General features: G+C 40.9%; 4 protein-coding genes and 1 long non-coding RNA gene across 7 annotated transcripts; 4 read left to right on the top strand and 1 right to left on the bottom strand.

Moving 5' to 3' along the window:
- Positions 1-3,428: 3,428 nt before the first annotated feature.
- pgap6 (post-glycosylphosphatidylinositol attachment to proteins 6) lies at positions 3,429-13,358 on the top strand. Its single transcript, XM_073491325.1, has 13 exons — positions 3,429-3,603; positions 4,134-4,317; positions 4,429-4,630; positions 5,299-5,426; positions 5,907-6,172; positions 6,272-6,618; positions 6,727-6,823; positions 7,390-7,504; positions 8,640-8,782; positions 8,955-9,133; positions 10,297-10,443; positions 10,570-10,686; positions 10,775-13,358. The coding sequence occupies exons 1-13, from the start codon at positions 3,540-3,542 to the stop codon at positions 11,090-11,092; spliced, it is 2,307 nt and encodes a 768-aa protein (XP_073347426.1). The 5' UTR covers positions 3,429-3,539; the 3' UTR covers positions 11,093-13,358.
- Positions 13,359-15,536: 2,178 nt separating this feature from the next.
- Positions 15,537-26,268, bottom strand: rgs11 (regulator of G protein signaling 11). Of its 2 annotated transcripts, XM_073491545.1 has the most exons (17): positions 26,176-26,268; positions 25,816-25,912; positions 25,491-25,541; positions 24,564-24,670; positions 23,600-23,651; positions 23,257-23,315; positions 22,978-23,054; positions 22,814-22,895; positions 21,041-21,109; positions 20,481-20,504; positions 20,315-20,376; positions 19,956-20,069; positions 19,657-19,772; positions 18,312-18,399; positions 18,089-18,227; positions 16,258-16,340; positions 15,537-16,173 (listed from the first exon to the last, which is right to left on the bottom strand). In XM_073491545.1, the coding sequence occupies exons 1-17, from the start codon at positions 26,236-26,238 to the stop codon at positions 16,041-16,043; spliced, it is 1,416 nt and encodes a 471-aa protein (XP_073347646.1). In that variant the 5' UTR covers positions 26,239-26,268; the 3' UTR covers positions 15,537-16,040. The 2 variants fall into 2 exon arrangements, with proteins under 2 accessions (XP_073347646.1, XP_073347647.1); XM_073491546.1 differs by lacking the exons at positions 24,564-24,670; positions 25,491-25,541; positions 25,816-25,912; positions 26,176-26,268 and adding an exon at positions 24,226-24,263.
- Positions 26,269-27,280: 1,012 nt separating this feature from the next.
- ints15 (integrator complex subunit 15) lies at positions 27,281-32,966 on the top strand. Its single transcript, XM_073491477.1, has 8 exons — positions 27,281-27,353; positions 27,929-28,129; positions 28,226-28,447; positions 28,949-29,114; positions 29,242-29,519; positions 29,627-29,864; positions 31,034-31,073; positions 32,527-32,966. The coding sequence occupies exons 2-8, from the start codon at positions 27,935-27,937 to the stop codon at positions 32,777-32,779; spliced, it is 1,392 nt and encodes a 463-aa protein (XP_073347578.1). The 5' UTR covers positions 27,281-27,353; positions 27,929-27,934; the 3' UTR covers positions 32,780-32,966.
- Positions 32,967-40,903: 7,937 nt separating this feature from the next.
- Positions 40,904-59,000, top strand: LOC141016841 (transferrin receptor protein 1-like). The gene is made up of 17 exons (XM_073491402.1): positions 40,904-41,042; positions 47,982-48,031; positions 49,322-49,559; positions 50,464-50,647; positions 50,798-51,143; positions 51,299-51,394; positions 52,764-52,903; positions 53,065-53,216; positions 53,305-53,424; positions 53,616-53,701; positions 53,825-53,888; positions 54,375-54,442; positions 54,580-54,647; positions 54,866-54,959; positions 55,111-55,332; positions 55,557-55,715; positions 56,239-59,000. The coding sequence occupies exons 2-17, from the start codon at positions 47,999-48,001 to the stop codon at positions 56,482-56,484; spliced, it is 2,316 nt and encodes a 771-aa protein (XP_073347503.1). The 5' UTR covers positions 40,904-41,042; positions 47,982-47,998; the 3' UTR covers positions 56,485-59,000.
- A 2,391-nt stretch (positions 59,001-61,391) lies between these two features.
- LOC141017151 (uncharacterized) lies at positions 61,392-63,373 on the top strand. Of its 2 annotated transcripts, none has more exons than XR_012180625.1 (4): positions 61,392-61,733; positions 62,345-62,516; positions 62,620-62,971; positions 63,063-63,373. It is a non-coding gene; the product is annotated as an uncharacterized lncRNA (long non-coding RNA). The 2 variants fall into 2 exon arrangements; XR_012180626.1 differs by having other exon boundaries at positions 61,394-61,733; positions 62,465-62,516.
- Positions 63,374-70,650: the final 7,277 nt, after the last annotated feature.

Raw genomic sequence — 70,650 nt, forward strand, 5'->3', positions numbered from 1 at the left:
GCGCCTCTGTGTGGCGGGTTCGTCGGTCGCGATCATGGTTTATTGTGGACTGTTCAGGAATATAACGCGTGGACTTCAGTCACCAGGTGCGGGAGATTTATGGCTGTGAGATTGTCCCCGCTGCTGGGGGTCTGACGTCTTTGAGTAGAAGTTGTGAACTTTACGCACAAGCTGTTCTCCGTCCTAAAGCCGCCGATCAGAATACTTGGAAGTGATTACCTACAGCGCGGCGGGATGGAAGAAGAAATCCCCAACGATTCCTTCCCGTGTCTGAAAGAACTGGAGAATAAGGTTGGCAGGAAAACACCGGAAAGTCTCCTGGTTTGGATGAGAGATGCTGCGGACTGCGAAGATGGTTGGAGGTCTGATGTGGTGGACAGGGGGGACCGCAGCTCTGCCTCCAGCGACAGCTTCTCAGACAAAATCAGCAACTTAAAACAAGAGATGGTAAAGATTAAGATTGTTTATTTATCATTTTACAGGTACTGTGTGTTTAAAAAGGACAAACAGTTTCCTTTCTGTTTCATGGTGACTTTACGCGCCCGCATGCATCTGCGCATCTCCCCATTTTTGGGCAATGCCACAACTTGCACAACTAGTTTCAGCAATCACTGCTCTGTTTATTCTGATGATGACATGCTTTCCTCTGTACTGAGGAAATTTCAAAACCACTGAGTGCCATCGTGGGAAGCTTCACCTGCTCATTTTGAAGTGTAATGACAGACACTGTCACCTGTCTCTCCACCACACCCCTCAGCTGGCTTCTCCCTCATTCACCTCCAGTCATCTGGCACATTCTGACTGGATTCCTCTGCTCATTCTCTGTCACTCTATATCCTCCCTCTTTTCTTTTGCTCTTCAGCTGCTTCATGTATTGTAGTCAAATGAGCAGATAAGTAAAGGCCTCGCAGAATGAGCTCCTGAGAGAGAGGTTAACATCCTCATACATGTACCTGCATCATGTCTATTTTCATGCAGAGGTGGCTGAGGTGTGCTGATGTGAGGATTCTTCGCCAGCTGGTGGCCGTGCACGAAGGGATCGAGGCCATGCGTTGGCTGATGGAGGAGCGGGATGCCTTCACCAGCCGTGGCAGCAGCTTGACAGGCAGCCTCAGCAGCCTGGCGACTGTGGAGGAGCAAGGGGCCTCCATGTCCCCCTACAGGTACAGTGCAGTGTTTAGTTTGGCAGCTGTAGCCTACAGGAAGCTCCTCTCATTTTGTCCATATTATGCTTATTTTCATTCTTTCATTTTGGATGTGTATTAGATTATGTTGACACGCTTTAATGTTCAAAAACACAATGATTTTTTTATACTTTCCATTGCCGCAGCACCTCAATTCACCCTCTGTGTCAACGCTCCATTTGAGTGCCTGTCTCTTTAAGAGGAAGGCGTGGGTCGCCTATGCTAACAGCATAAACACTTACTAACGTAAACACTAACTCTCTGGCTAGCTGCATGGCTAACTGAGTTAACAACAATCATAAACAGCATGTATTTAGCAGCATTATTAGTGTCATGGCTCATGTTTCATGTTTGGTTCAATATTTCTGCTGTTGCTCCCGCAGAGACAGCCTGAGTCCAACTCAGGATTTGACTGAAGCCACTGGTGAGGAATCAGAAGATCAGCAACCACACACTGACCATGGTGATTCAAACCACAGGAGCTGCTTTGACATGCTAAGCCCTGCGTTTGCTGAAGCAAGACCTTCTAGTCCTTCTTCCTCCTCAGAGTTTGAAGTCACTTGTTCCACATACGGTCAGGCATCATCCAGTGCCAGTTCACCAAAGGCACAACCACAGGCCTCGGGTGTAGCTTCATTACAAGACATGACAGCCGGTGGTGCTGACATCATTAGACGAGCTCTGCTCAGATCGAGCATGGCAAGAAGAGAAGTGAAAGTAGGTAATGGTAGTTCTGCCCCGACTAAACAGTCAGAGGAGAAACAGACAGAGCACCAAACTCGGGAGAGTTTCAGAGCTTCTCAGAACAATACGATGGAAAAGGAAGAGAGTGCACCTAACAAAGAGACAAGTCTGCTGGGCTATGATGCTCAGTGGTGCTGGGTGGAGTCACAGGACGACGTGACGTTTGTATGATCTTATAAGCACAGTTTAAATGTATGATCTTTGGTTTGATGATATTCCCCTAAGCAGTTAACTGCCAGTAATGCAGTGGGATTTAAAATGCACTTTGACACTTACTGTATGAACAAATGATGCTCAGAGATGAATGTGTCACTGTCTCTCTCAGTGACTCTGTCTGACAGTATCCACAAATAAGAAGGAGCTCTTCAAAATGAAATTTGTCAAATTATTATGTCCTTGTCTGATGAATGTTTTACACAATGGGGAATTTTAGAGATATTAATCATGAACGAATGAAGTTTTTTAATTTCATTTTAAATTAGTGGGCCTGCTTTGTTTCCATTTGTGTGCACTTAACTTTATCTGATTGTCTTATTGTATTTATAAAACAAGAATGGCAGTCAATCGTTTTTTGGGCTTATTTCTCATACATTGTCCTGTCTCCTTGAAATCTTTCACAATCGTGGATATAATGCAACAATAAACCTGTGAGGATTATAAAGATGAGGCCATTGTGTTGCTTATATTATTATGGAATGATGAGCCTTATGTACCTGTTGGTAATAAAACAAAAAATTCTTTATTGGTGCTCTTTCTTGTCTCTCAACTCAAACATCAGATAAGTATTAAGGGCTGAAGTCTGAATCATGACAACTATGCTTTTTTCCCCTTTCCTTCAGTGTGTTACATATGTAAAAATGTGGAAGTAAGCACCAACAGAAGCTCCTCTCTCCCACAGAAAACACTGCTCCTGAAAGGCCTCGTCAGTAGTCCCTCCTTTAATTTCGTGACTTTGTCATGAAATCACAAATGACACATAAGAATTGATTTAGCACAGCTGCTCTGCTGTTGTTAGCTGTGCTGGCTCAGGCGTGTGTAAGCTGACCAATCACAGCAGACTGGGTGTTCGGGAGGAGGGGGCATTTCAAACAGAGGGAGAATACAGTGCTGCAGCACTGGATAGAATGAGAAAACTGATTACTTTTTTTGTAGCACTAAATCATGTAAACCTACTCTACTAGTAACCCAAAATAAAATTATCAACCACAAAATGAGCATAATATGTCTGCATTTCAGCAGCCTCATGTTACAATGGGCATGTGTTGTCTTCATTGTTTTGTTTTTTAAGCGCTTAAATATTAACATCAAACTAACACACATAAGATATGGTTATTTATGTCACCTTAATGATATTTGCTCATTATCTCTTTTAAAAGGACATTAATTGTACGAGAAATGCAAGTTCGTTACTAAAAGGTCGTTCATGCGTACGATGTTACTATTTCCGACAGACCGCAAAGGGAGCACCCGACTGCTCTCGTGACGTCACTTATTTACATGGAAATCCGGAAGTGCTGTGCAGGTAAAATGTTGTCCCGTTAGCAATGCGTTTGTGTGACATTACAGGTGGACCAAGGACGATGTAATGGTTCAGACACTCGCGGAGGAAACATGGAATTTAGTTTTCTACGTGGTCTGCTGTTCGTCTCCCTGACGGCTTGGACATTAGGAGACGGCAAGTGTTTGTTTTTTTAGCTAAAGTGACGAATTCCAGAGAGGGAACTGGTGTTAGCATGTTGGCTAACTACCTCGACTTGTTAGTTTACCGGAAAGAGAGAGACCGTTTGACAGTTTGCGCTCTGTACAGTTGTCACTCGCATGCACATTGTTAAAGACGTATATTGTGAGCCCTGTCATTGGTATGAGGGTGACAACATGTATATTTACAGTATATGTCTTTCAACTATACTGCTGACTGGTTATTCTTATTAAAATGTGTCAGCAGCCTCTAAAAACACTATATGATATTAAAATTGTAAAAAACAAAACAAAACGAAAAAAGTAATATACAAATGTAAATCATTTCAAAAGCATTAAATAAATGGCATGTGACGTTAATTCTTGCCTGTTCACACTAGTTCAAGGATAATCCTAGAGGCATAAGACATTGGCAGTAAGTTATGTTTACTGTTGAGTCTAACTTCACCACACCCAGTAGAAAAACTGTGTTTGTGCACTTTCATATTGAAGTGTTTCGCCCTACAGATGGACAGATGACTTTTGTGTCAGAGCTCTCGTCCAAACCAGCTCAGAAGTTGTCAAAGTACGGCTGGTACGGCAACGTGAGGCTGCAGAGGTTTCACATACCGGAGGAGACAGCCATCGCTCGCTGGCTCTTCACTGTCACCAAGGGCCACAACTTCCACTGTGGACAGCGCAATGTCACCATGTAAGATATGTCCTGATCACATCCCTCATCCCTGCTCTTTATTTGAGTCTCTCTGCTCAATTCCTGCCACTGCTTTTTCCTCTCAAGCTCATGTCTCTCTCTGTTTTGTAGCCATATTCGATGGGGCGCCCCTCCAGTCATAAACCCTATAGGATCAAAGTTTCCCAATCACACACTCTGGAGCCCCTGTCTGTCTCTGATCCTGCCGGTGACTTCACACAGCTCCACAACCTTTAATCTATCCAATCCCGCTCCTGGTGATTGGTATGTTGCAGCCCACTTGCCTGAGGATGACGGGCGCATAGAGCAGAAGGTTTGTCTCGAGCTGTACACAGTACCTGCTTGTTGCTCTTTATTACTGTTGTTGCTGTTATGAGTCCTCATTTTCTAAGATCTTTCCCTTGGTTCCATATGTACACAAACACTGTGCTAATTGAAAAGATTTGACACCAGCTATTTTTAAAGTTTTAATACCCTGACTGTGTTAATATTTAAAATTGAACAAGGGTTTTGTTTTGCCTTAAAGAGCCTAGATAAAGTGTCGGTATTCGAAAACAGCACTCGACTTGAAAATTTCCATTTAACTCCAACCTGTTCTACCGGAGCAGTGGGTATGTGGATTGTGTCTTTTGTAAGGTAGCTAAACTGCATTCTTCTTCGTCTTCTTGGCTTCTGTTCCTGTTGCAAAATTTGTTGGTAATGAAGCCTTGTTGAGTGGCTACTTAGACGGGACCTACAACTATAAACAAAGTAACACAGTATGAAATTGTGCTGTGATGACAGTTTGTTTTTCAGTTTCTTCAGTCCTGAAAGTCAATAAATGAAGATTTTTCTTCTGATTAAAATGTCTTCCCCAAAACTACACAGTGCACCTTTAAGGTGCAAGACAATACAGTATAAATTGAAGAGTAACTATGCGCCATAATGTCTCTCTTTCTATATATATGTATACAGAATAAAATTTCTGTCTTTATCTGTTAGGGCTTTCCGTCCTGCTCGTACTTCTTCCAGCCTCAGCTGTCAATCAGGAGAGCGGTGGACACTCCCACTTTACAGCAGGGCACCTTCCTCCAACAAACTGCAGCATCTGACCGACCTGCACGCCTTAAGTAAGAAGTGTCTGTTTTGTTTTCTCTTGTCTCATCCTTTGTTCTATATTATTATTATAAACTTACTGGATGTAAAGCAGCATTATGTAGAAATCAGCATTTTGTGCAATTTGGCGCCCCCCACAGTTTCTGAATGCAACACCACTGTCGTAAATACAAATCCCAGGTCTGTAACAGTTTGTCAGCCGTAATGTAGGTGCTAACTACAAACAAAACTATTACATCATAACAATGTGATGTGTTGAAAACTTGTATGTTGAAGTGAACATGTATGTAACGCTGTGATCCTACCCTCTCACTGAAGGTACATAGTGCAGAAACAAGTGATGGGGGGGCAGAGTGGCTGAGACAGAGACACCATTCACCCTGTTACAAGACGCTGAACCATCAACATGATTTTGAAGCTGTTAATTTGAGGTGAAAACGTTACATAATGTTGCTTTAAGTACATTTACTTTAATGTATTTGTGTCTGTCTCAGGTTGTATGTTCCAGAGTTTGCCTCCTCTCTCTCCGTCTCTGTGGCTGACTGTTCTTCAGGGGAGGGGTCAGACAGTGGAAACTGTTCACTGGTCCTCAGGCTCGGCTCTTCCTCTCTGCAGCGCCGCCCGTTAACAGTGAACTGCTCAGGGATTGGCTGCTCTGCAGCTCTTTCTAACCCACCTTGGGACACATGGTTACGGGTTGTTGTGGAGAACAGCCAAGACAACCGTACCGTGACCTTCAGTATTGTCTCAAACTACACAGGTGAACACAGAAACACACACACACACACACCTTTAACACATGTTTCACACACTGTCTGTTTTAATCCACCACCTGCGTGTGTGTTAATGTCTGCCACAGTGGGATGTAAGCCAAAAAGTGTTGGCCTCAAAGCAGATGACGACATCAACAAGCTTCGTGGCAACAGCAGCTATAGCAACTCAACATCAGCGAGCAACAGCTCAGTGGTTACAGACACAGTCGCCTTTAGCAACCAATCAGCATCACCCTCAACACCGCTATTGGCGTCGGCGTGTGTGTGGAGCATCCCCGTGCTGTACGAGGAGGTGGATGTTCTGTCGCTGCGATTCACGGCTGTCAACGGGCCAAACATCAGCGTTACACACACACACCCCACACTGCTCACCTACCCCCTGCACACACAGGCTACTGGTGGTACACTCAACCTGCAGCTCACACTCAATACCGTGAGTGACACTGAATTAACAAACGCACACAGTATGACAAAGTATGTTAAAATTGTGCATGATTTTGCTGTTTTACATTAATACGTGTGTGTGTGTGTGTGTGTGTAGACTAATGTAACCCTGGGGAACAGCAGCAGTGTGGTGGCCTGCCTCTCTCCCTGGGCTCCAGTGCTCCAACTCAACCACTCTCAACCCTGTCACACAGGTAGCACCACTCACTGGAATGATGTATTCACATTCACACGATGCCTTAAACACCTTCTGTAGCTTCATTAATCAGGCAACATCAAGATAGAATATCAAAACATGGAGATACTGTAGAAATAATAATAATTGCTGTATAACAAATATCTGATTAAACCAGACAGGCTATGTTTTTATTAGAGCGTGCAGTGTTAAAAGTTGTCATGCAGACGTTCTTCACCTGTTCAAGTCTACGAAAGTCTTTCAAAGGGTTTCTCTGACTTCTGCTAAGTGCATGCTGGGATCCCTTCCAACATCTCTATGACTCAGACGCCGTCACATGGATATTTTATGCAGCTATGAGGAAATAGGTGTTGTTTAGAGTAGCTAATCTTTAGACAACAAGCAAGAATAATTTTAATTCATATATAAAGAAATTTAGCTTGATATTTTACGCTCTTATATATTATTTTGTATTGATCAGATCTGTTGTGGAATTTCAATAAATGAATCACTCCTTCTTGATACACTAATGTCCAGAAACACATAACTAAGCAGGAAGATTGACTCTCCCGTGTGTGTCCGCAGCTTTGTTTGGAGGATACGGTGTTCGTGTGAATGCCAGTGTTCCTAAAGCCTTGGTCAGGCTGCCTTTCCCTCAGTCAACAACATGGTACCTCACCCTGCAGCTCATGTGTAACAGGTAACATTGCGCAACGTCAAAGTGTGTTTCACACTTGTGTATACTTTTAGCGTTGATTTAAAAATGTCTATTTAGAGCACCATATATCGTTTTTAAAATCGTTTCTAACTCACTTCTATAATGACAGTGGTGAACGATATCTTTGGGATCACATCCAGAGTGATTTGATGAACCAAAGAAACACAGACAGCCAATCAAAATCCATCTGAATGTAATGATTATTTTCTATGAAATAATGTTGCAGGAGTGCTTGTAATATTGGTTTCTAACTGTAGCCTTTTATTTAAGATTATCAAATGTCATTTAGAAAATACTTTGTAGATGTTCTACTTTAATAAATCAGTCTATGTTGTGTATACAATTTATTCAAAGCTTATATAAAGGTAAATTAGGCTGCAAAGTAAACATAAAAAAACACAATTGTCAGCTGAGGCATTCCACCATATAGTCTTTGGAACCAAAGATGTTTGTTATACCTCCACGCGCTTGTCGACTGCTTTGGCCAGAACACATTTTTGGCCATTACTCAAGAATTCAACTTACAAAAGTTGTGACATTTGATATCCAAAGAGGTTTAATGCACTGTGACATCATAATATTCTGCAAAAAAAGTCCTGGCCAGTATTTAATTCCACAAAGGCAAACGACCACAATGGGGTAATTCTAGTTTTGTATTAAGTGATGTCCTCTTTGACAATCACCAGGATAATTGATGATATCTCGTACAAAAGTTTGAATACAGTTTGACTTCAAAAGACGACAACTCTCATAACAGAAGGTTGGATTCTCCTTACTCGTCCCTTCTTTGGAGAATTTCTTGAACCCATATGTTTCTGGTTATCAGGTCATTAAAATTCATTTTCATTAGCTGCTTGGCGCATCTGCTATTAACAGACCATTAGCGTTCATCAGTTCATTTATCGTTCACATCGTCATTGTTCTAGTGATCGGCCTTGGTGTGGAAAGCCCTCTAGTCACTGTGTGAAAAGGGGTAGGGATCAGGGCTGAAGTGAAACATTTGTATCCACATTTAGAGGTCCCATAGTTTTGAGACTTTGAGTTTGATGAGCTATTTTCTGTCTTGTTTATTGTTTAAAGTGTTTTTTAATAATTAAATGTGTGTTTTTCCCTGCAGCAGTGACTGTGGTAACACATCGTTGGTGTCTGTGGTCCCAGAGGTGTTTCTCAGTGCCTGTGTCGAGGACTGTGGGACATATGGAGAATGTAGACTGCTGAGATCCTACAGCTACCTGTACGCTGCCTGTGTTTGCAAGGCTGGTACGACTCTGACACACGCACACACACACACACACACACACACACACACACAAAAAGCAACTTTTTGCCTCACTGTGTCCTTTCTTGTTATTTATTGTTTAATTAAGAGAATCACTAATTTTGTTTTGTTTTGTTTTTGTGTGTGCGTGTGTGTGTGTGTGTGTGTGTGTAGGCTGGGGCGGCTGGGGCTGCACCGACAACTCCACAGCTCAGTCGTACCGTCGCCAGTTGACGGCCACTCTGCTGCTCACGCTCAGCAACCTGGCCTTCCTGCCCGCCATCGTGGTAGCCGTCACACGCTTCTACATCACCGAGGCATCCGTCTACCTCTTCACAATGTTCTTCTCCACGGTAACACACATTAAGAAACACACATGTACACCCGCAGACGTGGGAATAATTATACTTAACATATTCTTTTGGCCTGACAGTGTAATGCTGTGTTAGGGAAGCTTCAGTAAATCAAAACAGACATCTCCTTCGTATTTACAAAGCTCAAGCCTGGCAAGTTTTTATCTGGGTCATCGCACTTTCAATGAGCCAAGGTGACAAGTGAGCCAACTGACAGTGAAGACTGCCAGTTAAGGCACTAAGTGTACCTTCTAAACATATTTTTATGACCTAATTCTATGTAACAGAGAAGGATATTAGTGCAGGGATGCAAAAGACTTTTGATAAGTCTTTATCATATCTATCTACTAGTTTTTGAGAGCAGGGTCCTGTTGACTGTCTTACTTCATCTATTTAAGGACACTAAGACTTCATCATGTATTGTTAACAGATGTGGTTGTACTTATGCTGACTTGTGTCCAGAGTAGAGTTGTTTGGTATCGCCCTTGATGTAAGTTATCTTCAGATGACTCCACACCAGATTAAACACAAATTTCAACCATGTTTACCACCCAGGGTTATTTTATTTACACTTCTGAGAAAAACTAGAGTTATACATTTTGCAGATTAGTCACTGAGGCTTTTTTCAGACTGCAGGCAAATCGGATTTGTTTCTCAAAGCACATCTTGAAGACCGACGGTCCGCACTGTAATTTACATGTGATCAGATCGGACTCGCATTAGGTCAGTGCGGTAACGACAGCGTCAGTAACTGTGCACACTGGTGACTCACCCTTCAAACAATCGTGCCATCATGGTCACAGTGCAGAACTCTTCAATCACACCAGACTGATCTGCTAGTAGCAGACTCTGCTCTGCTGCTCTGATGCATTACAAGTGAAAATCACATTTGATTGGCCAGAGAGTTGGACTGAGATGCATTTGGAGAAGTCCAACTGCAAACACATTTCGAACCACCTCCAAGTTTGCAAAAAATGTGTTTTGATTTAGTTTTGACTTTCTAAAATCTATCTGGATATGCCAAATGCCAGATTTGTGCTGGCAGTCTGAACAAGACCCATGTGTATGAGAGCAGATAATGTGAGAGTTAATGACTACTTCAACTAACTCTCTAACTAACCGACTCTTTTTGCATGTTTTTTTTTCTTCTCTCCACTTTCCAGTTCTACCATGCATGTGACCAGCCTGGTGTAGCTGTAATGTGTATAATGGACTACGATACCCTACAATACTGTGACTTCCTGGGGTCAGTCTGCTCCATCTGGGTCACCATCCTGTGCATGGCTCGCATCAGAGACACATTTAAATACGTAAGACACTGACCACTGATTACAATCCTGTCATACTATCATCACACTTTACTGAGGATTAAAATGATATTTAAGTGCTTCAGTTTGTTTAATATATTCTGTTTGTGTATCCTCCTTTGTGTGTAGACTGTGTTTATGCTCGGGGCTCTGCTGATAGCCATGTCAATGCAGCTGGACCGTAAAGGTCTGTGGAACCTGCTGGGCCCCGTCCTCTGTGCCCTGCTGTTCATGGTCACTGCCTGGGTAAGAGATACACCACGATAATACAGGAACAACACTATGTGACGGACGTCATGAGGTTTGCTGAATCAACTTCTGGTTTGTTCCACAGGTGTACCGAGGGGTGCGGCGGCGTCACTGTTACCCACCTTCTTGGAAGCGCTGGGTCTTCTACCTGATCCCCGGGGCACTGTGTGCCCTAATCGGGGTATGTTTGTACATTTTTGCCGGGACGGAGGAGAACTACTACTACACGCACTCGCTGTGGCACATCCTGGTGGCCAGCTGCGTGGTGTTCCTGCTACCACCCGAGGAGAAGAACAGGGAGGCGTGGGGCTGGAGCAGGGGCTGGAGTTGGAGCTGGAGACCTCGGGTTTGTGGGTACACGCTCTGTCAGAGCAGCAAGGACGAACTCTACGCTGTCACATAGACATAGCAGAGACGCTACAAGGAAGGAAGGAAGGGACTCGGCATTGATTGTTAACTACAAACATTCACATAAGGTAAAGGGACAAAAGGTGAAATGTTTTTATATTTCAATAAAAACATTCTCAAGAGGTGTTTAAATTAGCTTAAAGGGACAGTTCACCCCAAAATCAAAAATGCATATTTTTCCTCTTACCTGCAGTGTGAACTATCCATCTAGATTGTTTTGGTGTGAGTTGCTGAGTTTTGGAGATAGAGACTTCTCTCCAATATAATTGAACAAGACGGCTTGTGGTGCTCAAAAAGCCAAACTTTTTAACTGTATTTGGAAAAACTCAAGATAATCCTCAGACGTTGTTGTGAGCAGTTTCATGTAGGAACTGTTTTCTTTATCACAGCGCAAGGAAGCGTGTATGTCGTTTTATCAATGAGTAGATGCTCACATCCTTCCATGCAGCGATACAGTTTGCGGGCGTACTCGCCAACCCTCCCGATTTTCCTGGGAGACTATCTTTTTTCATTGCTCTCTCCCGGTTCATTCTGGGGGTCACAAATCTCCTGTATTTCTCCCAATTTGGGACAGTTTTTCACACTTTTAGTTATCTACAGTTATATAGTTCCTACATGAAGCGGCTCACAGCAAGGTCTGTGGATTATTTTGAGGAAACGGGTCATGATTTCTGGAGAGTTTTCCACGTTTTTTTTTTTTGCCACTTTGAGCACAAGCCGAGTGCCACCTAGTTCCATTATATTTGAGAGAAGACAGACATCTCAATGGCCTGGCAAAAAAACCTGGCAACTCACACCAAAACAATCTAGATGGATAAATAGCCGTGCAGGGAGGAAGAGAAATGTCATTTTGATTTTGTGGTGAACTGTCCCTTTAAACAGTTACCTTGCAGACAACCTGAAATGCACACACACAAACACAAACATCCCGATGAACCCAAATCAAACCTGCTGAAACCTCCAAGGTGGTCCATTGCACCAGCTTCGGTGTGAACATCAAAACCTGCAGGTAGCACACCACCTGACCTTTGACCTCACGACCAGGAGTTTGTACATATTGTGTATGTACATATTTTACTCGGCTAGAAAAATATTTGGAATATTTATAAGGAATAGCACTTTGTGGAACTCTTTTAAATCTTTATATATTTAGCTATCAATTAGTCTGCTGATACGATATACAATATTTATAGCTGATGTAAACCCTCATTCATGTGCCCTCTTGTATTTTCATTTTTCCAGACATGCTTGATTTGTATCTGCCAGGTAGTTTTAACAACTCAAAGTCCACTTTAAGGCTTTGTTCTGGAGCTTTCAATCAGATGAAGAAGAATCAAAATGTATCATCACAGAACAAGAAGGAAATGAAATCATCCAACATACATCATTCAAAACCAGCAAACCTTTCTTTAAGTCTTCCCCATAATGTCGACCTCAGCTTTTTAACTCTCTCCCATGTGTCTTCTCAGAAAGCCAGCTGTAATCAGAGGCTTTTCACCGAGCGTACGTGTGAACAGGTGGATAAACTAATGTGTAGTCGTTTGGGGATACAGGGTGCCTTCTCATTCCGTTTGAAAAAGAAAAAAGAAAAAAAAAGAAATCCAGATAAAATGCCGTACATGACAGGATGTTATGTTCACATACAGATATATATATGCAGCTTTCTTTTCTTGTCTTTTTTCCCTCTCTAAGACCTTCCCAGGAAACATTAACTCTGAAGCACTTTTATGATTAAAAAGCTGATTCCACTATGTAATGTACATAGCCCACATGTGTATGAATGGGCACTTTATGAATGTATATTCAGATTATTGTGTCCAGTGCCTCCTCCTGTCTGTATCTTCATGTGAATGAGTGCACTGTGTGTGTGGTATGAGTATGTATGTGTGTTTTGAATCACACCTTCCACACTTTTTTTTTTCATTTCATTTGTGTTGTCTAATTTATGCGCCCCATGATGTTTTCATTGTGATTTTGCACTGTTTCAGGACGTTTCTGTCACTCTCGCAGAGCCTTCCATTGATTGTTGAAATGATCTTTTCCTCATTTGTGAGAGTGAATCACTTCTTGTTGTTCAGTTGTATACAAAAGGGATTCTACCACAACAATGTACTGTCGCTGTCATTGTGTGTAAGGATGAAGAAATGTGTCATGCTCCATGTAAAACATCCTTGTCCTGGACGACTACTTTTCAATCTGTTAAAAGAAATCACCCAAACAGCATTTAGCCTCCCAAAAATAAAGCTGTCTAAAAAGAGAAATGTTTCATGATTTTTTCTTTTTTCGTTTCATACTGTTGTTCCTTCCTCAGGCACTCACACACACACACACACACACACACATACACACACAGCAGGAGAGGATGCAGAGTGGATGGAAGCGGATTACCATAATCCTCAGAAATATAGAAAGTGCTTATTTGGAGTGGTGAAATACACATTTCTCTGTGTGAGTGTATATATAGCCTCCTCCATTAGTAAATTTGATGGGCACTCAGATGGAGCAAAGCTGACACAGATCAGCACTACAGATCACAACAGCCTAACTGCTCGTCTGTCTGACAGTCAGAATGAGAGCAACAACGGCCAACATATCCTGACTTGAAGTCCCCGCCCCCCTCCCCGTAAGTCATGCTTCAAAGGTTTTGGATCCTGCATTTCCCATCATGCAACTCAGAAGCATAAGGCCTAAAGACCATCATCTTTAAAAAGTTTCCTGTTAATGGTGCAATATCAAAGACTTGGTGTCCTGTGGATCTTGTACTCAAAACAACAGCTCATCAACAGACGTCATAATGTCAAAACTGTTATTTCTTCATGTCTTCAGAATTAATTTTTTGCATGTTGTCAACTAAAATTCTTACATATTGCACCTTTTAAATGTTTAGACTCGTAAGCCTGACTCAAGACCACAGATAACTCCTCCACGGCTTTAGGAGGTGTAATCCAATTGTTATCACGAGCTGAGTGGTAGTCCTTGCAGCATTTATGCGTGAAATCTGTGTAGTGCCCCTTTAATTGTCACCTAAAAGGGAACCTTTCTTAGTTTTAGCGGTGATATGATACAGTTCAGCCCTGCAGAGACAAATACTCTCTATGTGGACCCTCAGTTTGTGTGTGTCCCAGGATAGATGATTAAAGGGATAAAAGGTTTAAAAAATGTATTCCTTCTCCACAAAATTTCTTCTAAATATTTTCTTTTCTTTTGTTGCTATTTTTCTTTTGGATACTTTCATCTCTTCATTCTTCTGTTTTACATAAAATGGTCTGAGAAGGAAAAATTACACTTTGGCTGAACCGTTCACAACTCATATTCACTGTCAGGCATCAACCTGAGATGAAAGGTAGATATTTGTTATATTTTTAGCTAAAAAGAAATGGAGCCACTTTGACCACATACAGCCAGTAGAGGGAGCCAGTCCAGTAGAAGAAACTGCAGCTCCCACAGGAACAATGGAGGAAAAGGAGGGAAGTAAAAGCTGAAAGGTTATTAGATGGAGAGGAAAGGTGTAAAAAGAGGTTTGTAAGTTCAGACACAGAAGTGGAGGAGACAGAACAGCATGTGCAGACAGGTGGCGCTGTAGGAAGCAGACCTGAGCTGATGTAGCAGCTGGTTTTTAAGCTTCTGGAAGTAGCTGTCAAATGGGTTGAGTCACTTAAACACTGTAATTCAATCCTGCAAATGTCAGCGATAACGAGGATAATATCAATCTAAAACTGTATTTGATTGTTTTTTTTGTCTGATGATAAATTCTGTAGCAGTTCCTGTAGCTAACCCTTCACATCTGGGCACTATGTTTTTTTGGAGAAGAAAATCTAAATCAGAATTGTAATATTTACAGTATTAGGGGGTAATAATACAAACTCAGAAATATTTATTTTTTCCATAACTGAACAAACAAGCTGTTCTCAGACGACAATAAGGTCCCCAGAACACTGAAGCTAGAAAGGTGGCAGGGTCCGCCACATATAAACAAAGTAAAACAGTATGATATTCTGTTGTTCTTTAAGGTGAGTCTGTTTAATAAGTGCATTCAGTCATGTTTGTTTAGACATAAATCAGTCAATCAAGATCTTCCTCTTCTGATTAAAATTTCTTCCCAAAACTACACAGTGCACCTTTAAGAAAAGCTAAAACAAACCATATGAAGGCTTTGTGCTTTAAATAGATCCAAAGGCATCAAATAAACAGAACACGTCAAAGACAGAGAAGATAAGAATCGGTGGAGGTCAAAGGAAAAGAAGTAGATTTAAAAATAAAAGCCTGATCACATCTCCACGCACACTCACAGTTGACCACAGCATGCAGAGCTGAGAACACAACACAACACTGAATGCTGTTGTGACATTTTATTGGGATGAAAACATGCTCGAGCAAAATGAACAGCAACAACCGTCACAATGTGAAGCGGCCGCGTGGAATGAACAAAATAAGCAAACTGTACGATAATCACAGACATGCTGAGGCAAATGTTTGGACTAAGTACATATTTTACATCTCTATTGCTCTATAAACCTGCCTAAACCTGGGTATGAGATATTCTATATAAAAGCTCTAAGGGGAGGAAGGTTGACTTGGTGTCAGGAATCAATATCAAGAACAACAGGACAGACTTTTGGACTTAGACGGGATGTAGAAGCAGGATAACTACACAGCAGTAAATGCTGTAACAGTAGCACTAAAAGCTCTTTTTTTTCTCTGCTGCTCACTGCTTGTGCTTTGGGAATAAGAAGTGATGCTCCTGAGGTAAGCTCTGAGAGGACGCTCTAATGTTGAAATCCTAGCTGTGGTAATGTACAGCGGTGAGAGAGAAGCTCTGGCTTTCACGCAGACAGTTTGACTTGAAAGAAAAAAGCAGAGGAGAGCTCCTTGGGTGGTTACTATGGTGATCAACAGAGACAATGGAGGTGATTGAGCACTGACATTGTTTTTTGGCCCGGGCATCAGGCATTGGAGCCGCCTGCAGAGTTGGTACCTGCTTGCCCGGCCCCCTTGGCCTGTCCATCTTCCGCCTGGGTGGCAGCCTGAGCAGGTGAGGGGCTGGAGTGCCGCTGGCGTCTCATGAAGGGGAACACGCTGAGAGGAAGGAAGGACAAGTGTAATGTTAGAAAACAAATACAGTAACGGATAGTAAAAGTGGTGATGAGTGTGAGTTTTTACCTTTTCTTCGTCTCCTGGGGGACAATAGCTTTGGCCAGCATGTTCTTGTATAGGTCAGACTTGAGATATCTTGGGTAAGAGTCCTACACACACAAATACAATGGCATCACACAATATTACCACCAAAGTAAACCCCAATAACTGTCAGTTAACCTTAAAGTACCTATGAAGTCAAAATAGCTTTTTTCACATATATCTTGCTTCATATCTCACCTATACACCAGTATCAGGCCCAACAGTGACAAAAAAAAGCTGTTTTGATGGTATTTTAGAGTTCCTGGAAAATCATTAAAAATGTTGATGACTCATCCTGCACTCAGGGGCCTTATATTCATTTTTCATCCAATAAACGCTTTCTTTATTTTATGACGCTGCCATGGATGTATAAAAAGAATAACGCTTCAGAGGAGCGTGTTGCCTGGGACCAGACCTCACCAATTACTGTACAAAAACACTTTATTCAGTCATTTGAAAAATATTTTCTCCATAAAACATGACCCAGGTTCACTGGGTCTTGTTTTATGGAGAAAATATTTTTCTGGTTTTCCCTCAGGCTGCTGGACAGATAGCTTTACTTGTTGTTCAAGTAGCTGCTAACAAACTGATAACCAGCAGCTTCTCAATGAACAGCTCCAGACTGGGACTGTAAGCGGCCTCCGAGAATGATGATGGAGGCCCGTTGGAGTACCAAGGTGATTTATGGAGTTTCCTGGTAGACAGATACCGGTAGCTTTGTTGCTAAAGTAAGCACTAACTGCTGCTAAATGTAGTTTGCTGCCATCAGGTCCGTAAACGGTCCTTGCTGACTCAGCCCCTTTTTGCCAGAAAACCACATTGGTATTGCATTCCCTTCCCTTCCCTTCCCTTCAAACTAGCCTCCATCTTTTCGGAGGCGGAGTTTTACCGTCCTGGTCCAACCGTATTCACTGAGAGCTGCCAGTGCATGGAGAGAGAGAGAGTGTCAGAGACTCAGCGGTTAGGGGATGGGGTGGGGCATTCTGTGCTATTAGCTGCTGCCTGTTTTTACAGGAAACACGCAACTATGCCAAAGCAACTAGCATTCTATGAGCCGTTTCATGGGGAAAAGTTGCCATTTTGATGTGTCTGCTTTAGTTTTTGGTTAACATATGAATAAATTCTCCCTAAAACTGACAGATATGGGGCAATGGCCGAATAAAAGGTGCTCAGTTTGCACTGTATATGAGGAATCTTGGGAATTGTAAGATTAGAAAAGTAGGCGTTATATGTGGCGTCCCTCTAGGGTCAATACTAAGTCCACTGCTGTTCACAAAATGGAAAAACACAATTCAAGTTATCATAATTACGCTGATGACACACAGTTATACCTGAAAGCTAAACCCTGTTTGATCACTTAACAAATGCATCATAGACACAAACAACTGGACGACAACTTCCTGCTGAAAGAAAAAATATCTTGTTATTGGTGCAAAAACCATCTTTGGAAAGTACCGCACAGGTTAGCGTGGGTGTTTCCTTGAGTCTGACTTTTCTTTTCCAGAGCCACATCACCAACATCACAAAAACGTCCTTATATCATCTTAAAATCTCATCTCATACTGATGAAGACATGCTTTCATTTCTTGACAGTTGGATTTTTGCACTCCCCTCCCACTGATTGGCCTAAAAAAACACCATGAGTAAAACGTTATTTTTTTGCTTGCTAATGAGTTAAAAAGGTTTTTCAGATTCTGTAGGAATTAATTGAAAATAGTGGATGTCTGGAAGAGTAGATAGAGTACATTCAAACTTTCACACAGTCAAGTGTTTTGGGAAATAATTAGCTATAATGCAAAGTATAATGGGTTCAGACCTTCTTCATGAGAAAGTAGATGTGCATTTGTGCATCGTCCATGACAAATCGATGCGGGTGTCTGATCCCATCGAGGGTTTTATCCATCGTCTTACTGTCGATGTTGACCCAACGAGCTGCTCCAGGAGCCAGGAAATTTCTGAGTCACACACAGAAGAGTGGATGTCATCTGACAGTACATATAAGGATGTATTTTTACATGTTTTTGTGCTTGTACACTCACTTGTAGATATCCTCCACTTTCTCTATGATCCTGGAACTTTCTCCGTGTCTAACATCCTCACAGGCCTGCCAGAAACACAGGTTCTCGGCTGGCAGAGAGACGGACAGTGAGGTGAACGAAACAACAATGATGCAGGAAAAAGTAACACATAATTTGGCCTCTGTGGATAACCTTGGCCTCTGTCAGTATTTCATTTATCTGCATAGAGAAGCAAATGAATCCCGTCTTATGCCTTTTACCTTCCTCTACTGTATATCTCACTCTTAAATTTTTCCTGGACTCACCTCTCTCCTGTTTACTCTTCGCCCTGATCTACTCTTTCCATCCTCACAAATAACACTGTCATGAAATTAATCTTCTTTTCCACTACCTCAATCCTTCCATCTCTCACCGCTGGGATTGGAAAATGTCATTTGGGAAGATAATTATAATATGTTAATATGAATAACAATTAAAATTTATTTTCCTCCATTTATTATTGCAATAAGCCTCTCCATATGAGACCTTAGGCCTCCCCTCAGACAAAGCTTGGAAAAAGGTGCCCCTTCCCTTTAGTTTGGTGTATCGGATATTGCCTTGTTGGTGTTGTTTCTAGAACATTATAATCAATGTTGTTTCAGGATCATCATTGCCACTGACCAATCACGCAGTGATAATTCATAGCTTTGCAACGGGTGCTAGTGTTGTTCCTGGAACATGAAAATTAATTTCACTCATGGACCATTATTTGGCAAGCCGTCATGGCTGAGTGAGTTAAATATAAGACTCTTATTCAGGAGACCGGGTTTCCCGTGTATCCCGTTTGGAGCATTTCATTGTACTGTTCACTTCTTTGACAGTAGTTCACTTTTTATTTTCCGTGTCTTAAATTGTCTAAATGGTCTGGATTAAAATAATCACAATGTTAAACACATGTTTGAAAGGATAACTTCTCTCATGAGCATATTTTTCCAGTCTTTTTCCCCCAAGGTGCTAATTTATGACATCACAAAAACATGTCTAGTCAGTTTCAATGATGGTCCAGGATTAACACTGATTATGATGTTCCAGGAACACAAACAATGGCGATATCAGAACACTTGCTTAATTTCCCTTAAATCTCAGATGCCTTTGTAATCACGATTACATTATTTCACCCGATAGACACTCCACAATTGGACCTAGATAGCCTTATACTGCTGTTTGACATAACTTCAGACTGAAAAAAGGTCTGTTATAATGCATTCATTATATTTCTGACTCTGAGGAAGTGGGAAATCAAACACAGGCTCGGCTATTCTATGTGATTTCCTTTTGGAGTGCATACACAGGTGTATGTAAGTGCATTCCTGTCACTCTTCCTTACCACTAAACTCTTTCTCCAGGTAGGTCATGAACTCCCGCCTCCCCATGGAGTCTTCGAGGAGCTCCATGAAGCTGAAGCTCCAACGTTCCACTCGGAGACGTGTCGGTGTCGGCACCCTGCTCACAGAAACACACCAACGACACACACATCCAGCCACATTCAGATGGCAAACTACTGTCACTTGACATCACTGACATGTCAAGAGATGCTTCAGAGGCAAAACCAGCTAAACCACATTACAATACGGTGGTCTGTAGGTTGGACCTGTAAGGTGTGTGTTTATGTGTGTATTCTCTCACACTTCTGCATTCATTGTCCAGTGTGCAGTGTCATCAGAGATCCAGGGGTTACTGGGGAGGCAGCCTTGCATGATGGGGTCGTGGTTCAGGTACTGCTCGCTGTATTTCACAAAACTGCACATCCGCACATCCACAAATGCAGCGGCATGCACACACACAAGAAGACACACACGGTATTATTGTATTAGTGCTGCAGATCATGAGAGTTAATGGCCAGTAATTCCAACTTCCCTCAGGAAGAATCCATTAGTGGCTCTTACAGTGGGAACACTAAGCCTTATATATGAGACGTAGAGTTCGGGTCAGGCAACATCAAGTCCATTAGTCCTTGTGTATGTGTGTGTGTGTGTGTGCCCTACCCTTCTAGACAGATGGATGACTTTACACGGTTTCTTCCAAGGGCTCTTCTACTGGTTTCAATCTGTAAACAAAGGCACAAAGAACACGTAAACACACACATATTGAGCTATAATATACACTCAATGTACTTAAAGTGAGAGTTTACAAGTCATATATGATGTTTACCTCATTTTTGTAGTAGTCACTGTTCTAAATCTGTGAAGAGAAACACATCGTCATCACTTAAATTCAAACAGTGACTGGGTTATTATACATTTATATTCATATAATATTCATATTTATATTCAATTCAATAGCAGGCAGCTTCCCTGTGTCTATGAGTTCACCCACAATCATTGTCTATGAGTATTGAATTATAACAAATGAAGAATGTTGATTATTTACTGGTCATAACAATATGTAATTAATTATCATCACAGATGGATGTTTCTCTTGACTGCTGCTAATTAGCCATAATTTCCATGTGGCACAGAGGAAATGGGGAACATGTCATGTTAGCACCTCACATTTTTACCCTCTGTTTATATTTATAAAAACATTGTAATACAATGTAATTGTCCATAGTATAACACAGCTCGCTTAGACACTTACTTTGAAACATTCCCATCAGCAAGAAAGAGAGAAAGCAATCAAGCAAGGAGAGAAGAAAGTGTTATCACATTAGATTTTTCAGAGGGGAGTAAACAGTAAAATAGGAAGTAAATAAATGTGATAATGCCACTGACCAGTGTAACTCGTGCACTGAAGTTATTTGGTCTCTCTAGACCCACGTCCAACACATTATGCACCCCAGGCTGAAAAAAATACACATACACACTTTAATAACTATGTACAGTATAGCATGTTGTGTGTGTGTGTGTGTGTGTGTGTGTGTGTGTGTGTGTGTGTGTGTGTGTGTGTGTGTGTGTGTGTGTCTCTGATGACGATATGTGCAAGTGAGCACTTATCCTTCCTTGAGCTTTCCACTCCACTAGCTCTGACTTTTACTCTCCAGTTTCTCTTTCTTTTTCTCCATGCCCTCGTCCCTAATTCATAACAGCAAGACAAGATGGAGTCTCTCCTTCAAACCCTTGTCCTCTGCCTCCCCCGCCCCTCTCCCCCACAGCACATGTACACTTCCCATCCCCCCCCCCTTATCTTCCCCTTGTTCCTTCTCTCTGTCTGTCTTTGTCTAAGAATCAGATGGATGCAGTGGTGTGCAGGCAACATAAAGAAAGTAGAATATTATTTTTTTTCTCTCTCCTCTCTCTCCGTTTCTCTTCCTCTCTCTCTCACCCACTGTCCCTCTCTCTCTCTCTCTTGCCCCTGTTGTCAGCTGAGGCTTTTACCAGATGGATGAATATTTTATGTTGGCTGCAGAAGGGACTGTGAGTGAACATTAGTGGGACCTCTGACTGTTTTTAAATACTTCAATATACATTTCTATAGTTGTGTAGTATGATTAAACAAAGTATAGAATAGACATCATTGCATGTCTGTCCATCCTGGGAGAGGGATTCCCCCTCTTACTGAGGGTCTAAGGACAGAGGATGCCGTTCACTGTACAAATTGTAAAGCCCACTGAGGCAATGTGATTGTGATTTTTTTTTAATGCATAAATACAATTGATTTGATTTGATTTTAGAATAGCATAGCTTAGATCTACATAGTATTGTATAATATAGTGTGGAGCAATATGGTATAGTATCATATGTAGAATAGTATATTTTAATCTACCACAGTAGAGAATGCGTAGAGAACACTGTGTAGAGTGATAGCATAGTGCTTTACTAGTAGCATAGTAAAGCATGGCATACTATAGTATAGTATGGCACAGTATAGTATAGCACGGTAAAGTATAATATAGCATAGTATAGCATAGCATAGTATAGTATAGCATAGTATAGTATAGTATAGCATAGCATAGTATAGTATAGTATTTGAAGTATAATATAACATAGCATAGTATAGTATAGTATAGTATAGTATAGTATAGGATAGTATAGGATAGGATAGCATAGGATAGTATAGTTTAGCATAGTATAGCATAGCATAGCATAGTATGGCATAACATAGTGTAGTATAGTATGCTATAATTTCTTAGTATATAGCATAGCATAGTGTAGCATTGTATAGTATAGCATAGTATAGCATAGTATATTCTTATCCATCACAGTAGAGAACGCTATAGTGTAGACTTACATTGTATATTATAGCATATTGTAGTGTAGTATAAAGTACTGTATAGTTAGATAAGTGTTGTGCAGTGTAGCATAGTATACTATAGTCAGGTATAGCACAGCATAGTAGAAAGTAATGTATAGTACTGCATAGTACTGTTGTGTAGTATAGTATAGTATAGAGTAGTGTGCCGTAGTGCAGTATAGTGTAGAATAGTATAGTGTAGAGTACAGTATAGTATAGCATAGTATTGCATAGAGTAGTGTAGTGTAGTGGCGTGTAGTATAATACACAGCCTAATGCATTACAGTGGAGTACGGTAATAACAGTGAACGTACCGGGGGTCTGTTGATGAGCCAGTAAGCCTGCTCCTGACACTCTAAGACAATGCGGTCAGCCTTCCTCCTCTGTTTTGATGCTCTAAACATAAATCACACTGTAAGTTTGTGTGTTTGTGTGTGTCTTTGTGTGTAATGGTGCATGTGAGTGTATGTGTGTGTACCTGAGTTGCTCTCTGGCTTGCATGACCACAAAGTCCCAGGTGTGGTTGATTCTCTTGTGCAACACACTGTACCTCTCCTAAAGAGGAAGAGAAAAAAATGACAAGAGCTGAATAAGAAAAAAAAATAAATCACAGAGAGAAAAGAGGAGTGGAATGTTTGAAAGGTACTGATACTGCAGACCTTTCACCCTGGAGTCACTACTGCATAATTCATGACATGCACTCACTTTTCTGCCTTACTTACACACACACACAGACACACACACACACTTTCCTCACCTTTTCATATTCCATGAGTTCTCCTTGTTTTCTTATGTTCTTTTTAGCCAAATAGATTGCTGTTGGGAAAACAAAAAGAGTAAAGATAGAAATGAAAATAAGAGCTTTGTGCCATGATCTATTTATTTTGTTTTGCCCAAAGCTCATCTAAATGCTAATGGGGTTCCTTGTAAGAGGAAATGGAAGCATTATTGGTAGTTTGTCACACTTTATAGTGTGTTACTGAGTGGAAAACGGTTGTTTTTCCTTACACTTAAATATAAAATATATAAAGTAGTTTTACTCATTTTCCTTCACCTCACTGAGCTCCCCTCTTACCCCTTCAGTTTGTGTTTGGCATTACCATAGTCCAGCTCTGAGGCAGGCCACCGGGTACTAGTCCAGAAGTAAGGAGTCTGAGAAAAAACAAGTGACACTTTTATGACATTTCTGATGGAGGTTAATAGTGCGGGGGGTGATGATAAAGTGGCAGCAGAGAGAGGCAGATGGATGGGGGATTAGGAAGTGGGCTAATGGACTGAGAGGGAGAAAGGGAGATAGACAGTGGTGGAGAGAAGGTAATGGTTTAGTTAAAAGTGGTAAAGGATGGCAATTTAAGGAGAATGAGAGGGGATGTCATCCCCCTTGTTGGCAAAATGACCAAAATGCATGCTACCTCTCAGTCCCCCTTGTGGCAGACCAGGTGAAGAATATGTTAGTCTAGTCGGTCTGACTGAGGTTTGTGAAAGTTAGAATCTATGGCCCGAACCACGGCTCTGAAATATCAGCGACCTAACTCTGCTGTGTATTGATAAATCCATGGTACTGTCTGTGGTGCTGAAGTAGCAGAAGGATTTCTAATTGCGCTTTTTTCTTTCTATCCCAACCTTCTGTCAGTTTTGTCTTGGATCCATAACATTCTCTAAACTAAATACAAATACTAAATTCTAAGCTATATTGTAGCCTATATACTTTATAGAGTAGAATCACCTTTGTTGCCGACTTTTCGGTCAAGTGAGCATGTAGAATCAGCAGCGGAGCCCGTCAGTGACAGAAATCACTCAGATTTTGGGATAAGGACAGCAAAGTATCCATGATTTCCAGAGCAGAGAACGTAGAAGCTAGTTAACCATCAGCTGGATCCTTTCTGGTGTGTTCAAGTGCAGCTTTTTGGCTGACACAGGTGACGTGAGGCGACACAACACTTGGACTTCATCACCACTAGTTCTTTGATGTTGGTTTAGTGTGTCTGGGCTCTCGGGGTCTCATTCGGCTATCCCTTCTGTTAAAAAAAGGGAAACATACTGAATGGGGGATGATCGACTTACCTGGAAGCGGTAGGGTGACTCATCAGGCCGCAGCACAAGAGATCTTGGCTCCTTGAGGGGGTATATATACCCGTATTTCACCAGCATGCCACCAATGTGCAGCGCCTCTGTTAAAAACACCACAGAAGAAACTACTCATGAAGACTGTTTCAGCTTCTTTAGGGGATTGTCAGGGCTGTAAACTTAGAGAAGGTCATTTAGGACTTCAACCTTACACACTAGATTACATACATGTTTTCGATGTATATTCATAATCATTTGTGGTGAATGATAAGCTACCCTAAGTGAGAGCAAATTGTATTAATTGGCCAAAGGATATAAAATGAGTATGAATTGCGGTGGACCTAATTCTTCATACATTTTTTATCAAATGCCTGCACCCTGTCTGCAACCTCTCTGAAATCAAGGCTCAGTTCCAGTGATGAAATGCATCATCAATCTTCAGTCTCTTCTCATTTGTTAAAGAGCCCTACTTTTATGACTGACAGCTACCAAAAAAAGCTGTGCGATGCATTTTAATCAGCCTTTACCACTCTCTCTCTCTCTCCCTCCCTTGCTGACTGACTCCACTCTCTCTTACTTCAGCCTGCTCTTAGACTTCTATTTTTTTTTCCTAACCTCTAATTTAGTTCAGGTACGGTAAAATCTCCTGAGGTGAAATCCTCCACAGGGAGGCTAATCAAACCCAGATGATCGGGTGAGTTAATCACACTCGGATCCTCTGGGGCTCACCCCGTTCCTGTTTACTGGAAACAGCAACCCCGACAATACACACACACACATATCACTAGCACGTCAGCTTGAGAGAAAACACCATATCCTGGCAACGCGCTAGCAACGACACACAACAAGCCAGTCACCCTGAAACAGAGAATCACAGCAAATATTCTCTTCATCACACCGAAAATGTACATATCAGCTACTTACCCTCCTCAGAGATATTGTATTTCTGGATCAACCAGTCGATGATGTCGCGGCCTGAAGAAAAAATAAAGAGACAGAGAGGAAGGAGTCAAGAAAGGAGGACAAACTTCCTTCCTTTGCTCTGCAAAGCACACAGTATTCTCCTAAAATCACTGCTGCATTATGCATGACCACTGGGACAAACATAAGCTGCAGTGTGCCTGTTCGCACACACACACACACACACACACACACACACACACACACACACACACACACACACACACACACACACACACACACCGATGCTGATGCACAGTGACATAAGGAGTCACACGGACATACACACCTGTCATGGCGTGTGGGATGACAGTGATAAGGAGCCTCTGGTTTCTCATCTTCATGCCCATGTCAGGGTCCTGCATGGCCACGATCACTTTCTCCATCTGACACACACACACACACAGTGACACACCGAGCATGCAGACACCCATACACAATAAACAGTAAAACAACAAAAACAAATGCATGAATCAGAAATGGAGAAATAAAATGCAGATATTAAATGTTGCACCCTTTCATAACTTGTTTCCATCCTGCCTGCCTCCCGCTAATCTCGCATGTTCTCAGATTCACACAGGCTTATAACTACAGTGTAACATATCAGATTATGAAATAAACCAACACAGACAGAATTATACAGTCTTACCTTTCGAAAGCATGTCATTTGCTCCCGGTGCCAGCCTCCTTTAGCCAGGGTGTTGATGGTCATCTTGCGGGATGCTTGGGATCACTCGACGGGACAGCAAAGTGACACACCGAAGTGGTGCCAGGAGCGCGCGGCAGAGAGAGGGCGCACCACTGCTCCGCTTTATTCCCCATCAGGCGGTCCGGTGCCTGGCGGGCACGCCCCTGTGTCGATAAGAAGGGATTACAGTGTGCCACAGTCATTTTCAATATGATATATATAGTTTCTGAAAACAACAACTTCTGTATGTGCTGCATGTTTACATCAGATGCATTTAGAGGCATAACTGTGTGATATAGTCTACTGTATACGAAATATGACAAGGTTGACTGTTAAATAAGGCATTTTTGTGGCATGATACAAAAATGTAAATACAGGTTTGTATCACAATGACACATAAAAGTCAAGTGCGTAGGCTAACGGTCAGCCAGCAGTGCTAGTCACATATTAGCATCACATACAAGACTACACACCAGCTGCTTCACCGCAAACATTTAGCTAGTTTTGTGTACTTCACAAACTACACAAAAACAAATCCAGGTGTAAATATATAAGCCCGATAAACAGGAATGTAAATGAAAGTAAACTAAGGGACAATAACAAAAGTCCTAATTTCGACGGTAAAATAGGCTAACTCACGATTTTATCTCCAAGTGGAATAAGTAATATTAACCCTTTTAATAAACAAATAAACGTTTTTTTCCTTTCATGTAATTTTAAGATATATAAAATGGCCCATTTTAAATGAGCTAATAGGCTAAATTGTAAATATCTAAATTTTCTAACAGAAATGAAGAGGCCACATTGTTTTTCCTTCAATGTAATACTGTATGAAGATATTTTTGTTAAATATTTGAAAAATACGGCTTTGTTGGGTAAAGTTGACTTGAGTTCCACCGCTTTTTTGTTTAAGTTTTTTTTCCGCTAGCATAAATGTATGCTAGCAAACAATGAAAGGAGTCTTTGTTGACATAATCAAACAGCACATGCACCGACTTCGCTACGACAATGGCAGTAGTTTTATCCCACGCAGGCTTCCGTAGAAGCAGGAAGTGGATCCGTCGTCGTTTAGAGACCATTCACTACTCTCATCATCGGCTAATTTGTATCAAGAGTATATCAAGAGCTTTATTTCACAGGTAAGAGCTTCACTTGATGTATATTTTCTCTTAGAAAGGCTGCTCCGATGATAACTAAGGCACGTGAGATTTGTCGCAGTATAGTAAATAGTCTTCTAGCTAACCTTGCTAACATTAGCTGTAGCAGGATGGAGGAGACCGACTGACTGTGGAGCTGCTCCACTTGAAAAGTGTGGAGTTACAGCTGTGACCTACAGTTTGAAACAGTTATATAAAAAAGTAGCGTTGAACTGTACTTTGTTGTTACTATTGTTGTATCAGAGTTCATTCTACAGCTGTATTTCTTCTTTGTTGTAGGGACAAGCGAACATATGCTGAGATTCAGTGCATTGTTGTGACATGTTTAGGTGCACTTAGTTTATTGAAGTTTTTCTCTGCAGCATATCATACATCTCCGACAAATTACTTCAAGACTTTGTCTACAACATCATGTCCATGTTGCATTTATTGAATTTTGAAAACAAAAGTTAACTCATTTACAGTTAAATCACCTATTTTGTAACATGTCACTCTTGAACACTCAACACCTTTGCTTGTAATCCATAAGTTTGCTGTATGGGTATTGATCTTTATAGGTGGTGATGGGTGACATCCGTCAGTCGTTGCTGCCTCGCGATGTGCTGAGTGCAGCCAAGGAGCTGCTGTACCACCTGGACATCTACATTTGTAACCTGGTGCAGTCAGGGAGGCAGCCCCCTCAGGTCGACTCCAAAACCCTGGAGCTGGTGGAGGAGTTCATTCTGCATGCACCCAAAGACAGAAACACCCCAGCCAGGGTAAACTGCGTGACCCTGAAATGCTTATAAACCAATATACAGAATATAAGCACATGAATGTGGACAGCCGATAAATTGTCTTTCTTTCTCTTTCAGAGGATGAGTGCCCTCCAGGAGCTCCAGCTGTTGGAGATCATGTGCAGCTGTTTCCAGGAACAGAGCCGCGATACTGTACGTCAGCTGATGTTCTCGGCCCTCTTCAGTCTCCAAGGCAACCAGGCAGACGAAAGTCGCATGGCACTGCTGGGCAAGCTCGTCTCTATGGCTATTGCTGTGGGCAGGGTCCCTATCTTGGAATGCGCGGCTACCTGGTTACAGGTGAGGATTCAAACAGATGTGCATTCAGATGTGTGTTTTTATGTTCCTGTTCAGGCTGACTTTATCACCCTATGTACACCTGGTATCAAAATGCGATGTTTATCCAGACATGTTGTCCAGATAACTATGAATACCTGTTAATGCAAGGTGTAAATGCATGGTGATCTAAACTGCCTGATACATCTGGAGGTTGTCCGGTTCACAATATGTTCCGATCTTTGGTGGGTGTAAATGCAATCTCCACAGCACAACACTGATACCGATATTTGTTTATAGCTAAAATGAAATAAAGTTTGTTGTTGAAATTTAGAGAGTGCGTAAGCGAAAAAGCCTAAAGAGACAATCTGGGTACAGATATTGTAATACATGTGTAAGAGGGGTGTAAGATTAATTGAGAACTTTTGTGTGATGTATTTCAGCTCCTTAGTGCTTCTCTCCATGTGTGGATTTGTGTTTGTGTATTACTGAACATCTGCCTCTGGGTGTGTTTGTGTCCTGCAGAGAACACACCGTGTGTACTGTGTGCGCCTGGCTCAGGTGCTGGTAGACGACTACTGTAGTATGGTGCCAGGCTCGGTGCCCACTCTGCAGAACATCCACAGCGCCAGTCCACGCTTCTGCTGCCAGTTCATCACTGCTGTCACCACGCTCTATGACCTCACCTCAGGTAGGTGGTGGGATTACACAAAGATCCAAAAACATCTATAAAGTGTGAATTGACCTCTGTAAACACATTTAATTTGGGCAAAAAATCCTCATAGACAAGTTGAAAATCTTTGTGCATGTCTTTTTAGAGGAGCTCACACCTCCTTCAGAACTCCTTCAGATGATTGTGTCGTGGATCCAAGATGACCCTCGTCTAGTCCTAATCACCTTCCTGAACACACCCCTCTCTGGCAGCCAGCCAATCAGCTCACTCGATGTCACACCTTTAGGAGGTTTGGTACGCTGGTGTGTCAAAGCGCCGCTGGCCTACAGGAGAGACAAAAAGCTGCCGTTGACCAATGGCACTTCTGAGAGCGAGACAGAGGTGGGGCCTCTGTTCTCTGCTCTCCATCTGAGTGTCCTACAGGTGTGTGCTGTGTTTGCTTACATCATACATTTACATTCAGGATACAGATGAAGATGAAGATAACAAAGCTATTTTCCCCTGTTGTTGTCAATCTCCTTCCACATAAGGTCTTCATGCTTTTACCAAACATATTAAATGAGAAGGGGCTGTTTGGTCGCCTGGCACTCCTCCAGATGGAGTCCCTGGCAACACTGACTTCTGACCTCTCCAGGCTGTTGGACCAGGCCGACAAGCACACACACACGTCATCTGCCGACACACAGGCTCTGTCCCAGCTGACCCTGGACCGGCTTGCACAGGCCTTGCAGGTGGCCATGGCCAATGGAGCCCTGCTCTGCGCGAGAGGTAAGACTGAAAAAGTTAATGGCTGGAAAGATAAGAGTGGTGCAGAAGTAGAGGCTAGAAAAGTGGATGGAGGAGAAGAATTGGATTTACATTTTAGGTAAAATTCCTGCTTTGTCATGGATTTACGCAAAGTCCTCAGTAGCTTCCCTTATATTTTGAAGTTGAGTTTAGTTAAAAAAAATAAAAATAAATAGGCATTCAAAACAGAACCAATATGCTTGAAGCTATACATTTTACTTCCTGTTAGTATTTTCATGAATGAAAGCTGAAGCTTTTTCAATTTTAAAAGGGAGAAATCAGTTTTTCACATAAGCTTCAAAATTTCCACATGTTTTGTTGTAGACCTGCAAAGCACAGCAACTTATGAAAAGTTACAGATTTGAGGTGCACTATGCAGTTCTGGGAAAGAAATTTTAGGGCACACTCACTCTAGGCAATCTGTACCGTGCCCAAGCATGTTTGACCCCCAAAGTCCAGTTTGTTTGACTAGTGTGAGCGCTCCGTACCATGCTCAAGCACAGAACATTTTCTTAGCCCTGGCATGGTTGGAAGGTTATCATGCACGGGTGCACAACGTGGACACATATGTACAAGAGGTAACCGTGCTCAGGCCCAGTTGGGGCCGGAGCAATGTCAATGGAGGACAGCGCGGGGGGGACTGGGGAGGAAGGACAATCATGCTTCAGCATGGTACGGAGTGAGTGCGCCCTTAATCAGAAGAGAAAAATGATCTTCACTGAGTGATTTTTTTTTTTTTTTTTTTTTGCCTAAAAAAACTAAATAAACAAACTCTCTTTGTTTTCATGACTGAACTAAACAAACTGACCTTAAAGGACAACACCGTTTTCATACTTTTGTACTGTTTATTTGTGGCGGACCCTGCCACCTTTCTAGCTTCAAACAGTGTTCTGGGGACCTTATTTTCCTCTGAGAACAGCTTGTTTATTCAGTTATGGAAAAAATAAATATTTTTGAGTTTGTATTATTACCTCACTAATGTTGTAAATATTAAAATTCTGAGTTTGAATTTCTTCTTCAAAACTACACAGCGCCCCTTTAATTGATGACTAAATAACTGATTACTTGGTTTGATTGCTTGTCACATGGATTGTCTCATGATGCTGTGGTGTGATGTTTGGTGCTTATGTAATGCTGCTTTATCTCTACAGAGGACCTGAGAGCCATCTGTTCCCGCCTCCCACACAACAAGTAAGAACCGTTTATTTTCCTTTACCTTGTAACAATTTCCAAAGCCTACATGGTTTCAGCTGGAACTATTTAATTCATTCAACCGTTATTCAAATCTTGAAGATCCACTGACTTCAATCATGTTGAGAGTCCACTTAAAACTGAATAAGCACAACAGGAGAACACGGTTAAAAATAGTTACATTCAGAAGTAGAGTAGTTTGATCATGGTTCAAGCAACAGTTCAACCAAAAACCAAGATTCAGTCATTGCTACTACTACAGCTGCTACTCACCCCCATGCCCATGGAAAGTTAGGTGAAGATTCACAGTACACAAAACATTTTTGGAGCTTTACAGCGCAAGAAATTAACCCCCCCCCCCCCCCCCCCCCCCCCCCCCCCATTTAGCCAAAAACTTTCACACCCTGTCTGTCTGTGTGTGCAGCACAAGAAGAAAAAACACTAAAATGCGGTTTTCCCAAATGCGGGACTTTGAGCTTGAGCCAATCACTTCAGCAAGTCAAATACAGACTATGGGATCAGGTTGAGATTTTGTAAACTCACCAGATAATTTACAGATAAAAATAAAACCATTTTAGTTTAACACTGTAACTTTCATTCAAATACAGATTGAATTCCTGTAATTTAAGTTGGGAAATGAAAGGTTGAGACATATCTGATGACATACGAGGCTTTTTGTCCTTTAAATATAGTGCTGTACTCACCCTGTTGTATACTGAATGTGCTGACAACACATGCGCCTTTTCTACCAACATGAAACTGGTTCTGTTTCACTTCACTCAACTAATTTTGAACTGTTTCGAGCATTGTGACTAAAAATAAATTGGTTTGGAGCCTAAATAGTTGGTGCCGAGCTGGAACCAAAAAAAACAGCAGGTCTTCCATTATCTGAAGCAAGATGCCCTCCATTGATGACGCAGGTTTTGAGCAGGACCATTCTTATCAAGGATGCGTCATCCTTGATAAGAATGGTCCTACTCAAAACTGGTGGAAACACCTGCTGGTTTGTTAGACAGCAGCAAGTTTGCAAGATTCTTGAATGGAACCAGTTCAAGAACCAGAGCCAATGAGGTGGTTGATTTTAGAACCACCACATTGCTGTAGTGAGCATACTGGCAAAGGTTGTCGCACAGTCAGGTTGATTCCACAAAGGCATACTTTTGTTTACGTATAGTTAATGTAAAGTACATATCACTATAAAAACACAAATTCTGAATTATTTTACTTACATAAAGAGGCATGTTTAAGAACAGTAATCCAGTATTGAAGCTCAAAAAATCATAATCAGACTACAACTGTGCAGATGCTCACTGATAAAAGAATCTCTAGTTGAATCTAAGTGTAGTTTTGTTGGGGCCTTTGTATTTTGGATGTGTCCTGGTTGTTGTTGAGACGTGTACAACATTTGCTTAAACATTTCCCTTTCCTCCTCTTCATCTCTTTCCATCTCCAGTTTGCTCCAGCTGGTGTTGTCAGGCCCGGTGATGTACTACAACAACATCCACACGCCTCCGCTGGCCTTCAGCCCGCACGCAGCTCACTCACCCATCGCCTCGCACCCCCCACACCCAGCACACCCAGTACACCCTGCACACCCTGCACATGCCCCACACACACCTCTAGCCGCCCACTCATCCTCTCACCCTCAGTACCCCGCTCAGCCTTTCATGACGGGGATGCCGTTCCCCTTCAGACCCAGCCACTAAAGGAAACTCATTCGCAGATGTGAAGCTGTGTGTGTGCGTGTGTGTGGATGTTGGTCAATGAGGTTTGTTGTCTGCGTGTTGGAGTGTGTGAGTGATGTATTATGTATTATGGTGTTAATAAGCAGATTTTTCTGTGCAGCAGACTGTGAGGCTAACATGTCTGTCCAATAAATATTTTTTTATCTCACTCCGGGTGTTGTTCTCTGTAATGACCACATGTGGTCACTGTCATCCTACTCCCAGCTGCAAACACAGCTTTCAAATGTCAGGTACAAATTTCAGGGCTTTATTTCGAAACTGGCATGGATAGAGAACTCTGCCACAGGCTTAAGTATGCTTAATGCAAATTATTATGTGCTCTGCTCTATTTTTACACTATGAACAAGAGATAAAGATCTGTTTAATGTGGAAAAATTATGCTTGCGTGGGTAGAAACAGAATATTCATTAGTGCACTTAACCAAACTGCTTGTTACAATCAGCACCATGAATGACAGTTAAAGTTAGAAAATAAAGTGGAACAGGGAGATACAGAAAAAGGTCTTACATGATTTGAGCCATGAGCGTGCAGGTACACCCACTGCCACGAGGCTACATGACTCATACTGAAAACAAAAGTATTAAATAAATATCTAAAGGTAGACTGTTTGCCTCTGTACAAACCAACGTGTGTCGTTATATAACCAAAGATGTCAGAGCCAAGCCCTGTGTGCATAAGCTTGGCCCCTGTTATTGGAAAGATAGCATATCGTTCGTCAGCAGCACACCAGAAGATGCTTGACCCTCCCTGGGACCCTGTCTGCCCTCATCCAGGATGAGAATTGCATCATCCATAGTAGTCGTCAGAGCGTCATTCATGGCCGCCTTTTACTTTATTTTTATCTATTTAAGTACACTGCACAAAGGTTTAAAACAAGTAGGCACTGTTTTTTTTTAACCTTTAACTACTTCCTCATAATCTTTTATGCATCTCTGCGCGTGCTGAGAAGGAAATAAAGATTCTGAGAGATGCCTTTGTTGGCTCTCACATGCTATTGTTCCCATTACAGATCATCACTTCCTTCTTTTTTTTACTAGAAGTGTCTCAGGGTGGTGCAGCTGTAAATGCTTACAGAAGAACTGTGCCAAGATCAACTCAGATCAACATCTACATGCAGTACCATCTTTGGATTCCAGCTGTCACTTCACTTTGTTTCAGCTACTGTTTAAGGCTGATTGTTCACGCACTGTAGATTGTACTGTCCCCCCCTGCAGAGCTCATGGGTGGGACAGTGATAAAGATATCTGTTCTGGGACAGAGATGTGTTACTGTTAGGTTGACGGAGGGTGACAGGAGATAATATTCGAGTGAAGAAGGCAGGATCGAAGAGGGAGTGTGTTCATACTGAAGAGTGTGTGAGGTTTGGTCCAAGAAATCATACAGGAGCTGCCAGTGGTGGAATGTAACTAAGTACATTCACTCAGTTACAGATTACAACATTTAAGGTACTTGCACTCTACCTGAGTGTTTCCATTTTATCATCTCAGAGGCAAATATCATACCTTTAACTGAATGTTAAAGCTGAAGCTAATTAATCCATTTGAAAACCCTGTTGGATTAGCTGGAAAATGAATTGTCACAAAGCTGAATACAGGCCTGTGTTTCTGAAAACAAGTTGTCTTTATGATTCTCGGAGATATGTGGTTTTCACAGGACAGCCATGCTACAAATATCTGATGATCTTATAGAATATGATAAAACTGCTGTAGATCAAACTAGCCAACAGTATACAAAGTAGTTAAATGAACTCAACATTAAAGGTGCTATATGTAAGTTTACTCTCTGTCTCCACCTGTAATTTGCACTCTTGACACACAATCTAGCTTGTGCACCCACTTCCGATAGAATGCCTGCTAAGTGAAGTGTAGTAATCAGAAGTGAAGGTTTCGGCTTTAATAGGTTGTAAATAACGTCTTTCAAATCAATTTGGGATCTCAGGGCTTCCTGCAACACTGTTTTGCTGCAGAGCTTCAGACATTTTCGTGTTTGTGGACATTGAAACTTCACCCGACTTCTCATCCACATGGGGGTGAGAAGATAATGACTAAATTTTAATGTGGGGGCAAATTTATCCTTTAATGCAGCAGTAATATTAATCCAAAAGCGATTAGTACTTTTTTCTGATACTTTAAGTACTTGCATTCTTCTATGCAATGCAATGCGAATGCAATTTAATGCAAGACTTTTATTAGCTGTGGAGTATTTTCACAGTGTGGTTCTTTCACTTATAGAATCAGACTCGATCAGTCTTCCAGATTCTGTGTGCTATATCGTCAAAATCACCTCAAAATGATCTTTGACTTTCAACCTAATATATCTGGAAACTGTATGAACAGACGTGGCTCTGACAGCGTGAACACAGTTCACAGTACCTCCTTTTGTCTTCTGCACCTTGTAAATGATTTTGCCAGAGCACCATGACACCAAATGTGCAGACCACAACCGGTTTTGTCTGCACAGTTACATGTAGTTCTAAGTGGGGTTCAGTAGAAAACTTGGATTGGGTTGGTCCACGTCGCCCTTGCAGGTGTGTGTTGTGGTTGTCTGTCTGGTTTAGCAGCTGCAGAAACATGGTTTCCTGTGGCAACCCCCCCTCCACCCCCCCCAAAAAAAACAACCTCTGAAGGCCAAACACCAAACCAGATTCACAATAACTTTTCAAGCCAACCATAAACCAGATGGGTGAAGTTGGATTTTGAGTCACTCTGAATTGAGCCCATGAATATCTGCTCTGCTCTGGCATTTATCAGATGAATGTCACAGTGAGGTTTTAAGCTTCAAATTCAAAGCCCTGAAACAGATTAATGCTTGAAATAACATGAAGCAGAAATAGAGACGAGTGCAAAACTGATGTTCACTCACTCCTTCCCCTCTTTATTGTGATTTTGCATAGCTACAGCACAGGTGTCCAGTGGTTCATCTTTACACTTCCTCATCATCAACACAAGAGCAGGAAACAGTCTAAAAGTACCTGCAGTTTCAGAATCAACTGAGCACATGATGATACAAAAGTATAATTCAATTTTGCAAATGAGAAGACACGAAAAAGACAAAGAATAAAAACACATTTCTTTCACCTGACTGCTTTGATTCATGTAAATATGTGAATATGTACAGTATACAGCATGAGGTATCATTAACAGGCTTGTTTTGTCAGATCCTACAATGTAAGACTCTAAAAGATTATAGGTCCAGCTGTGGTCGACGTAGAGACTGGCCTCATTTACTTTTCTCAAAGAAAGGATCACCACTGCTGAGTTTACATCCTGGAAAGCCTGATCTCATAATTGACTTCACCTAAACAAAAAGATCTCTGAGTGTTAGCTGTTTTCTGAGAGGACATAAAACAGTTTTTAAATGGGATTTAGCAGCGTTATGGGAAACGGAAGATGTTTTTCTCTCATACGGTCCTGACCGCCCTGCGTCTTTTGGTGTAATCAGTCATGGTTCATGACGTGTGTTTATGTGTTTTGCAAAGGAACAACTCTGCCTCTTACAGAAACTTAAAAAGGCCCATTCCTGTGGCTTGGTTCTTACATGGTCCAGGACGGGAAGGCTCTGCAGCAGGTGAGTAAAATTGCCCAGAACATCACTGGTACCCATCTACTGAGCATCAGTGATATCGGTGAGTTGAGGTGCCTACACAGACCCTAAAGGATTTTAAAAGACAACACCCATCCCAGCCACACTCTGTTCACCTTGCTGCCATCTGGCAAAAGATATGGAATTATCCACTGTCACACCACCAGACTGCTACTCCTCAGGCTGTGAGACTCCTCAATTCATCCTCCGCACTCCACATATATGACTTATTATTTAGTCATCCATTTATATAATCTTAATTAGTTAGTAGCATAAAGGAAAAACTAATATTTCATTGTACAACCTTGTATTGCATAATAACCAGTAGTGGACTCATTATGTTTGAGGGGCAGGGGCAAAAAAAAAATAAAAAGGGCACCCGCTGTATGTGGTGGGGCGACAGTGTGTAGAAAGAGCACTAGAAGGGCACCCTAGAGGACACTAGATCATGTTTTAATTTGCAAGTCCACCAGTGATAATGACTAATGAATAAATCTTGTATCTTGAACAAGAAGTAGGTACATGCTAACATGCTAATACAAAAAAGGCTAACATGCTAATGTTCGGCAGGTAATATTTAAAACGTCACACATTTGCTAATTAGCACTACACACAATTTACAGGGGCGGCTAGTGGGAATGTAAACATGTAATATAAATAACAATAAACCAAAGTCTTGGGCTAACCGAAAATTAATCTGATGATGGCGTTAGATAAAAAATCTTGGCTTTTCTCAAGTCAGTACAACTTACCCTATATAGACTATGCTGTAAAGACATTTCACTCTAGATTGAAAATGTAAATCTCAAAGTGGCGCTAGCTTGAGGATCATAAAATGTATTAGGATACATCACATGTTGTGCTAATCACTAGTAGATAACAAGCTTTTTTACCGAATCATTTGACCTGCTGGTGTCACACAATGAAAAGTCAGTCAATCACAAAGTCATTTCAGTTCATTCTTTGGGGAACCTAAATATCTGTAGCAAACTGCAATCCATTGAATAATTGTGGATATACACTCAGTGTTCACTTTATGAGGTACACCTGTACAGTCTAATGCAACCAAATACAACTGTTGTGCCATAAAGTCTACTATGCGTATAATGTTCATCATTGAGGTCATAGTTGATACTATTCTGTTCCTTTTTCCGTCAATATCAGCAAAGGCTGAAGATTATGAGCCCCTTAGGGCAGGGCTGTTGTATTGGACTGCATTAAATTGTACAGGTATACCAAATTAAGTGGTAGCTAGACGAGTGATACTGGTTCCCTAAGAGTGGCCAAATCTATTCTGCCATTATACAACTCAGGAGGAAGTGAAGATGTTAATAGTTAACAATACAATCTCTTATCTAACGTCTCTTTGTTAGAGTGAGATAAGTCTAATTAGTCAGTTAACTGTTAACATTCTGGCTTCCTCCTGAGTTGTATAATAGCAGAATGGATTTAGCCTCTATTGTGTCATTAATTTAGGGAGCCAGTATCACTCATCTAGCTACCACTGAAATATTTCATTTGATTTGCGCTTCTTCTTTGGACTACACTCGATGGTTCAATGCTTATATATATATATATATATACACACACATATATATATATACATATATATATATATACATACATATATATTAAAAGTAACATTATGAAAATGACTCACTAAAGAGGATGTTTTCACAAGAAGAGAAGGGAACTAAACTGTTGCATGAGGTGTTTCTAAATCATTTGGTCTTGCAGCCTCCTGAGTCTGTGTGTGCATATCGAAGGCGACATGCTGTGTTTCTTAGTACATTCTTAAAAAAGTCCACAAATTTCCAGTTAAAGTTCATGACCACCTTCACCTTGCATTTCTATTATCTTTTTAAGAAAACATTTCCTCTTCTGTTTTTGCACAGTTGGAGTATTGTTACAGTGTCATGAGTGGCAGCTACAGATATTGTGGAAATCTGTTGGCTTGCTGTGCTGCTCACCTCTCATACATTTACCCCAGTTAACAATTCAGCCAAACAACAGGTTGGGGCATTATTACATGTTGCTCAACAGCAGTATGACCTCGTCGGTGTCAAGTAATGATCACACAGAAAATAAGAGACAATAAAATCTGCAGACAGTCTCTATGGTGACTTTACATTCTTGGCCTGCGACCACATGAAACTACAACAACGACTTGCTGTGAAAAATGCCGTTGAACTTTAAGAGCTCTAAATCGATGCCGCTGTTTCTAAGAGAGGACAGAAATGAATTCCCATCACGTCCACTGTTTTGTTTAGCAGGAGATATACAGTAGCTTTATAAGTGAATCTCGGGAAACAAACCTGCATGTTCTTGGACTTTAATGTGGTTTTCGTTGAATATAGAAAATATAGGTCTTCTGAGTCACATCGGCCCCCACCTGAAATGTCAAAGCAATGATAGAAAGTGACCCGCAATGTGGGAAAAGTATGCTGTGGGAAAATTATTAAAAAGTGAGCTCACACCCCCCAATGACTGGTTTGCACAAATTACACGTTAGCAGCCTGGCACTGGGCATAAACATGTGATTACTGCAGATACCCAAAAGAGCAATTACAGGGTCAGTTACACAACCTTACGAAGGCTGTTTTGGTTAAATAATCAATAATTAAGAGTGCTGGTAAATAAATGGGATTGCAAAACCAGCTATTAAAAAAACTAAAAGGAACCAGCTGTTTACAAAGATTTACTAATAATTTACCACCACTGGCGACAGCTTTGCCCCTACCCACCTCAGATGCCCAATCACAGGGCTGTAGATTTGTCAACCCTGTCTGTATGAACAAAACATTAGTTTTATAATAACCAAACTATCAATATTGTCTCAATGTGAAGCTGTTGGAATAAGAGTTTTGTTTTTCTGTTATGTAGAGGCAAATCAAACTACCTCTGTCTTTGCAGTAAGTTACCAGTGTTGGCTTCAGCAGGTTTCAAAGTCTTGTACTTAAAGCCTCAGTTGTATAATACTGCATTACTTCTGCATAGTAGAAGAAGTGAGTTGGAATGTTCCCAGACAACTTAACTGGAAAAAATATGTGCGTCTGACTTAGTCAGCACACTGGTGACCAAACTAAATAGGCCTGCACTTCCTTTCCTTTCCTAGAGCTGATATTTTCACAGCTGCAGCACAAAGAAAACACTATTTTGCACAGACTGTGGGGTCTGAAACATTAACATTCGTAGGCACACTGGTGTTATGTTTGTTCACATTTCAAGGCCAGCAGCAGATGGAAGTCGCCGATTTGTCTGTGACACACTGAGGGTCATTTAAGGTAATCCATGACTGACATGAACCGGAGGATTCTTCCTAAAACAAATAATGGTAACACGAATGTTAAAAAAATAACTGAAATTATTAACAGAATGCGAACACATAACAGTTAAGACGTTACAGTATGTCGAAGACGTCTTTGTATTGTATTGCAGATATATCTATGAAAGTTAGCATGCTAACCAGCTAGCCCCGAGCCAGTTTACCTCAAGTGGGGATAGTCTAGTAGTAAAAGAGTCCGCTAATACGGCAGCTGGCTTCAAGGTTAACTGGGTTTACTAGCTAACGCCAGCTACAGTTAGCAGCAGTTAGCGGTTATTTTGTTGATATGTCACCCTCTATTTTTTTGGAGTATGAATTTGACAGGTGGTCAATTCTTACATAGTGCACCTTTAATGGTTATTTCAGTGTTAACAAACACCATTTATTGAGCAATTGTTTATTGTAAAGTTGAACGTAATCCTTTACAATTGCTTAATAAATGGGTTTTAAAGCATTTCCTTGTTTGTTCAAATAACTATTAACTAAAGTTTAATTAACATTAAAATTACCATCTATTCATGATGGTGCTTATAAAGTGTTACCATCTCAGTATTTATTACTTTGTGATTGATTTAATGTATCCCTCTTGGTATAGCTATAATATTTGTGTAGGCCTCGTAGACAATTATTCCTATGGCCACATTGAAATAAAGGTGTCAAATAAATGTAGTGCAGTCCAAAGTGCAATATTTTCCTAAGAAATGTAGTTCGCTAGAGGTATTCAGTTGTATAAAATGGAGATTCTTGTAAATAGTACCTTGAAATTGTTGTTCAAAGTAAACTGTTACTTATGAAAGTAAACTGTTAATTATGACTCATTTCCAGAGAAAAGATAGCCCACACAGGTACTTTCCACCACTGACAGTGACATTCCTTTGTTGTGTATGTTTTATCTCACATACAGAGCAGTGCAGTTTTAATTAAAACGTTGCTGCTATAGTTTAGCGAAATATAATGTCCTTACAATAGCTTACCTTCTCATTTAAATGAATGCAGACACCTGTACTCAGTCACAAAAAGGCACGTGTAACCCTCGCCCACAACCCAACCAGCCACTAGGACAGACATGATCTCGCGATGATTCGATTTCATTTGGCGCGAATAGGCGAGACCAGGGAAGGGGTGCAAGGGAAGTGACGTTGAGCTATGTCGTCTGCACTGACTCTTAGCCAATCCGATAGATATAACTGGAAGCAGCATGGTCAAGGGCACCCGGCTGAACGAGAGCAGATAACAAGGAAACAGCAGGGAGAGGTACCTCGTGTCAAGGGCTGTCACTGAAGAAGTGAGTCGGTTTGAGCCGTGTCGAAGAGAAAGGTGAGCGTTTTATCCAAATGGCTGGTACAGCCAGCATAGCTCAGTCTGAGCCGGAGAGGCGTTTAAGATTATTGTACTGTAGTGACTACTTCAAAGCGTGCTCTGTGGACGGACGTAGAGACTCAGGGAGTGTGCTAATAAATGCCAAATGTGTTATATTGAATATACTGCCTTTAAGTAACTTAAGCTTCGGTTACCGTTATGGGTGAACTGCTAACGTTGTCTTGCCCGAGCACGTTTAGCAACGCATACGGGAGCCGAGGAGGTTACGCCACCTGTCACTTGTTTTACACGTTTCCTCATGAAGTGATAGGAAGCACTATTCACTTTGTACGCTGTCACGTTGCCAACGAGGGCGCCATAACGAGTGCAGGCTGTGGTCACGTCCAGCCCGTCCTGCCTGATCTTGGCTGAGTGGAGTGCTCTCTGTGCTGGTGTGAAACACAGCTAGCTTCCCTTGGGTGACCCTTCTGCCCAGGGGTAACCGTGTCACTAGGTAGACATTACACTGTCCCTGTGTACTGACCTTGACAGGCAGCAATGGGCTGCTGCATAGATAGGCTATCTTTACTACTATATTTATGGTTATAACCTCCAGTCTAGACAGCTTTCAATGAACCCAGCTTGCTTTTCTACATTTAGGTGCAGCTAAAAGGCGATTTGAAGGCAGTTATGTTAACACATGGGTAGGACAGGAACTGGATATGGTTATGGATGAGTTGGCCCTAAGGCAGTACAGTGTAGGGTTAGTCATAACTGAAACATTAAACACACTGTTCAGACTAGCAGCAGGTGAACTTTATGAGCTCTTCATTTTCCTGAGAAAAGCAATTAGTCATCATCTGTTATTGCATTTTAGGTCACACACACAGTAAAGCAGTTAGAAGATGTTATTTAGTGTTGAGTGATGGGAAGAGATCTGCTTGCAGTTTTAGCAGTGTCTGTAGTAGTGTAAGTTATTTTAATTGAAATTTGAATTTAATGTTGATAAGCCTCTGCCATAAATATTCAAAGACATGCACACACCATGGTGCCACCTGGTGGGCCCCTGTCTATAAAGATATAATCCTCTCTGGCGAAAGTGACCACCAGGATCTGTGATATAGTAAAAAGAAAAAGTCTTATTATAGCTGGCAAGAGGTCATTGTTTCTCCTCTGCATAGACTTGAACTGCATCTTGTGTTGCTGCTCGTGTCTATAATTCAGAATGTGCTGCTGTTATAAGGATACTTGTGCAGACCTAAAAAAAAAAAAAAAAGTGGGATTTGCCTTTCCTCACTGTTCCACCTCATTTTTTCCCATGAGCTACTTGGAGCTTTTCCCCCAGTGTGACTCTCACATGATTTGCCACTGCAACAATGACTCCTACGCACCCCTGACCCCTCTCCCCTTCTCCTCTCCTGCTCCCCCTACCGTTGTCCTCTTTTTCTCACCATCTCTTTTCCCCAAGTATGATTGCTAGAAATCTTTAAGACTAGATCCAATTCTGTTGTAGTGTTTCTCATTTTGTAATGTTGCTGATAGCAGGGGATTGTGGCCAAAGAAGATGATTTCAATTTCAATTCCTAGATAAAGAAAATGATCAAGGTCTAAATTCAACTATATCAAGTGTAGCTGTGGATGAATGTATTTAAAGTAAAGAGCTAATTAGATATATGATTAACTTTCATATGTTTGGGCAGTGCACCACAGTCTAGTGGGTTTCAAAGTAATCAATGTATTGAAAATGATTTGGTGGTTTTCTGTAGAATATTTTTTAACATAGAATATCTGTAGCTACATCTATGAATACCATGTATTGGAGATACTAGGTATCTTTGTTTGGTACTAGGGTGCATATTCTGCTCCAAATATATAAAAAAAATTCCATTGTCTCTTAATGTCTTCACTTCCTTATGCCCTCTGCATGTTTCCAGTTAAGGTTCAACCACTAGTTGGACAGGATTTTCCCTTAATTGCATGGTATTTAGATGTGTGACTGGCTCCAGGAACACCTTCAAAGCTCTGACTGGAACAGGAAGACTTTTTTTAAATCAGTAAAATCACTTCATACCATTTTATGGAATGTGATGATGAATTGTTCTTTCATGAGTTGAAGTGCTACTACGTTGCTAGATTAGCCGGCAGTTTGTCTTTCGCAACAGTTAGGAGCCTGATCATTTGCTGATTGTAGAGCCCTTTAGACGATTGGGCTAGGTCTTGAGCACCATAATGATTGAAAATATGTTATTATTGTTATGGCTGATGTATTTAAGGTTGCTTTCTAGTAATAATTTTCTAATGCTTAAAATACATAGCCACATTTTACTGCTTACAGTAGAATATGTGAAGAATAAGTGCATGTTCGCACCTGTCCTGTTGGACCGATTCATTCAGTGAATGCGTGTGATTGATTCAGTTATTGCATGAGGAAAGGGCCTTTTTACCTCCATTGTCTTCATCCTCTCTCAATACTTCTCAGCTGAGTTCACAATAGTACTGTTGTAATGTTACAACAGCACCTCTTTCCACAACTCCTGTAACCTGTTTATGAAGCAATAGTTCCTTTTCTTTCAAAGGGATTAGCTCAGTTACTAATAACACTGTGAGTAAGCTACCTTTGCCACATTTTACCTGGGAATCGGAGGAATTCACCCGTCACACACTGACAGTGATATTTAATCCATCTGCAGGACCATGCAGTCCTTGAGAATGATCTTGAATAATGCTTTGCGATAAAATATGACCTGGTAACAGGTGAAACTGGCAGGCTGTTCCACACATTTAACTTTTTGGGCCTTGACTTCATGTGCTCGGTGTGCAGATGACCTCCGCCCAACAGTGTCTTGTTGAAGCTCAGGGGACCATGCTACTCTGTCCTCAAATAGCATGACTAACAGGTCATGCCTGTGAGTGCAGTTCTCGGAAGGGCGTGTCTCAAGTTCACTCTTACTATCTCTTGCAGACACGTGTCTAAAAATTATTCGATGTAGATACAAGTCGTGCTTTGGCGCACAGAGACCCCAAACTCAACAAGCATACGAAACCTTGGACATGGACATTGTCACAAGCCGGCTCAAAGGTTGCAATGCATGCTACACATAGCACATGCTATCATATTTTAGTGGAGGTGTTAGAGTAGTGTTTGTAGTTGTCTGCTTGTTGCGTATGTAAGTATGCGTTCTTAATTTGTGTTCTGTTTTTTTGTATTCAATAGCCACAGTAGTGATCGACCAATACGTTTTTTCAGAGCTTATTCCGATTATTAGTAATCAAGAAGACTGATTTGCAGGAAAAACATAAATCTTAAAAGCAAAATTTAGACAAATCATTGTTGGAATGTAGCTACATGAATTTACTCAAGTACTGTATTTCCTGTCCTGTTGAGTGTTTCCTATTTTCTGTCACTTAATACTTGCAATTCACGACTAAAAAAAGTATGTATGTGTTACTGTAAAAATCACTCATGCACACACTTTGACTCACAAACACACTAAAATCTATTCTGAGGCAAATGATATCACTGGTAAAGGAAATGTAAGGTAACTATTTAGTAATCCCTGAGAATTAACGTGCGACCCCCAGGTTGAGATTGCATAGTTTAAGATACCCAGATAGTTTTGTGGGTGCGAAATTGAGTGAGATCATAGGTAAATGATACTGCATAAAAGCCAAAGAAGTGCATTTTAAAGTAAATTTTATTGGCAAGCAAATAAAAAAAAAAATAAAAAAGCACACATTCAGATAATCGAAAAAATGCTGAATATCGGATCCGACAATCGGTCGACCCCTAATCCATAGGTCTCTTAACTGAAAGAGTAGCTAATCTGCTTAAAGTATTAAGGCCCGGTATGTTTGGTATGTAAGATTATTGCCATATCTCTGCCCACCTTTAGAGAGCAATTAGTATTACAAAGCAGCTAAGCCTGGTCTGATTTAAATTTTTTAACATCCATATTTGTCAGGTGTCTTCAGGTTGTGTTTGCAAAATGGGCTATGAGTAAGAAAAGCGTGAGGTGACTCATTTTTAAAAACAGTTTAGTTTATTACCTGTAGGTCTAATGCACTGTGTTTTTAGAGGGTTGTATCAGCCCTTCAGGTTATAAAGTCAATGAAGTCCTCGGGTTGTCTAAGGCCAAGCCATGTGCTAAAGTTAGCTGTGCTTCATAATGCCTCGAATAGTCAAAGTGTTTGAGCTAAATTAATGTATGGCTGGCTTCCAACATGTCTGAACCCTTGTGCTTTATTCAAATGCACTTGAAGTACAAGGCTAGGCTTTTTATCTATGCACTCTTGGACGCATGCTGTTGGAGTGAAGCAAGGCCATGCTTTGGAGCTGCAAATTAGGGCAGGCCTGTCTGCCTGCTGGTTTCTGTCCCTCTGGCATTTACCCACAGCTCTCCTCACGCAATGTCCAGTTTGGGATCTCCCTCCAGTGAAGCTTGTAAATTGGCCTGTAGGGGTCATTAAGAGTTTTTCTCTGTTGTCTAGCAGCACAGCACACACCACAACTCCAGGCAAGCTCAAAGTCTTTTTGTCTTTTTATTTTCAGTTACTGCTGTTGGATTACTTTGTAAACACTGAACAGGCAGTTACAGAATATATTGAACGGATGGTGGGGAAAGTAAAGTGAGCTAAAACTGACCATGTTTGTGATTAAACCTATTGTCAACAAATCGGTGTGTTTTTCAGTCCAAAGTTCAGTCAGTGTGGTAAAGGTTTAACCCCTGAAGCCATATACCTCTCACTTAAAATTTGATTAGAAGCTGTTGGATTACCTCAGGGCTTGATAAGACAAGGTTGTTGAGAAGCTTTGCTCTGTTTATTCTTCTCTGAAGGTCAGACAGGGTAGGAGAGGTCATGGGGACTCGTTCAGTCAAATCATCCTGTCTGCTTAGTTAAGACTCGCTTTGCTTATGGTTTAAGAAGTTCTTTGGTTTAAGGTGCAACTGGGTCAAGTACTGCTAGTTCTTCATGGATATACCTTTTTAATTAGAGGATTTCACTGTCATATGGTTACCTACAAAAGTAATTTGCGAAGGCTTTGATAGCTTAGGTCTCCTTTGGTTTACATTAGTGAAAATGATTACTGCACGTGAGAGTTTGGAAATAGCGTAGCAAGTCGTTGTGCTGCAAGCACTGATAACCCTGTCCAACGCATATATATTTGCTTTGATGGAGGTATCCTGCCAACCATGCCAATTTATGAAGAAATTCTTTGATCTGGACAACCCAGGAGACTTGGTGGCCTACGTTGAAGTATTTAATGAAGCTTGCTTGAGGAGAAATGGCGAGACAGTACATGTAGTGTAGTGCCACGGCAGTTCTGAAAGACACTTCCCTGTCCCTAGGTATTTAACCCTCCTCTATGAAGTGCCATTCTAGTTAAAAATGTATTTTTAAAAAGTGAGTTGCTCCATGTGAACAAAGAAATGGAGACAAGGAAAAACGGCACAATTCTCTTACCTGTTTATATGGCTTATTGTTGTCTGTAGTGATGGGCTGTTAACTAGAAGACAGCCTTGCTCCAACCCCATTGTGTTTTCTACATGTACATTGTTCAGTGTCTATTGTTGTAGAAACCTGGTGTACCTTTTGTACTGCCTCTATTTTTAACACCGTTTGTATGAGCCAAATTTGAACAAAAAACCATTGTGCTTTTAATAGTGAAAAAGGAAGTGATGCCTCTTATTTTTATTTAGCAGTTGTTGTTCGTTGGGTGACTTCTCACAGGGAAATACATTTAACTGGAGTAGAATAGTTGCAATGTTGTTTTTGCAGACCAGAATTACATTTGCAGTGAAGAAGAGCTCAGCTTTTTGAAGTGAATATATGGCAAGCCAGATTGGTCAAAACCAGAGCTGCCACAATTGGTTATCAATAAGTCAATCGAAACAATTAATTGACAACTCTGACAACTACTAAACTATAGCTGAATTCTTTAAGTTAAAAATAATAATTGCATTGTATTTGTTTGTTAATTATTGTATAGTATTGTGAATCAGGCTATATAGTCAGTTGGATTCATGAAATTGTCAACGGTGTTACACAAAGGCAATCCATAGCCAGCTTTCAAAACAGCAGTAGAGGGCCATAAGATGACTGCAGTGTCAAAGTGTCAAATATCAGTGAATCAATAAAAATTTCACTGAGTGGTCAGAAATCCTATACTGTCACACTGTCTCCCTCATATATTAATGTTTATTTATAATAGAGATTATGCTTCTTTTGATATGTTTGATAATATCTTTTAGAAGTGTACAGAAAAGCGTGATGATATGAAAGCAAAAAGGTTATTGTGTTAAATGCATCAAGAGATGCTTGACCCATCTGACCTTCCATAGCTAAAGCACCTTACAGAGAAGGCCTCTCCCCTGAGGACGATCACATGCATGGCTCTTATTCCACTGGTGGTGCTTTTCATTATTTAAGAAAATATACAGAAGAGTTGCATTTCAGGTCCTGTTCCTCTGTTAAATTAAAAACTTGCTTTGTTTGGCTCGCCTATTGCATCAAAGCTAGTGGGAAGCTAGTTATTCTGTAATTGTATTCTTCTGGCGATGGAGTTCACACGGAGGCATGGATTCTGTTTTGACCTGTACTGGACACTGGTCTTTTGTGCCCAGAAACAGTGCTGCCTTTCTAGTTAGCAGCGGAGGAAACCCCGTGGATGTTTTGACAAGAGGTGGGACGTGTTCTGTGGACACCCCAATATTCCCAGAAGTGAAACAGTAACACACTGTTCAGAAATGAAACCTTGAAGTAAGTTATAATCCATCTAAAAGCTTGTCTGTTGAGTATAAACTACTCATCACTTATTGGACTTGAAATGTGGTGGTTCATAAAAAGAAAAAGTATAGTATTTATAACCACTCTGTCTTCATGGGATGATGACAAACGGTGAAAAAGACAACCGTCAATCTTTAGGTCTAATGTGTCCTTGTTTGTTTCCCTTTTTAGACTCCTGTGAAGCAGCAATGGACCAGGCAAGGTCAACGATATCCAAAATTGTGAGTATTGTAACTAAATATTACAACCTAAATCCTTAAATAGCAGGCTTTGCTGTGAGGAATTATCCTCCTCTTATTACCACTTCAGAAATGAGTGTGATGATTACTATCTGTGTTCCATAATTGAATGTTTTTCTTCTCATGTTGAAAACAAATACCTATTACTTGTCATTTAATTTCATCAACACCATGCTGAGTGATTATTAGGCAGAAGAACCTGAGTAGAATATTTTTAGTGCAGTTACTGTTATTTTTCTAATCACGTTGAAATAAGAGACTCCAACTTGTTATTGTTGTTAAATCATTGAATGCAGTGTGCATTTTTAGCCACTAGAGGTTATTACACTTTAATGTTAAGTTTAATCACGTTCGCTCACTAACTTCCTCTCTCTCCGACCTATCATCTGGTGTTTACCCAGAAGGTATTATAGTATTTTATGAAACTGAAGCACAATGTTTAAAGACAAAGCTGCATATCATGCACTTGGTGCTTAACCTTTAACAAAGATAAAGGCAAATCTCAGAAAGCAACTATTGTAAGTTTATTTGATTATATACTTTTTCACATTCTTTTTTAATGCATATTATTTATTAATATGAAATTTGATCGTATTGGCATATGACGAGGCTGTGCCTATCTAGATTGTTTGCTTTGTTGGAACCAGTAGTCCATTTGCCAGTTGTAAAATGTTCTTATCACACTAGTGTACTTATTTAATTTAGGATAAGTTAAATTTGCTACTTTGTTTGAACACTGACAGAGAGGGAGACCTCGAAAGGACAGTTGATCGTAGAAGTGAAACGAAACTGATCACTTTGGTTCCTAAAAGTTTCAACAAACTTCTTTTCTGTTGGGTGTCCTCCCAAAGCTCTTAGGCCTTTTAAAGACGGTAAGTGGTCCAGGGGTACTTTTTCATAAATTTAAGTGAGTTAAAATAATAAAGCAGCTCATGCTGGAAGACGAAATGGGGGTTTCCATAACCCGTTAGACCTAAAAGGTGGTCTTTATTACTGATCAAGTAAGCATTAGAAAGGATTTATTAACTGTAGTAAACTCTAAAGTATGGCTTAATAAAAAGGGGTACAAAAACTGTAATGTAAAACATTTAAAAATGAACTTTCATGCGTTCACATCCACAATTCCTTATTCTGTGTAATCTCAAGCAAGTCATAACTTTACAAAAAATCCATTGATTCCATTTTTTGTCCTGCATTAATAGGTTCCAAAAATAGATGTTCTTAACTAAAAAAATTATCCTTTTCTTTTTCTGCATTGTTCTGTCATTACAGTTTAATGGGGAGCCACACTCCTACACTCGTTTCAACCTGACCCAGAACATGGAAGGCGATAACAGCCAGGTGGAGATGAAGCTGTCATCCGACATGGATGAGGAGGTTGGGGGAAATGGCGTGGGTGACCACCTCAATCACAACTCCAACCGTAAACCCTACGTGGCTCAGAAGCTCGGACGCACCCCCAAGAATCTCTGCTTCATGGCAGCCGCCACCCTCCTAATCTTCATCATCGGTAAGAGGGGGTCGTTGAATGGAAAAGCTGGCTTTGTATTAAGTCTGCATCACGCTAAAATAAATGGAGTTCCTCGGGGATCAATCTTAGGACCACTACTTCTTAATCTGTATTTGTGGGCTTTTATTAGACAGAGTATGTCTTTCCCCACGGACCTTAGATGTATTTTAGATAAGTAACAGATCAACCAGGATAAAACTGAAGCATTTGTAACAGCTTCTGAAAAAGAGAAACTGAATTCTGTAAAACTTTCCACTAGCCAATAAGAAAGAAACCTTGTGTTTCTTTGGAACTTATCTTAAAGGCTCATGTGGTTAATTGTTGCCACCAATTCCTTTTTCAGAATGAGAATCATTTTCCCTGCTTTTCTCCTGCATGTGGTGTTTTTTTGTTTTTTTTCATGACCAGAATTATAGTTCCACTTTTATCCGAGGGGCCGATGGCTCTGTGTGTGTGTGTGTGTGTGTGTGTGTGTGTGTGTGTGTGTGTGTGTGTGTGTGTGTGTGTGTGTGTGTGTGTGTGTGTGTGTGTGTGTGTGTGTGTGTGTGTGTGTGTGTGTGTGTGTGTGTGTGTGTGTGTGTGTGTGTGTGTGTGTGTGTGTGTGTGTGTGTGTGTGTGTGTGTGTGTGTGTGTGTGTGTGTGTGTGTGTGTGTGTGTGTGTGTGTTCTAGGCACTGTAATTATAATCTAGTAGAAGAAGTATCTCGGGTGCTGTAAGGTATGCATACTGTACGGCACAGTCTTTGTCACTTGATGGTATAGCATTTCAAAATGCTGATTGTGTGGTTCAGGCTGTAACTTGATGCCTTTTAGTCCTTGGATGTGTCCCCTCTACCTCTCTGTCAGTGCAATTGTTCCTCTATGCCTCTGGTTATTCCTCATTTAAAAACCACTGCTAATTTCAGGGTACTTGATTGGCTTCCTGGTTCATCGCAAGAAGGAATTGGCTCCAAACTGTGCAGCCTCCGTGAGCACTATTCAAGGACCTGTTGTCCACGAGACAGGCGCTGCCCCCATCATGGACTGGGACGATGTGAAGAAGCTCTTCGCTGGAAAACTCTCTCCCTCTCAATTTGAATCTGTGTTCAGGTCAGTATTAACCCCATACAGAAGCTGCAGTAAGGCATTTCTTTCCAAAATGATAAGTCTTGGAAAATATTCAAGTGTGTTTATTTTTATTACAAAAGTGAGTCAATTTCTCCTGTTTCTTGCCTCCCTTTTATTTCCCCCCTACCATAGTGATTTTGCCATGGCCGAGCACCGAGCTGGTTCACCAGGTGATAAAGCTCTGGCTAACAAAGTGATCAATAAGTTTAAAACGTACGGCATGGACACCTGGAGTGATGAGCATTTTGTGAAGGTTCAGGACCCCCCGGCTTCTGGCTACAACACATTCGTTTTCAAGGGGAATGAGCAGCGTCCTACAGGATTCCTGTCCTACAGTGCAACTGGAAAAGTGAACGGTACTGTCTTGTACGCGTACTACGGGCAGGAAAATGACTTCAGAGTGCTGCGGGACAAGAATATCAACCTGACTGGCAGGGTCCTGCTGGTCAGAGCTGGTAAAATCAGCTTTGCTGAGAAGGTGGGTAGTTTCAGTAAGGATCCCAGCATAAATTGAATATTACTGTTACATTTTTTGTAAAGTATGTGACTTCTTACAAATTCTTTTGTTAACAGTATTTGAGAAGTGATTTCCCTGACTATTTTTTTTGTTTTTTTTTTGCTTTTCTCTTACAGGTAGCCAATGCTGCCAAAATGAATGCTGCTGCTGTGTTGATCTACCCAGACCCCTCTGATTACTCTTTTGGAGACACCACTGAGCTTTATGGACATGTGAGTGTGGACTGTTTAGAGGCATAATGCTGGAACATTAGGTCATTTAGTTTGCGCAGTGTACTGATGAGCTGTTCAACCAACAAAATTATCTTAATCCACAATGGGCTTCAACCAAAAATGGGTGGGGCTAACTGGAAGGTGTTAATTTAAGCCTGAAATTGATATGGTTTGATCGGAAGTTGCTATATTTATTAATTATGATAAAACTATTCTAAAAACAGCCTCAAAATAGAGCTTCAGATCGATGTTTTTGATCACAAATATTAAAAGCTAAGAGACTTTCATCTTTTGTTGATTCTTTGTTCCCCTTTAGACAAAGGTAACTATGGTGAAACACAGTAAACTTTGTTTCAGTGCCGCACTGTACCTCCAACCTACAGGGCAGTTTCTTTCCTCAGGCTGTGAGAACCCTCAATTCATCCTTACAGTCCTTAGTACATTATTTGTACCTGATATTTGTTTCAGATGAGTACTTGCTCACCCCTATTATTAAAGCAGTATGTAAGAATTGGCTACCTGTTGAATTCATACTGTCAACAAATAGGTGCATCATATCACCAGAATAACTGCTAACTGTATTACTGTTACTTAGTTAGCTTAGTTAGCAGTGCAGCTAGCTGAACTTCCAGTGGAGTGTTGGTGTTTACACTCCTTGCACAGGAGCTTTGGACCGCGGTTTTCTAGCACAGGGCTAGCTGGTTAGCATGCTAACTTCAGTAGATAGCTCTGCAACACAAATGCATCTTTGACATAATGTATAAACTGTTTTGTCTTCACATTCTGTTGATGATTCTGTTGTATGTTTTTGAATGTTTTAAACTTCTTCATATTGCACCTTTTTAAATACATCAAACAACTTTAAAGGTACCTTGGAGGAAGTTGTTGGTACTATGGAGGAATTTATTGATGAGTAGTTCCCTGTTTGGTTTGTTTTGTTCTTGTTAAGCCTGCATAGGACAAACAAATTCCTGTAGATAGTTTCACATTTATCTGTCTGCGGTGGTGGTAATATGTGCCCAGGAATGTAGCAGTGCGACAGCAAAAATTAGGCAAGAGGAAGACTGCTAGCTGTTGAAAACATGGGGTTAAACAATGCAGGTCTTCATAAAAGAAAAAAACTTTGCAAATGTTTCATGAGTAAGAAAATGTGTTCAACATATATGCTACTAACTTAGCCCTTAAACTGATAATAAAATAAATAAAATAATTTCCTTAATTTCAAATGTAGAAACTTGAGGGTGAGGCTGCAGGGAGGAAATGCACAAGAACACAAACACATTCTATATGTCACCGTTGAATCGATGCTCTTCTGCAAATGTTGTAAAACTTCATCTTTGAATCTTACCCTCCCGTTTGTCTCCCATAGGTCCACATGGGTTCAGGGGATCCCTACACCCCAGGCTTCCCCTCCTTCAACCACACCCAGTTTCCACCTGTCAAGTCTTCAGGCCTGCCAAAAATCTTGGCTCAGACCATCACAGCAGCCATGGGTACCAACATGCTGAGGTAAGGCTCACAGATGCTGCAGATCAACTGAAACACTGCAGATTATGACAAACTAATGGCCTTTTCTGTCACTTTCAGATCTTCCTCTTGCACTGTGATTGTCTACAGTTGGCTTTGTAGTAGCTCACATAGTGTTGATGTGTATTGTCTGCATCCCACAGGCAGCTGGGGGGTCAGAATGTCCCAGAAGGTTGGGGAGGAATCAACAGACTGGGAGACGAGAACGATCTTATAACTTTGGAAGTCAACAACGTTCTCACTCAGAAGGAGATACATAATGTCTTCGGGGTCATTAAAGGCTTTGTGGATGCAGGTACAACAAAATGTTTGTTACACAAGAGACACTGCGAGCAACTCGAGGTGAAAAGAATATGAGTGAATGGCTTCTCGTTTTATTTTAGATCGATATGTGGTCATCGGTGCCCAGAGGGATGCTTGGGGTCCAGGTTTTGCTTCGTCCACCGTCGGCACCAGCGTCCTTGTCGAGCTGGCCCGGTCTATCTCTGACATGGTGAAGAACGGTAAGTCTAAGGTGGCAGCTGATGATTAGTTTTAAATACAAATTGACTAAAGTAATAATGAAGTCATTATATAGTCATTGGACGCAAAAGGTTGTGGTAACAGGATATGCTCAATCTTCTCTATTTAGTGAGGGCACTGCTCACTACTACTGCTCTTTTTTGTTAAAATGCATTTGTTATCCCCTTGTCAGATGGATTCAAACCAAGGAGAAGCATTGTGTTTGCCAGCTGGAGCGCTGGAGAATATGGGAGTGTTGGCGCCACCGAGTGGCTGGAGGTGAGTAGCACAATGAAGTTTATGCTCTGTTTACATGCTGCTGTTTAAGAAAAACCCAGATAGGAAAACTTTGGTTTCAGCACTTTTCCTTAATTTTGTTAATGTATCTTTTTGTATATCCAGGGTTATCTTACTTCTCTGAACATGAAAGCCTTCTCCTACATCAACCTGGATGGAGTTGTTACAGGTATTTACTTCAGGTTTCATGCAAAACTCTAAATCAGGCTCTTAAATATTTAATATTTGTATGCCTACTAGGCCTGTCACTACTTTTTCTTGGACAACATATTGTCCCAGAAATAATCATGGAAAATAACATTGTCATTTTAAGAACATTTTATGACACTGAGATAATGATAATATGATAGCATAACAATGCAAGCACATCATGTCAAAGAGCAATGAACTTTTAATTCTTAATAGTCAGATAGTTATGCAAGTCGATCCGCTTTGTGTTCTTTCTTTTTGTAAACCTACTATATTTTATTTTACATACACCAACACCTGCGTACTGCCATTAAGTTTCTCCAGTCTTTATAATCCTAGGCATCATGTTTGCTAAAATGTTGGTGACATGCTTCTGTAAACAAACGGCATGTTAGCATAACAACTAATGCCTTAATATGGCATTATGTGATTTTCATAATAACTCAATAGAAATCTTCTTTTGCAGGTCGAAATGGATTTAAAGTCGCAGCCAGTCCGATGATGTATAGCCTGATCGAGAGCGCTCTGAAGAAGGTAAATCCACAGCTGGGGGACTGTCAGTCAGTCAGTCCTGACTGACAAACCTGCAGTGTTGTCATAAGTAAAATGCTATAAAGGCATGTTTGTGAAAGTTACAGTGTAACGTACATATACAATTGTCTTCTCCTTAGGTGAGGACCCTCAACAAGGCTGTGTCTCTCTCTACTCAGTTTGGAAGGAACGACTGGGAATCATATATGTAAGTCTGACCGGGCTGTTGTGTCTAGTCTGTGTGTATAAGTCACCATGACAACCAAGCTTTTCTCCGCAGTATCACAGCCACAGCTGGAATGTATAGGATAGCTGTTACTTTCATGTTTGGCGAAAGCTCACAACCTAATCTTGTCTTCCCAAATATTTACCTCCGGTGAGGGAAAACGCAGCTAAAGCTCCATCTTTTATGCGTTTGTTTTCCAGGTTGGAGGATCTGAAGGTGGATAACGCTGCATATCCTTTCCTTGCCTTCTCTGGCATCCCCTCAGTCTCCTTTAGGTTCACCCCTGGTAATTCAGTAAGTAATCTCCTTGTATTTTCAGTAAAATTAATCTTTTTTCGAGCCAGTATTCGTAACCCAGGACAACGATGTACGTTGAGCCATTTAAGTTCGTTTCATCCTGGGACCACCCTTCCTCACTGTAACACACCTCGGTTTTCCTTCTCAGGAGTACCCGTTCTTTGGCACAAAGCTGGACACGCGGGAGAAGCTGAACCTTGCCACGTCCAGTGATGTTGCGCGACTGGCTGAAGTAGCATCCCAGTTCGCAGGTCACATAGCACTGAGGCTGGTCCACGATCACGTGCTGTGGATGAACCTGACGAGGTACAACGACATGATCCGTACCCACGTGTTCCAGATCAAGACGAGAGTGAATGACGTGAAGAGGGTGAGTTTCCAGTGTTTTTCGTGCTGACTCAGATTGACTGTGGCAGTGTTAGGTTTGTTGCCTCAGAGCCTGCATGTTCATGACGTGTACAGCTTACCTGTGTTCAATAGATTTGTCCATGTTTTTGTCTAATTTCTGCTTTGAGTTTGTAACCCAGATGTTCTGAGAAGAGTTGTTTATTCAGAACACTTATTGACCCCTGTGGATTCTATTTTTGCTTCCAGATGCAGCCCCAGCTGCTTCCCAAGGACCTGACTATGAAGTGGTTGTTCTCGGCCATTGGCGAGTACGGCCGCGCTGCTCGCCAACTGGCGGAAGACGTTAAGAACAGCAACCTGGACGACATTGAGATGTGCCGCATCATTAATGACCGCATCATGACGGTTAGTCCGCCTCAACTTTGCACATCTTTGAGATGATTTATTGATGCACATTCTGTGGTTCTGCACTCCAGTTGAACTCTAAGCATCCCAGAATTGTAGTCCATGCTTTTTTATTAACAGCCTTGAAGCTTCTCTCGTCTCCAAGTGCTAAATGCTGAATCAAGTATATTTGGTTCACCAATTAGAACATCATCAGCCTAATTCTCATCTTGTTTGCGTCTCACATCACAATTCATAGAATTGTTGAAGATGACAACCACAGCTCACTGTGCAGGCAGAAAACCACACACGACCTGTGGTTCTCCTTCTATGTCTAATTTTTCCAAAATTGAAACATTACATCATTTATAAGAGAGGTAAGTTTGTCATTGTGTGGCTTTGCCAGAATTAAAGATGAACATCTCAACAGATCCCCCCCCCCCCCCAACCAGAGGTAGTTAAAGAAAAAACCCACTTTATCTAGATCATCAAAGCAAAACAGATAGCAAATTTACTTCTTTCCATCATCTTCTTGTTTCTTTAGGTGGAAAGGAACTTCCTGTCTCCCTACGTGTCCCCGAAAGAGAGTCCTTTCCGCCACATCCTGCTGGGCTCGGGCCCTCACACTCTCAAGGGTCTGTCCAGCCACCTCGACGCCCTCCGAGCCGACAACCCCGAGGCAGACGCCGACCTGTTCCGCAACCAGTTCGCCCTGGCCACCTGGACCATTCAGGGCTGTGCCAACTCACTAGCAGGGGACATCTGGTCTTTGTCTTTAATGGAAAACTAGATAGTTCCCCCCTTCTCCCCTGTTCATGGTTTGGCCCTCTTATCACAAATGGCAGTATGAAAACCAGTAGGCTGTGGTGATTAACCAGCAGTCACAGTTGCAGTTTCTTTTTTTTATTTTCATTGAGGAGATGATGAAAGTGGAGCTGTTTCTAAACGTATACCAACATCAGTCATCACCTCTGATCCATCATTGTCACCAGTAATAAGTCCCCTCATCTCTTTTCTTTCAAAAATTCTCCATAAAGCCAAACATTCACGATAAAATGTACTTAAACCTTCTGCCTTAACAAAAAGAAAGTTTAAAAGGTCATTCTCTTTAATTCCCACTTGATAAGAGAACTGATTGAATAGTTTTAACATGTGGTACATGAATACCACATCTTGAATACCTTGGTGCTAGAAACGACTACCTTCAAACAGCCATGCTATGTGGCAGCACTACTTAGATTACCCTATGACTGAGTTGAATGTAGTAAAAGTGATGCTTTTTCAGCACAGTATCAGGTCATTATCACAGAGAATGCTGTGTCCGCCAGCTCAGATAAACACATCACAAAAGGCCAGTATATGAGGTATTAAGCTGACGACTTTGCATTTGTGTACCAGAATTATTACAAATTGGAACTGGTGGTGTTTCCGCTGCTGCTGGAGCCTCATGTTCAAACCTGAGCTGTTTGTGTTGGTAGCTATAATTTTATACTGTGCTGAAATCAACTGCTCAACTCATCGTCAGATATTCAGGAGTTGCTGAAAATGACTCGGGCTACATTAATCTTGTAAGAAAGGTCCTCATTACACGCAACAAAAATACAAAACAAAACTGAAGTAGTTTATGATCTGACTCGTCCACTTCCTGACATGTGAGCAAATCTCTGGCCTTTCAAAAACCGAGGGAGAACGTCTCCAACCATGTGGCACTGAAACAAACCGTACGTCTATTTATTGTGTTATTTATTTATCAGTGGCAGGGTTCACTATAAATAGTTTTTTTATTGCCTTTTATAAAAAAAATGTATAATTATCGGGAGCAGTGCCTTCCATAATTATGACAGTTATACTGTCGAAATGACAAAAGCAGCATCTGCTTATAGAAGTGTACACGGACCGACGGCTGGTGCTGAACACAGAACACATCAGTCAAACCACACAACTCTGAGGTCGTTCTTTTTCTACTTAACTGACACTGGATTGGTCTTTGAGTGAAGACCATTTCACATATCACACCTTGGAAAATGTTCCCAGAACACCTGTGTCAGCAGCAGTCCCTTGGTCCATGCACACTCCTCGTCCTGAAGCAATTATCGGGAGCAGTGTCTTCCATAATGTGAAACAAGAAGAAGGTAGTTTTTGCCTACCAGTGTGTGTCCGTATCGGAGGCAGTGCCCTCCATATTTCACTGTAGGAGTGGTTGTTTTTATTATCGGGAACAGTGTTTCCCATAATGTGTAAATATACAATATACAGTACATTGCTGCACCATGCACATGTTGTCTGCATCTTTTTGACCCTTCTATGATGTTTCCATGCTGATATATCCTCTGTAGTTTCCTCTGAGGCCTGCAGACATCTGAACGATAGGGATGAGCTTTAACATCAGCTCTGAGAAGTGAGGTGAAGAAGCTGCAGGTCTGGGTTTCTTTTGAGCTGTTTGTCATTTTAATCAAACGCTGATAATGTGTTGTCTTTTCTTTGGGCTTCATATGGAACTGATCTTGGCAGTCTTTTTTGCTTTAAAGAAAAAAGAAAAGTCACAAACATGTTTGGGACCACTGGTTACAGCAGCGTGGTCCAGGATTTCCAGTGAAGACCACCACTCTGCAAAATGTTTTAATGAAAGTACATTCTGCTTTCTATTTCGATGTGTTCATTCATTCTTAAAGAGATTTCCTTGTGCCTTTTTTTTGTGTCATGGCTGCTTCATAGAGCTGAGTTTGTATGTGCAGTACAGTGCTGAAAGAGGTTTCAGATGTATATTTGGCTTGTTTTTAGTTTTGATGTTTCTGATCTGTTAGAATCTGAAGTTACTGGTTCAAAAGCCTGTAATGCCACAATACCCTGTAGAAGAAGTTACCACAAGATGAAAATTGTTCAAAAAAACAAAGGATTTAAAAATTACAATATGAATGTTACAGTAGACCTCTTTTAACTCATCTGGTCACTTGTTTTCAATATTTTTGTTACGAAAAACCTCCTGATGTTACGCCTCAGTGGAATGAATTTTAGCCTTGCCCGAGCGATTGAACCGATCTGTTGGGCTATATTGAGGCAGGAGCTGGAAATTGCTTTTCTGATATTGGCATCTGGCCGAGAACTCGCAAAAATCTGTCTTTACTGATTGGACGCAAACGAAGTAAATGATCAGCAAAATTGGTCGTTTCGAAATTCTGACAATGTGGATAACCAATGTGTTTGGAAATTGTTAAAAAAAAAAAAACCTATGTATTTTTTCTCAAACTGTACACATGTTTGCTTAGCTTTACATTTTTTGTTGCTGCAATAAACAATCACATCACAGCTGCTGAGTCGTGGTATGGTTATTATTTCACAGTATCTGCATTTTGCTTTTAGAATGACATGACTTTAGGTTATAAATAATAATCGATGTGGAGGGTTGTTGTATTCTGTAACACTAAATGAAAGGCTCATATGGAAAATAAGTCATTTAGTCACACACGTTACAACTGACAGTTCTATTACTCTCCAAGCAAACATCTGTGTCACATTGGAGCATTACTGCTGCATAAGCTGATTTTTTTTTTTTTTTTACATCTGGATGTGTAAATAATGTCTAAATTCAACTGGATGGTCTGTGCAGTTTGGCACTTTTTTCTCATTCACCTCCTGAAGGGGGAAAAAAATAAATTCTCTGTGCTCAACTAAATTCTCAGTTATAGAAGTGTGACAACATAACTAGTTATGAGGCCAGTCATGGTTCAATATGCAACTTCCTCAAGTGTGATGAGGAAAAATGAATCCTCCAGTGCACATACAGTGAGACAGGACCTTTCAGTGAAGGAGACATCTTTTATCTTCTCTCCTAAACAACTGAAATAGATGGGGACAACAACAACAGAAAAAAACAACAACAAAAATAACAGCTCCGTTGTTATCCAAGTCGCCGGAAACCCCAAGATCGAAACTCTTGAAAAGACATTATTTACACCCTTTTGGAAGCCAAAATCTGCTCTGGGAGACTTGGGATTATGAAGGACGAGTTATATGAGGCCGTTTTATGTTTATTTTTCGGCTGTTCAGGAGAATGCTGCAACGCTGTTTTTCTGTGAAGCTCAAGGAATGTTTTTTGGACTACGAAACTTCACCTGACTTTCCATCTGCATGGGGGTGAGTTGATAATTCCTGAATTTAATTTTTGGGTGAATTTGTCCTTTAAGTGTCTTAAAACACACGCAGGGAACACTTTTAATATCCCTTCCTATTTTCCACCTGTGATACCAGCGCAGACCCTCTATTAAAGGACAGACACAGTCCAGAGTTGTTGTGACAACCTTTGACCAGATGAGGGAGGCAAAGTAAATAATATGTTTTATTTAATTCTGAGCTTCCCAACTGAAGTCTTATAATAAAGAGTGGTATTCATGAAGTGAACTGGAGGTGGCTCTAAACTCTCAAAACTATAAAAGGGATTTCTAGAGAAGTATTTACCATAGAATCTCATCACTTGTTTTAATTTAGCTTAAACTTGAGTAATAACTTTACGATTTTAGTCTATTTTGGATACTTTACTGCTTGTGATTGAAACAATAACCATTATTTTAAATTAAATGTCTGAGTACATGTTCCAAACCAAAGCATCAAACTTGTCTGTAGGTGCTCTGGTCACCAAGTGTGGTAATATTGCAGCATGTTCCTTTAAGAGTGGGCTGACAGCCTGAATGTGTAGCAGAGAGATGAGAAAAACAAAGAGCTCTCACTTCGCTAGTGATTTATGTTGCAGCACATCATCGCCAAGAGTGGTGGAGGAAATGCAGAGGGCAGTCTTAGATTAAATGAAATGAGAGGAAACATATGAACATCAAATAGAAATAAATAATGTTGAATATATCAGTGTTAACAGCTGACCACTTGAACACTCGTAGTCTATGGAGTCACCAGTCCATAATGAGGAACTGACGCATCTGTTAAGTTTTTGCTTACAGATGTTTTAATACAAAAAGTGTATGAAACATATGATTAAAATGGTCATTTGTTATGTTGTGTCGCTTGTGGATCAAATTATAGTAAAAAATACACGATTCCCCTTTTTACTGGGCCCCCCATGAACCCCCTCAAACACCCCTTTTTGACCAAGTGCTGGTTCTGGGCTGGTGCTAGTGCTGGCTCAAAGTCGGTTCAACATGTGAACCTTTAAAGAACCAGTTTGCTTTTCCACGGGCACGAGAGCCACTGTAGAGCCACATCATTCACTCACTGTAAACGTCTCCAATGTCCCAGCATTGTTAGGAACAACTATGGAACAAATATGCCTACACTGACTCTTTACAAGTGCTGCTCCTGGCTTTGCAGTCCTACATTGGCATCAGTGGATTAATCAGAACACACTGGTTTTTAAAAATGGTCATAAGCGGTTTTAGTTGGTCCTTGGTCACAATAACCATGCCCCCAGCCCCTGACATAAGCAGTTCTTTGTTCTAGACCAGCAAAGTGTTGGTGCCACTCCAGATCCAGAGTAGGCCCTGGCTCCGAACCAGCACCTGAACCGCCTAGTTGAAACGTGGTAACAGAGGTCCCCTGACCCCACCTTGAAAACCACTTCAGTAAAATACAGAAAGCAAGGACGCTTTTATTTTTATTAATTATGCTCAGATATGTCAAAATAAAAGTTAAATTAAAGCTAAGGAATCAAGCCAAGTAAATAATCTAACCAACTACAGGAACAAGCGCACAGACAAAAACCCGGTTCGTTTTCCCTGGAGTGATCCATCCTCAGACACACAGACGATCTTCGCGCTGTACAAAGACAGCAGAGACGTGACGTCAGCCGCCACACAGCTCAAACCACCGCCGTATGTTTTTTTTTTTGGACCGGGCTGCTGCGCAAAGTGAGCCATTCAGCACGGACTGCTCCAAACGTCACTCACTTTTTTTCGGTCTCATTTCACGCCACGGTCGAGGCTCTTGGACGCGGTACAGATGTCAGGAGTTGTGGACTTTTAGCCGGTTTGTTGGAGAAGCCAAAACCCGCCGGAACAGGAGGTGACAGCCAGTGACAGGAGCTGAGATTGACAGGTAGGAGCTCTCGCTGCACACACGACTGGAGGCTAACACACAGCGAGCTGCACTTTTATTATTAATGCTCGTTTCAAAGAGTTAGCCCTGCGGTTTAAAGGCTAGCTAACAATTCACTGACCGCACTGAAAAAAGTTAAAAATACAAAGAAACAAAGAATGACTTTGTAGTGGTCCTCCATCATGAGACTGAAATAAATCAATAAAACTGCGCAGGTGTCCTGATGAAATAAGCGAGTTTCAAAACGCGGGTGTTTAAAGCACTTTAACATTGTACACCAACTTGTCCTCTCATTATTCTGTTCTTAGTTTTTATGTTATTATAAGGTTCAGTGGATTTAATGTGTCAACCATTCACATGAATAGCAAGACACACACGTTTCCCCCTCAAACTGAATGGTGGAGGAGACATTTCAAGCTGAAATCCTCCGTCTGGTCTTCTCTAAAACTAAAAATGTCTAAAGTCTAATGTCTAAAAAAATCCCATACATGAAAAACACAGAGAAGAGGGGAACAACACTGAGCACTTTCTACCTGGGTGCCAATAAAGTGGACAAGATGTTTATCCAGTCCATTGTGGACGTCCATTTTTTTTTTTAACTGACCTATCAGGTTCCACGTTTGCTCCCGGGTCGTCCGGAAACAGCCAATGGCGTGACACTTCATTACAAGGCAGGTGTTTTCAAAAAGTCCCTGTTGCAAGTTGGCTTGAATTTCTTGTATTTTCCAAAGGATTCCTTTATCTCAGCAGCATTCATCAAACAGACCCTTCAATAAAGTGACGGTAAGTTCCTGCATCATCTTTCTTTGTCGCTACATGTAGACTATAAGGTTCCTTTTTGTATTGTGACAGATTTTTAACCACTGCTTTCTTGTCCACAACTCAGTCTGAAGGACCTCAACTCAAAGATGGCAACACTTCAGTCTCGTGGGCCGTGGCTGGCAGGTCAAATTTTTTTTCCCCTTATTTTTTCCCCCTGCACATTAGTGCTGGTGGCTGTTACGGCCCACCTGCCAGAATTGCCAGATTGCCAGTCTGAGCCCGGCCTCACCTCAGTGGATTTGACCCCCTGCTATGGACACTGAGAGGATGATTTCACCCGAATGGACAGCTGCTTTGATAGTGAAGCATTTTGGATGGAAATGGATATTTGTGATGCTGTGAGATGGTTGCAGAAATAAAGTGACTGATGTTTGAAGTGGAAGTGGCCTTTGAATAGCTGAAGTAAAAAAAACACAGTAAGTACGCCAGTGATGCAGAGGAAATGCACATCTTTCAATTTCTCATAGTTAGATAGTTAATGAAATGGTTCCTTAATTATCTTTGAAGGAGAGAGAAGGCTAAAACCCAAGATTGAAGGTGATCACTATAGAGGATCTACAAATACTTGTTGGAGACTCAGATCAGTAACGTCCCTACACCTGCCTCTGACTTGTCCTTTGGAGTTCTGCTTGTACGGACATATCAGCTCATGTCTTATCCCCTCACTGTTTCACTGCTGGACACCTCCATCTTTGCAGCTGCCAGCCTTCCAGTTATGCTGTTTAACGCTGATTTGCAATGTCTGTACTGACTTGTATGATCTGTTTATGTTGTGTATGTATATGTTTTTTTTCAGATGAAATAAAAATATAATCATCTATGTGCCTGTTCCCCTTTTTAAACCCTCAAAGACCCAGACAGCTGCTTGTGGCTAAAAATAGCTTTTGCTCTAAAAAGTCCCTTTCGAACTGCTAATCCTATCCATATACTATAACATTCATGTAAAGCAAATTTCTCAACTTTAGAAAAACATTCTGCAACATTGATTTGTCATGTAAACCCACGTAGTGTTCCTCTGGGCCAATGAGCAATGATTGTAGTCAAGCTACTCTTGTTTTTCATGGATGATATTTCCTTCTGGGAAGAAAAAATAACTTTTCCTTCAGTGTCCTCTGTTATGATGGGAAATGCATGTAACACCTAGGATGATATCATAGGTTCTGTAACTTGCTCAGGAAAGGTCAGATGTAGACAAGAATTCATATGAAAGTCTAAAATATCCAAGTACATCTTTTTAAATTAAAAAAATAACTTTCTAAGTTTCTGTCTGAGTTCACAGTAAATAACAAAACAGCAAATTTTGAGAGGCGATTAAAAATTCTGGTAAATTCATCCAAATGTAAAATTTGTGTCACAGCGTTCTCTGACCTACTAAAACAGGTAGCTGGGAATAGACAGGGATACCCCTTGTGCCTTTTTCAGTGGAGACACTTTGACAGGTCACATGTAATACATTAATTAATGGGAATTTCCCTATCCGCTACCTGTCATGCCTTACTGCAGTGTTTTTCAATCCTGTTTCCAACAACAGAGGGTTTTTTTTCACTAAATAGCTAATATAAAGCACATCTGACCAGTGAAGGTATACTGTGATTACATATAATAAAACACTTACATAAGACAAAGGAGGGAATAAATACAAATGCAAAGACTTAAGAAGTTTTGTTATGACTGGTGCAAAATTATCTACATCACGAGGAAACTTGTAATGGGGAATTCTTTCACGAAATTGAATTAGTTAAATGAGATCAGCAAGCATCCTCCGACCCTTGAGTTTGAACCTCAGTGTCTTTTTTTCAGTTGTTTTCTCCCAAATTTTGTTAAACTGCAGTATATAAAGTTCTCGTCCAAGTAATCAGATCACCCAGGATGAATGAAATAGCCACACACTCAGAAAGACAAAATATGCAGCTTAGCTCCATGGGGGCTTTTCTTGTTCCTACTTGCTGTCTTATCTCTCTCTTTCTCTCTTGCTCCCTCACACACACGCACACGAGCACGCACGCACGCACGCACTCCCCTGACACACCTGGTGTCAGATACGAGGCCTGAGGCCAGCAGAGCTCTCTACCTCCTCTGTAGATTAATCACCTGAGCTGGGCCCAGCCTCTCTAAATCCCACAACACACACACGCACACACACACACACACACGCACACGCACACGTCACATCATACACACACTACCAACTTGCCGTAATAGCCCTCATTATCAGTAGATCTATGAGTAATGCTCATAGTTTTATGCTTGGCATTATGTAAGCCATTCGCACATAACTGATGTTTTATTGGTACAATTTACCTTTAATGGTTGCTGGTGTTTGACAGGGTAAAGTCCAGGAGTGTCTGATTTTGAAAACCTTGTAGCGTAATAATTACTGGCTTCCAGTTTGACATATAGGTTAATAGAAACTTCAGACTGACTTGATGATTTAACGCAGGATATTCTAAACCTCTTTCGTTATTCCACATGAAACGCTACTGGATAACTCTGCGTACATGACACCACACATAACCTTTCCACCCTCTGGCTAAAGCAATTCCAGTTTAGAGTAATTTTCCAGCTGTTTCTCCACCCTAGCATTACCTGTTCCTGTTACACACTCTGGAGAAAAGACAAAGACAGTAGATAATGCTAGAAGATGCAGGATGTGATGTTTCTGTGATGTGGTTGAAGTGTTGCATGGTCCACGCACACTTATGTCTGCTATGGTAGATGGTAGTTGTAGTATTTGGATGAAAATCAGGGGTCACCTGCTGTAGTTTTTGTCAGTATGGCTTTCTTTATCTCCTGTCCTGACTTCGAACCCCTCACATCACCACAGAATCCGATTTGGCTTTAACTACTTCCACTTTTCACATGCTGGAGCTTGTAAATGTCTCACTGAGATTTTACCATGTTTGAAGTGGATACAATCCAGTTTTCTTGCTTCCTCTCAGTCTATTACATTGTTGGTCTGTGGTGATAGTGGGAGCACTCACATAAATACTGAGAGCTGCAGTGATAGTGCTGGATTGTGGAGAGCTCTGTTGAATGAGCAGATTCTTGAGAAACACGAAAATCTTGATTGAGGTGCCATCTCCAACCTTCCTGATACTGTGATGTAATCTATAACTATATTGTGCAGCCCACATGTCCTGTACTGTTAAAGCAGTGAACTTCAAACTGTAGATGGCTTTTTGAGTGGTTCTGGACAAGAGATTCAAGTACTGAAAAAGGCAACATAGCATAGCAGATTTTCCCCTAACATTATAAGGTGCAGCACCCAAGTTGTTTTGGGCACAGTCTAAGCAAAATATATGTCATCAATGTGGAGAGCAAAACTAACTAAATGCTAAATAATGATTGTAGTTAGGTTGTAGGTAGTTAGTCCCCAGAGGCCTTCTTTAGCATGTTTAACCATTAAGCTTTTTGGGCGTTGATTATTTATTATTTACTCTATTTAATCTTTTCCCAACAATTTGTACAGAGATATGTCATTAATAATGGTCTAAAATCATGTGAAACTGCATATTTGCAAGGAAACCTCCTGCAAGTGCACCTAAGCCTTCCACAACCCTAGTGAAAACACTGCATACCACTGACAGAGTAATGGTTTGTTTTCTCTTGTAATCTCTTCGGTTTCTATCGCTGTACTCCAGTCAGAATCCAGCTCTGATCTTTTTACTTGCAGGATGTTCCATTAGTTAGTGAGCCAGTAGGATGAGGCTGACAGTCATATGACATAAATGCAGTTAGACACATTTACTGACACAAAGTCAGTCATGCTGTTCTCACTTGAGACTGGTTTAGTGACAGACAGACAGGCCATGATTGCATGACTGGTACTGATTTAATGCTGGGGTGTACAGTTTGATTCTGTTGTTCATTTGGGAGATAAGACAGGTACACAGGTGCAGTAGAGACAAAGGCTTCTATGTTTTTAATTATTCTGTCAGGTCGAATGTTATTTCAGGACTATAAAGCTTGACGTCTTGGTTTTATTTTGCCATATTCAGTCCAAGCCTTCTAATTATACCTTAACTTAGACCTGTAGCATCTTTGACGGTGATATAATTGGACCTTTGATTAATTAGGTCAGATCTTGAAATCAAATACAAATTATTTTTTTAAATCAAAACAAATCACACAGCAATCTGAAGAAATAGCCCTTATGGAAAATAGGAAGAAACTACAAAAAAGCAAAAAAAAAACCCTGAGAAATATGTGTTTATCTCCCCTTATTTGCCAACCAAATTGGTTTTTGTTCTGTGCAACAAAGTTCATTATTTCCAATGGGATTTAAAGAATCTTTATATTTATGTTGTTATATTTATAGTAGACTTCGTCCCAGAAGACTGCCAGATCTGGCCCAATGGCTGCTATTTGGTTATAATTGACAGATGTTTACTAGAATTAAACAGGAAAATTGCTTATTTGAGGTGCAGCTACAGTTAACACATTGTTGTTGCTCCTTGCTTTTATGTTGACCCTGACTAAATTAGAGCCATTAAAGACAAACGTGAGACTAATCATTAGAAAGGATGTAAGCTTGATCAGCATCAGCTTTTATTACAGAATTAGCTGTGGTGGATTTTCTTAATATTTTATTTGCCACAATTTAAAAAAATGAGTTCTACGTATATAACCACAGCTCCTTTTCTGTGTCACTGTAATGCTGAATGCACTGAATCAACGTGGAAACCAAGATGTTTACTCCTCCTTAAAAGGACCTTTGAAAATGAAAGGAACCACAGTCTTCTGCCTGACATGTTTAAACACATACAGCATCTCTAAACTATTATTTCTGCTCTGACAGAATGATTACACGTGATTGGACATATAAGATGGATTGAGTGGAAACTGTCAATACTGGCTTGATGCTCAGAGAGCCGTTAGTAACATGGAAGAGTGCCAAATGTGGCCAGTGCCAACTCCCCAACAGGATGTCACAATCTGCGGGAGTGTTGCACCACCTTCCTGCATGAGTGAAAAAAGCTTGAAAACACTCGATGCTTCAGAGCAATTCAATCAGCTCTGGTTTATACTACAAATAAAGAAATTAGGAATGACAGCCAGAGATAACTGTGTAGAGAGTTTTCCAGTGCTGCTTCCAACCAGCGTGACTGTTCAGTAGTTTTATGAGCATCATGTGAACAGTAATATAATATAAAGTCTTTCAGGACCATGTACAAAAAACATTCATCTAAATCAATGAATTATGCTGTCCTAAGAGTTGGCAATACAACATTAGATTGATATCACAGTACTTTGAAGAAAGAAAAGAGTAAATATTTTGAAAGAGTTTTTATTGTCTGCAAATAGAAATGGTATTTGGTATTGGCCTGTCTGATAATGTAGGTTAATTAGTAAATGTAATGTTATTCTCAGAGTTAGACAAGGGGCAGGACTTGGCATCTCAACAGCATTTGTTTGGCAGAAGACCAAAAGTATATTTATGTAAGTAAGAACAATGGTCAGTGTACCATGGGGCGTGACTATCAAGCACATTTACATACAGGAGTAACAGACATACTGGCAAGGATCTCGAAGCAGAAGATGCTTTCGTGTAACGACAGAGCCAGCTGAGCATGCTTTGCAGTAATAAGTTCAACAAAGATCAACATGACAAAACAGTTTCCCACATCTAACCAATTACTGTGGTTATTTAATCAGCTTCAAATTCAATTTAACGTTTACACAATTTCTCTTGACTGTCCCTTAATACTAAGTACTCCAACACTGCTTCAGTGTGCCACAGTAGACTGGAACATGCCAAGTTCAACAAGTTAACTGGGAGAATAAACCGTAAAGCTACATAATAAATGGCAAAATGTGCAGGTCCAAAGTTTGAACTCTGTAACAATCTGTCAGTCTGGAGTTTTCCAGTTGTTGTGGGGATGTTTACATCATAAATAAAGGATGATGGGAGTATTTGAAGACGTTTGTGTTGGTTGTTGCAGACAACAACAGAGAAACTGGGGTGCTCTGCTCGCCCCTTCCACATGTTTGTGCTCCCAAAGTCGACATCATCGAGGAAAACAGTAACTAGATGTAACACAAGTTCTGTGAGTACATTTCTAGCCTACATGTGATCATATCTAAACAAAATGTTTTATTAATCATGGAAAACTCTGTAATGTGACGTCTATTCTGTCCAACCATGTTACTCGTACCTGCTATAAAGGTCCAAATATATGCTGTATGTATGTGTGAGGGGACGGCAATAGAGTACTGGGTTTCCCTTACTGTGTTTTTGGTTGGTGAGAGAAGATTGTGTTTCACTCCTCTTACCGCTTCGTAGTGTTTCATCTTCCTCACTGCAGCTTTGCTTTGTCCTCAGGAGAGAATATAGTCCACCTGGCCTCTATTTGTTCATCTCTTATTACCATAGTAGCCTGATCACAGGAGTATCATCAGTGTCCATAGAAACATAACCAAAGGGTTAAAAGAAAAGATTATAATTATGAAAGTGATTTAGACTTAATTGTATTACACATAAATATTTGGTTTTAATTTTGTGGTGAAGCTAGTGTCATGACTACCTGATATGGTGTTGGTATAAACATTATTTACTGTACAAAATAGCTTAGCTTACACATTTAAAACACAGTACAGTGTAAGACAGAGATCATTGTCAGGGTTCAAGAGGTCCTGGTACACTGAAGATGATGCAGTTCAAAACACTTTTTGCTGAGTGGTGCCATGTTGACTTCATCAGTGGGGGGAGGCAGCGTGAATGAAAGACTTTTCTGTTGACAGCGGAGTGCATGAATCAGCAGTGACTGCAATGGAAAAGACAGGAGAGGCAGGCTTTCTATTCAGCCTGACCAATCCTGGTTAATTATAAGCTTGTTTAAAAAGACAAAGGACGAGAACACAGGATGAAGAGCTTTATGTACTAATATTGTTTTAGTAATGCTGTATAACATGCACAGATGGTCTTTTTACATTTTAGAATCCAGTATCCCTCTTTGCTCTGTTACAGATCCATTTTGCATAATGAAGATATGTAAATGTTGACTGCAACAGACATTTAAGTTGGCACCTGAACATGAGTTCCAAATGGAGCTGCCCAGTTACCAACATTAAGCAGCAAAATGAAACTATCTGGAGAAAAGTAGGTTTTCAGATACTGAATACTGACCCAAAATGGTATCTGGGAATTAGACTCAACAATCAACTATGACTGATATTTCATTTAAAAAATGCACAGCGGTGAGTTTAAGGCTAACTTCAGCATGTTAATGTGCTCACAGTGACAATGCTAATATGCTGATGGTTAGCAACTAATGTTTACATTGTTCACCATCTTCTGTGTTAACATGATTATATTTGCTAATTAGCGCTGAACATAAATGGAGTAGGGATGTCATTGTTTTCTCAGGTATTTGGTTATAAACCAAAGTAATGGCAAATTAAACGATTTGGCCTGGTGATGTCGCAAGATGAAACGTTGTCATACAGTTGTCATAACCTTTGTCTTAAAAACCACAAGTGTCAACCTTCTGGTGGTGCTAGAGGAAAAGTCAGGGGATCGTCAAAGTCATTGGGATTCATCCTCTGAGGACCATTAACAAGATTGTAGGCAATCTATCTATTTGTTAAGATATTTCAGTCTAGACTGAAGTGTTAGACTGAGAACAATTTTTGCTTCATATAGTCATATTAGTAAATAAACAGTAAACACCATGTTTTGCTGACACCGGTGGCCACTTAGTTGTTCCACTGACCTCAGCTGAGTGGCTTCTCTTGAAAATATGTAGTGTTTAAAGTGGCCTCGTTCCCGTGTTTGTCCAGTTTATTTCTGGCCTTTCTTACACTCTCCAGAGACTGGGTGGTGTTTGTGTTTCCTTATGTGCCAGGGTGGGGGCTTCTCCAGCCATAAACTACCTTCTCCTCCCTGCCCTGCCCACTGACAGAGTTGCGTAACAAAAATGTGAAAAGCGTTGGGGTCGTGTGATGTCGCCCTCTGGCATGTTATGATGGTTGTCAATAGAAAAAGATGCAGCTTACTGTTTCAGCCTGAGCCCTTAATGCATGAATAGTGCATGTGTCATTAAATGAATGACATCCCAGTGGCGATTTTTCTTAAAAGCTGCCAGATTGTTGAGTG

Source organism: Pagrus major, chromosome 21, assembly GCF_040436345.1.
Source record: "Pagrus major chromosome 21, Pma_NU_1.0".
NCBI classification, from domain to species: Eukaryota; Metazoa; Chordata; class Actinopteri; order Spariformes; family Sparidae; genus Pagrus; species Pagrus major.

What these genes read in the sequence shown, in the direction of transcription:
- pgap6 (XM_073491325.1), top strand. Translation starts at nt 3,540, where the DNA reads ATGGAATTTAGTTTTCTACGTGGTCTGCTGTTCGTCTCCCTGACGGCT. An exon ending in TATTGTCTCAAACTACACAG is followed by an intron (nt 6,173 to 6,271) that starts GTGAACACAGAA and finishes TGTCTGCCACAG; the next exon opens with TGGGATGTAAGCCAAAAAGT. An exon ending in TCACAATGTTCTTCTCCACG is followed by an intron (nt 9,134 to 10,296) that starts GTAACACACATT and finishes TCCACTTTCCAG; the next exon opens with TTCTACCATGCATGTGACCA.
- LOC141016841 (XM_073491402.1), top strand. Translation starts at nt 47,999, where the DNA reads ATGGACCAGGCAAGGTCAACGATATCCAAAATT. An exon ending in TCGAGAGCGCTCTGAAGAAG is followed by an intron (nt 54,443 to 54,579) that starts GTAAATCCACAG and finishes TCTTCTCCTTAG; the next exon opens with GTGAGGACCCTCAACAAGGC. An exon ending in GAGTGAATGACGTGAAGAGG is followed by an intron (nt 55,333 to 55,556) that starts GTGAGTTTCCAG and finishes TTTTGCTTCCAG; the next exon opens with ATGCAGCCCCAGCTGCTTCC.
- ints15 (XM_073491477.1), top strand. Translation starts at nt 27,935, where the DNA reads ATGGGTGACATCCGTCAGTCGTTGCTGCCTCGCGATGTGCTGAGTGCA. An exon ending in GCGCGGCTACCTGGTTACAG is followed by an intron (nt 28,448 to 28,948) that starts GTGAGGATTCAA and finishes TGTGTCCTGCAG; the next exon opens with AGAACACACCGTGTGTACTG. An exon ending in AGCCCTGCTCTGCGCGAGAG is followed by an intron (nt 29,865 to 31,033) that starts GTAAGACTGAAA and finishes TTATCTCTACAG; the next exon opens with AGGACCTGAGAGCCATCTGT.
- rgs11 (XM_073491545.1), bottom strand. Translation starts at nt 26,238, where the DNA reads ATGACCATCAACACCCTGGCTAAAGGAGGCTGGCACCGGGAGCAAATG. An exon ending in GGCTCATCAACAGACCCCCG is followed by an intron (nt 21,110 to 22,813) that starts GTACGTTCACTG and finishes TATTTTTTTCAG; the next exon opens with CCTGGGGTGCATAATGTGTT. An exon ending in CCTGGAGAAAGAGTTTAGTG is followed by an intron (nt 18,400 to 19,656) that starts GTAAGGAAGAGT and finishes TCTCTCTGCCAG; the next exon opens with CCGAGAACCTGTGTTTCTGG.